Source organism: Cornus florida, unplaced genomic scaffold (genome assembly GCF_030987335.1).
Source record: "Cornus florida cultivar Cherokee Brave unplaced genomic scaffold, ASM3098733v1 CherokeeBrave_3.0.0_Hap2_Chr03, whole genome shotgun sequence".
NCBI lineage: Eukaryota > Viridiplantae > Streptophyta > Magnoliopsida > Cornales > Cornaceae > Cornus > Cornus florida.
In genome coordinates, this window is record NW_026775573.1 from 68,980,147 (window position 1) to 69,052,235 (window position 72,089).

General features: G+C 36.8%; 2 protein-coding genes across 9 annotated transcripts; one reads left to right on the forward strand and one right to left on the reverse strand.

Moving 5' to 3' along the window:
• Positions 1-16,973: 16,973 nt before the first annotated feature.
• Positions 16,974-51,122, forward strand: LOC132300719 (F-box protein SKIP23-like). 8 transcript variants are annotated; one of them, XM_059797927.1, is made up of 10 exons: positions 16,996-18,232; positions 25,709-25,923; positions 32,850-32,929; positions 41,053-41,321; positions 41,412-41,516; positions 48,017-48,148; positions 48,234-49,331; positions 49,504-49,588; positions 50,609-50,702; positions 50,802-51,122. In XM_059797927.1, the coding sequence occupies exons 1-2, from the start codon at positions 17,069-17,071 to the stop codon at positions 25,715-25,717; spliced, it is 1,173 nt and encodes a 390-aa protein (XP_059653910.1). In that variant the 5' UTR covers positions 16,996-17,068; the 3' UTR covers positions 25,718-25,923; positions 32,850-32,929; positions 41,053-41,321; positions 41,412-41,516; positions 48,017-48,148; positions 48,234-49,331; positions 49,504-49,588; positions 50,609-50,702; positions 50,802-51,122. The 8 variants fall into 8 exon arrangements, with proteins under 8 accessions (XP_059653912.1, XP_059653910.1, XP_059653905.1 ...); XM_059797922.1 differs by having other exon boundaries at positions 41,053-41,516; XM_059797923.1 differs by lacking the exons at positions 48,017-48,148; positions 48,234-49,331 and adding an exon at positions 40,084-40,170 and having other exon boundaries at positions 41,053-41,516.
• Positions 51,123-70,095: 18,973 nt separating this feature from the next.
• Positions 70,096-70,410, reverse strand: LOC132301716 (auxin-responsive protein SAUR64-like). Its single transcript, XM_059798944.1, has one exon. The coding sequence runs from the start codon at positions 70,408-70,410 to the stop codon at positions 70,096-70,098; it is 315 nt and encodes a 104-aa protein (XP_059654927.1).
• Between the last annotated feature and the right edge of the window lie 1,679 nt (positions 70,411-72,089).

The window sequence follows — 72,089 nt, forward strand, 5'->3', positions numbered from 1 at the left end:
CAACAAAGGAGCTCGAAAATGGAGGGATCTTCTAAGCTTCTTCCTTCTTCTAAGGCTCCCATGGGTAACTAAACCTCCATCTAGGGAGGAGATGAGGCCCCTCCTTTGTAAGCATGTTCTAATTTAGGCTATATTTTGGGGATTACAATGTATATTCTATGGTCTTTTCATAACCAAGAGCACTTCATTTGTTGTACTGAATGTTGATATATGTATGAATGATTTCTGTAAGTTGATTATCTTGTTTTAGATGATGTCTTATATTAATTATATTGCTTGAGTTTTCATGGTGAGAATGGAGACAAGGTTATGAAATGGTTTAATGGCATGTTGATAAGTACTTTGATAGATCATTGCTTAGGTGAAGCCTTTGATGGTTTATGCTTATTTTTTACCTTCATGTGCTTCGTCATTTTATCTAGGGCTTGATAATCTTTCATTCAAGTAAATATGGTTAAGCTACACCTTAGTTAGGTAGTCTAAACATGTTTACCTTTGATGGATCATGCTTGCTTGAGATTTAATGTGCATCTTGTTGATTATATGGCAACTATGTGTTGCTATATATTTCTTGACCATCATATATTGTTTTTCCCCCAATTTAGCTCTAATCTAGCATGTGTATAGGGATGGAGGCAGATTCACTTCCCTAGTCCTCTTTACTTGTATTTCATCTCCCTAAAATTCTTGCAAGCTTTTATTTTATGCATTTTAATTTCATAGCTTAAGTGACAACCAACAAATCCTCTATGAACACCCCGTATCATTCTAAAAAGACTCTAGAAACTTAGGTTGCCATAGATTAGCGCAGTCCCAGACTTACCCGACCAATAGCCCTATTTTACAATGATTCGTGCTATTGCGAAGGTTGATTTATTATAGATCGAATTCTCAACAGATCAATTTTTGGCGCCGTTGCTGGGGACTGCAAATGGTTTAGCAACCGAAGTTTTAGGGTTAATTTTAGTGTGATTGTTAATATCATGAATTGTGAATAATTCTTGTGTAGTTTGACCATCTTGTGTTGTAAGTGAGATTCTAGGGACTCGAAGCTCGCTGAGGGAAAGCTAGCTAATTTGTAAGCCTAGAGGACCCCAGGTAAGTCTCTTGACCTTCTAGTTTCGAAATTGTTAATATCGTGCATGTGTTAAACTTAGTGATAATTTAGTCTTGAAGCCCTTGTCGAGGCTATTTTTGTTTTACTATTTTGCAAAGTATCAGCCCTTGTCGTGGCCATTTATTTTCTATCTTGTTGATAATTGAGGAGAAAGGGATCATTGCATGCAGATGTTTTGGTGAAGGGTTGTTGTGTATCTTGTTTGTGTTGTATATATGTTATATATGGAATTTTTTTTTTATATATCCCAATAAGAGGTTGAATTAGTCCTAAATGGAGGGTAATTTTCCTTCAACTCAATTTTACACACCACATGATTTTTGTGCATTTTGCTCTAGTCATACACATCATACAAGAGATTGTCCTCCACCGGGACAATTCTTAGATTTCTATCTAAAGCAACCAAATGCAAACTTCTTTGAACCGGGTAGTGATCCATACTTCAATGGTTATGACTCGAGTTGGGGAAATCATCAAAACTTCTTGTGGCATGACATGGGAAATTCAGCCCCACAATCTCATGGGCAACATTTTCACGCCAATTTTCAACCCAATGATCATTATTTCCAGCCCTCTTCTCTTTTTCCACCATCTTAATTGGATGAGTTCATTGCTGCAAACAAACAAATGATGAAGTCTATCAACAAACAAATGATGGATTCCAACAAGCAAATGTTGGATGATATTGTTAGCATGCAATCCACCACCTATTCTCATTCCCAATCTAGAGTTGAGTTAGATGACCAAATTGCCCAAATTCAACAAATAGTTGATGCTCTAAATCATGAAAAGGAAGAAGAATTTCCCATTGAACTTGTGGCCAATCCAAAAGAAAATTCTATGAATGGGGAGATTACTCTTAGTAACTTTCATCATGAGAATGATCAAATGGTTACCACATGTGAAAATGAAGAAATTGTGGTTAAAGATCAAATTGTTGCCACACAAAAAATTGAAGAATTTGTGGTTCGAAATGAGGAAAATAATGATAAAGAGATTGTCTCCTTTAAAAATCCAAAACAACCCCTAAAGAATCCTTCGATTGAAACACCTCCTTCAATGGAGGATTCTCTAAAAGCTTGCTTGGCTCATTTCAATTGTGAGGATTTTAATGTTGACAATTCTATTTGGGAGGTAAATTCTTTGCTTGATATTCCTCCACCTACTCACTCTCTTTCTTGGGCAACATCAAATGTATCCCTCTATTGGGAGCTTGTACATCCTCTCATTCCTTCACTTGAGTAATCTCAAGCTGTTGAGCCCGAACTGCCGGATAAGTGTGAGGAGGATGTTGAAAGTCTGAAGGATAATTTTCAAGCATTCCCATGCTCAATATGACCCTTCACAAGTCTTTGCTTGATGTGCCCTCACTTGATCCACCTTTCCATCATCCAAAACAACCCCTAAAAATCCAAAGTTCTTCATTGAGGAAGAAGAGTGGGTTGAGGTCTTTCCTTTACCCCTTTTCAATTTCTTTCTTCAAGTTCTTTTTCCTCTGCTTTTAAAGGAACTTTCTTTTTTAGGGAAGTATGACTCTCTTGAGAGACATGGTATAGGGTAATGAGGACTAACCTGATCTTGTTACGTCTAGCTATCGACGTTAAATTTAGCACTCAAGGGAAGAAATTCTTTTTATTTCCATGCTTCCCTAATTTCCAATTGCCTGAGCCTTGAAATTTTCTGGGAAATGGTTAAGAAAAGCCAAAACTTTAACCTTATCTGGAACTATCTTAAATTGTGTTCCCGCAATTCAGACTGGTTTTCTTAGACCTTCTCAGCCCTTGTCTTCATTGCCTGAAGTTTTCAGCTCTATCTAGCACTTTCATCAAACCTTCGGATTGGTACTCGTGTGCTTAACCTCTTATTTTCAATACACCAGTTGATTGTGGTTTCCAAATTCTTTCCGAGCACTTAAGTCCTACATTGGCACTCTTTGACTTCGTTGTCCTTTCTGCACATGCTCAAAGGTCTTAGAGAAACTTTGCACTTCAGTTCAAGTTCGTGATGATGCCACCAAGCTCTCTGCCGAATTTTCGAGCACTCGAAGACCACCTTCGATCACTCGAAGCCTGCATTCCACAGTCCCAAGTTCTCTGCCCAAAGTTCGAGCACTCGAAGCCTCTCCTTCGAGTGCTCGAAAGTTCAACAAAACCTACTGTCCATTTTTCGAGCGCTCGAAGAGTCACTTTGGAGCGCTCCAAACCTGTTGCCCATTCTTCGAGCGCTCAAAGAGCCTTCTTTGAGCGCTTGAACTCAACCCCTTCCATTTAAATTTGACTTTCCCTCTCCCATTTGCTTTAGTTCCTTCAACCACTCCCTCCATCAACCCACGAACTCCCTCCATCACATCCCTCCATAACTTCCCTACCTTTCCCACTACCTCATTCATGCACTAAACCTCTATAAATACCCATCACCCCTTCCTCTTCCTCACTTCTTCATCTCCAACCTTCTCCCATCTCCATCACTCTCTCATCCACATCACCACCACTTACCACCAAGCACAAGGGGCCTTTGGTTCATTTTTGGGTAAGTTTTTTCTTTCTCTTTCTCTTTCACATTTTTGGTATAAATGGAGGATGGGATTGATTGTGTAGAGGTGTAGTATGTGTTTGGGGCTTGTATATTGTTAATTGCAGGTAAATTTTTTTGGGTTTTCAAGAACCATTCACTGTCTTTACCTCTAATTTTTGCAAAGTGCACACCACCTGCTCGACAAAATTCCTGAACCAACTTTATCTCTCTAAATGGTACTGTTTTTGGCATTATTTTGTTATCTGTTTTAAACTTGTGGCTAATGTGTGCAAATTTGTGTTTTGTATGAATTTTTATCTTTCAATAAAATTTATGTTAGTGTTATTGTTTCTGTTTTGGTTTTTCTTAAGAGAACTATGCTTTTACATGTGTATATTAGTTATGTTTTGACAGGTCTTCATGTCCAAGTTTGAGGGAAACATTTGCGCATTCACATAGATGAAAACCTTTGCTTTCGTCAGTCCACTTGGTATTATTATTCCTTTTATCCCCCATTCTCTTTATTTATACATCTTTGTCTCACACATTGAGGACAATGTGCCATTCAAGTTTGGGGGTATAGTGTAGGGTATTGTGTATTGTAGAGTGTTTGCATTTGTTATTTTGTTCAAATAGATTTGTATAAAACTGAAAATTTAAAAAAAATGGAAGTAATGATTTTGGAATTTTGGAATTTGTTCGAGATTGAAGTATGTGTTGAATACTTTGTGTATAGATGCAAATGATAGTTTTGAATTGAGAAAAATCTATTGAACATATGGATTCAAAAATGTTTGTATAAATGCTTCAATTAGATTATATTCGAGTATCATACTCTTCTATGCTTCACACTGCACAGATGCACACCGGAAACTCAATTGTGAGGCATGCAACCTAATTGACCTTGACCATGACTCAGTTGATTTGAATTGATGGCCCTAATGAATGGATATCTTTGGCATGAAATAAAAAAAAAATAAAAAAAGAAAAAAAAAATAAGTTGAAATAAATAATGATAATGACCAGTTTAAGTTTGTAGCCTTGCTGACTCGAGTTATTAAGCCCTCAGAGTGTCTTTACACTTAGCACCCTAAAGCCATCTGGTTTGGGAGTTGCTGGCCTAACACTTGTTACATGGGTTAGTTAGAAAGCTTAAGGGACTTAGGCATTGCACGGTCATTCACGAAATAAAAAAATAAATAAATATGGTTCGTTGGAGTTCGTAACCTTGCCAACTCGAGTTATTAAGCCCATGGAGTGTCTTTACACTTAGCACCCTAAAGCCATCTGGTTTGGGAGTTGTTGGCCTAACACTTGCTACATGGGTCGGTTAGAAAGCTTAAAGGACTTCGGTATTGCACGACCATAATATATATGTAAAAATAATAATAATAATAATAATAATAATAATGTGTATTTTGAATAAATCATGCCTTAGAGACCTCATTTAAAAGGGAAAGTCAATGATTTGAAGACTTATGTTTTGAAATTGAAAAAATAAGGTAAAAGCCACATATTGAGAATCCGGTTCACTTTCAATGAAGCTTGAGATGATTTCTATTATAGATATGACAATTGAAGTATTTATATAGACTATGATGTTGATACTTGAGAATTGAAAGATGATTAGCCATTTTGTTCTATCAATGCTTCATATTCACAAGGTAGTCTTCATAATGATTCCATCTCCAATGTTCTTTATATTCCAAGTTTGCAATTAAGCTTTGTGCATCTTCATGTACCATATTAATGTTTGTGGGTAACATTCCTGTTAAACCCTCACGAGACTTCACTCATCCTCTAAGGATACCTAGGGGTAGCAACCATCACTCCCACGAAAGAAGAGTCATTTTGTTATTCCATTGTGTGTTCAGTTTTGTTTTGCTAAGGGACTAGCAAAATGTAAATTTGAGGGTGTGATAAGCGCCGAATATTGCATATTCAAGCACCCTTATTTGCATTATTTAAGTCCATTATTTTATCATATTGCATATTCTAGCTTCATTTGCATGCTTTTGTTTATTTTCAGGTTGGTTCCCCAAAGAGAGTTAAAAGAGATGCTTTGACGAGGTCTTAAAGAATTAAAGCACGCCGTTGTCAGGGACCTTCATTTTGGCCAAGATTAATGATCCATGGGACTCATGATGCTCTATGCAAAAAGTTCTAGGAAGAATTGCCGCGTCTTCGGGCCGAGCCAAATCATTTCAAGTTGCAAGTAGCAAATTGGTGCAAGGCTATAACAGCGTGGGCGCCAGTTCATTTTCCATCAGACTTTGGCCTCCAATTCGGACCCTTTGAATGTGCGAATTTGGTCTTTAGTAAAACATAAAATATGAAGGGCTATGAGTTAGCTTTCCATAGACATAAAGTTTGCCTCATTTGGAGTTTGGAGCGAAGAGTTATGTCATTTTTACCAAAGGTGCGCAGAACAGCCTGGCAGCAGTGAAGTTCAACTTTTCTATTCATTTTTGACCCACCAAACTTGAGAACTAGACTTCTATTACAACATGGCATACTTCGAGCTTTGAATTAGCTTTCCAAATCTTTAAACAGTTCATAATTTGGAGTTCGGAGCAGAAAGTTATGGCCATTTTACCAAAGTATCTCAAAGCTGAGCAAGTTGACTTCGAGCGCTCGAAGGGCTTATTTCGAGCGCTCGAACTTTGGGCAGAATGCTCTCCGGGAACCATCACTTCAGCCCACTTGCACCTTAATTCCCTCATTTCTGATTTCCATCTTTATAGGTTGGTTGGAGATGTCTTTTGGGGGGAGTTGAGCCTTGTTTGGTAGGGTTTGGTAGGATAATGTCTACAAGAAGGTGAGGGGAACCACATATCAATATCGTATCTCATCTTGTAAGATTTCTAGAGAGAGAATGAGGGGGAAAAGATTGAGTTCTTGAAGCTACAACAAAGGAGCTCGAAAATGGAGGGATCTTCTAAGCTTCTTCCTTCTTCTAAGGCTCCCATGGGTAACTAAACCTCCATCTAGGGAGGTGATGAGGCCCCTCATTTGTAAGCATGTTCTAATTTAGGCTATATTTTGGGGATTACAATGTATATTCTATGGTCTTTTCATAACCAAGAGCACTTCATTTGTTGTAATGAATGTTGATATATGTATGGATGATTTCTATAAGTTGATTATCTTGTTTTAGATGATGTCTTATATTAATCATATTGTTTGAGTTTTCATAGTGAGAATGGAGACAAGGTTATGAAATGGTTTAATGGCATGTTGATAAGTACTTTGATAGATCATTGCTTAGGTAAAGCCTTTGATGGTTTATGCTTATTTTTTACCTTCATGTGCTTCATCATTTTATCTAGGGCTTCATTCAAGTAAATGTGGTTAAGCTACACCTTAGTTAGGTAGTCTAAACATGTTCACCTTTGATGGATCATGCTTGCTTGAGATTTAATGTACATCTTGTTGATTATATGGCAACTATGTGTTACTATATATTTCTTGACCATCATATATTGTTTTTCCCCCAATTTAGCTCTAATCTAGCATGTGTATAAGGATGGAGGCGGATTCACTTCCCTAGTCCCCTTTACTTGTATTTCATCTCCCTTAAATTCTTACAAGCTTTTATTTTATGCATCTTAATTTCATAGCTTAAGTGACAACTAACAAATCCTCTATGAACACCCCGTATCATTCTAAAAAGACTCTAGAAACTTAGGTTGCCATAGATTAGCGCAGTCCCAGTGGTTCGACTTACCCGACCAATAGCCCTATTTTACAATGATTCGTGCTATTGCGAAGGTTGATTTATTATAGATCGAATTCTCAACCGATCAAGGGGGTGCGATTTTAATGTGAGAAGTCGCTTCACAAGGTCAAAATATGATTGTGGCTTCAAAAGCTTTGAAGGTCAAAATTACATTTATAAAAACCACTACTATTACTAATGAAGTATAGCGAGTAGGAATCGTCCGCTTGGATTAAACACGTAGTTGGAATCTAACTTCAACTCTAGTGTTTTACAAGATTGCAAAAAGATGGTTTGGTTGATTACTCTAAAGTTCAATTAACATAAAATGCAAGTAAAGTAAATTAAAGTGAGTTAGGGGATTAAGAGATAAGAAAATAGGCTTAGGGCATTGGAATCACCACCAAGCTCATTCACAAAACCATATACTTTCAACTAATTGGGGAATACATTCTTGTGAACAAAACGCAACTACCAATTGCGAAATTAAGAATGAACCATCAAATCTAAGTATAAATTGTCTACCTAACCAATAAGTAAACTAAGTATAGCACAACCCATCAAGTCTAAGCATGACCCATCAAATTAGTAACAATTGTAGCACACATCAATCTAGAGAATTATGGAATTTACAATAATAAGCTATGGAATATCAAATTCAAGCATAGATTGTCTACCTGACAACAAATAAACTAATGTGTAGCACAACCTATTAAGCCTAACCATAATCCATCAAATTAATTAACAATTCCATCCAATGAAAACCATGCATAGCCATCACTAAACCATTTATTAATCACACATAGACATGCAACCAACATAGAGTACCTAGTGTAGAGATCAATTCCCAAATAATCACACATAAGACAATATGTAATCACATAGAGAATCAATAGGAAGAATTAAACCATAGAAATCAAAGGAGAACCCACGATTTATTATATACACAAGGCTATAACACTAATTACAAGATAAATTCCTTAAAAAGATGAAAGATAAGGGATTAGATTACAAGCTTGGGGCTTATCCAAGCCCTAATAAGAAGTTTAGCCAATCATTGAGGAGGTGGATGTGGTCATGAAACCCTCAAGGACAATCCCCAAATATGGCTCCATCTTCTTCCTCTTCTTCTTTGTTGAATTCTAGAAAGAGAGTGTGTGTAGATCTTGAGATGTGTTCTTGGTGCCTCCACTCTCCTCTTTTCTTCTAACCCTAATCTCTAACTTTTCTCGAGAGAAACTAAAAATTACAATGTAAAATAAAAACTACAATGAAATATTCAAAGACCCTTTACAAAATGGTTCATTTGCCATTTTATACAAGACCTTTGGAGGCCAAAATGGGTCAGAAACAAGCCCCAAAATCATTTAATCCCGTAGCTGTTTGGTAGGTAAAGATCGAGCGAAGTCAGGAATAAAACAGCTCACTGCCAAGCCATTTACGATCAATCGCAGGAATTTACAATCGGTCGTAAATTCTGCGATCGATCGTGCTGACATGGTACTCTTATCTTGACAACTGCCTACCTTATCTACTGACGTGGCTTTACGACCGATCGTAAATTCTTTGCGATCGATCGTGAATTGAACGAACGATGATGTGGCTGCCTTATCCACTTGCCGACGTGGCTACGAACGATAACGTGGCTAAAGGATCGGTCGTGGAATTTGCAATCGATCGCAAGGAAATCACGATCGATCGTAGGCCCTTGTCTTACATTTTTCTTGATGCATTTGTTTAACTCCAAAAAGGCTTTAATGACCTGAAATTAGCCTTTGAACCTTAATGACCTGAAATCGCCAAAAATACAAATTAGAACTAAAACGGGAAAATAAAGATAGATGAACAGACTAAAATACCTTAACTTAGGGCTAAAATGTGTAACATTTAAGCATTTATCACCCCTAAAAATAAAAGTGTCCCCAAAGAAGTAATGCACATATACCCCCATAAGACATAATATAATAAACATGCTTTGTCACATAATTAAACTATACATTAACAATAAAATAAACTAAATTAACTGCATGAAGTGTCGGAAATCGACTCCGGACACCAAACCCTACCTCGGGTCCTCCAAAACCCTAAGATAACAAGAAAAGAAATAATAAATAAATGAATAAAATATAAAGAAAAATGCCAGAAAAAAAAAAAGATGACACGGTCATCACAAATGAATTGTTTCTAAGGTCAGCATTTCAAGGAGAGATAACTCAAATCTTTACCCAATTGGAATAAGGAATCTTATTGAGCAACTGCACCGGCATATATCCCGATCAAATTCTGGCCTTCTCTCACTATTAGTAACAGAAGTTAGAAAATCTATATAATATATATATGAGTGGTGATCTATTGCTCACCATGGAATGAGAAACTTTGTTAATAAAATTTTTGTTTCAAATTATTCATTGACTTAAACACATTGACATATAGTCCTTTCTGTATCCAAAACTACAATACCTAATTTTAATTTTATACATGATGAATAGAAGAGTCACAGAGAAGTATTTACCTCTTAATACAAATGGGTCAATGTTCACATAGATGTTTTCTAATAAGAACTTTGACTTTTGCCATTCCTCCCCCCCCCCCCCACCCCCCGCGCGCGGGGGTTATTCTTGTTTATTTCTCTTCTTGTTCCAATAAATAAAGGTTATTCTTGTTTGTTTCTCTTCCTGTTCCAACAAATACAGAAACCCATGAAATATTGATTAATGCTAGATATTTTTCAGAGAGGATGGGGAGAAGGGAAAGTGGTGGAGAAAGAAAGACAATGAGGGGTGGGTAGTGGTGGCGATTAAGAGGATTAGGGTTTTGGAACGAAGTTTGGGCTATGGAGCTTGATTCAAAGAGGATTTTTTTGGTTAGTTGGGTTTTACCGGTTAACCTGTTAAAATCAGGTCTACTCTCTCTCTCTCTTAAACTTTTAATATTATATTAGTCTTTGGGACACATGTTGTTTTTTCATTGTACCACTTCACCCATAAGAAAGAAGTCTGCTATAGGGTAGGAGATAAGTATTATCCGTTTGCATATTGTGCTATAAATGTTATGCTTGACCGTGTGGAATGATTTTATCTTCGTGTAGATTGTGTTCTAGAGCTATAGCAAAGTTTTTACTTTTATTGTCTCTAGGGGGGTAACGGTGTTAGCAGGGATCTGGGAGGTAAGTCCTTAAGGTCTCACTTTCGAACTACACTCTTACCTTGAATGGTGCGTGTATTGTGGAGCCGATACACGTGCTCTAAGAATTTTCTTTTACTTTTATTTATTCTTTTATATTATTTATAATGTTTGTCATTTTCCTTGTTCTTATACTCTTTGGATTTGGATTTGCATTTGTATCCCAGCTATTTGCTCACTACTTGGACATTCCAAAAGCATTGAATTCCACAAGTATGTCAACAACGGTGGTTCAGTGCCTAAAACATTTTACATTGAAGTGTGTTTGGTTTCATGAAATTGGAATTGGTGGAATTTAAGAAAAATAACTAAGAAAATTGAACCAAAATTTCTCAAATCTTACAAATTTCAAATCCAAAGCTCCAATTCCATGCACTTGAACACACCTGAGGATTATTGAAAAGAAAGATACAAATATGAGTCAATTTGGAAATGTTATGCCATCCAAAGGGTTTTTCCAAAATTAATTCAATTCGAATAAGCAAATACGAATTAGATAGTTAATAATTTTTTATTGGATAATACTTACTTACTCGTCCGATGATCCCTACTTATGGTTTATCTGGTCCAATAACAAATGCACACATAAGGGAATTAGAGAGAATGATTAAATTTATTCAAAAAAAAAAAAAAGACTAAATGTATGTTGGTAATTAGACCACATCAATAAATGACCTACTTGGCCAAGTACTGTCCTTTTCTATTTTTACTGTGAGGAACATGAAATAAAGGAAACAAATAAACAAATGAACAATCAAAGCTAAACATCGTAACAATTGGTTTTTTGAATATCACTCACCCTCTTCATGTGGAGCAATTAGTAATTATAAGATTTATGAAGGATATTATAGTATTTTGCAATAAGATTTTGGAAGTTATTTTGAATCTTAATAATAATTTTTTGGATGTATTTATAATTATTTTATTTTATTTAATCAAATTTAAAAATAAGACCATTTTATTATTTAGTATTGCTAAATTATACTTATGTGTAATTTTTTTAAAAAAACTTTTTATTTATTTATTTATTTATACCAGGTAAGTATGCTTATGTTTTGGATATTGATAAAAGAACACATATGTCCATGCTGAGATATAATCCCAATAATTATAATTTTGCCCGAAAGCAAGTTTTCTGGATAAATTAGGATTTAATCCCCAGTCAGAAGGCTTATAAAGCTTCTTAAAGATAGCTTTACTATAAGTAAGAGGACTATCTTTGGAATTTGGAAATTGCTTCGTGTGGGTAAATTCCACAGAGGAAGTTTTAGTAAGCACGGCTTCATAGACATATCTATGGCGACCATCGGGTGCTACATATTGCTGTGTTTAGAAATATCTGGATTTTACTTCCCAAGCATCAGGCATCCATTGTTCATTTTGAGGATCCAGAACCAATACTGTTTGAATATACCTTGAATTAGGTATCCATAGAGTTTATGTTGTAAGAACCTCTTTCATTGTTTTCTTCTATGAGCTTTCCCCTTTAGTAGGAGTACGAAGCAAATCAGAGAGATGCTCCAAAGCTGGATACTGATCGTCAGTTAGTGGTATAACCACTTTGGCTTTTACCTTGCCTTTGCCACGGCCTTTCGTGGTATCACCACGACCCTGCCCATTATGGGGCTAACTCATGAACCCTGTAAAAATTCACGAGTTGAAAAGTCAGGTAACGAGTTAGAACTGTCTTTAATATATTCAATTGAAAAATCAAAAGCAGATAAATTAGCTTGCCAACCAGCAAATATCTGTTTAGAAACTAAATTTTTAACATCTTTTTCCAGTACTTGTTTAGCAGCACTACAATCAATACGTTAAAAGCATTAATATGCTTATTCACGGGAACCTGTTGCAGCCCTCTTGATCCTCATCAAACAGAAAATAGTGGAGTATCATGATGCTATTCCCAAACTGACATTAACTCAGTTTCCAGATGCCACTGATATCTTTAACCCTTTTGAATTGGTTAAAGATATGATCAGAAAACAGCAGCCATTAATTCCTGAAACAGATTTAATGGTACAATGCATGGATTTCATGAAGGCTAAATTTGTCAATATTTTTGGTTCTTCTACTTCCACGGTTCAGGATGACACATCCATGGTGTCAGCATCTAGCCAAGAAGGTAATCAGTATTCTTGTCTCGCTGGAGAAGCACAAGATCCAAATGAAGATCTTATCCGGGATGAGGACCCCTCTGCCAAAGATTATTGGTATTCTCTTACCGTCCATTTAGTAGAAAAGATGAAGCCTCCCAAATAGTAAAGATTCTATCTTATCCTGCCAACAGAAGAAGCCAAAGTTCTTTTCAAAAGTCTTTGATTCTACAGCACTATTTCTTGTCAGAAGTTGATTATTGCTATCCGACAAGAAGACAGAACGTAGTGGTGGGCCAACCGGCTGCATTATTCCAGCACACGCCATCCATCCACTATGCGGACTTCAAATTTAATTTTCAAGTCCAATTTTATGTATAAATATTCTTAATACTAAAACCATCTCTGTCAACCCTTCCCCAGAAGCTACCTTATCCGAGGCTCTTGTTCAACCTGCTATTGAGGTTTCAGGTTTCAAGTTGTCTCATCAGAAAAAGAATGAGGAATTTCTTCAACTTCTCACTCAGAAAATTCAAGGACTTAAAATTCAGACTTTGTCCCATACTGACTCTGACACTGTTTCTGAAAATGAATTTTCCCCTCATATTAAGGATTTTCAGGCTGCATTTTCAATCTCAAATATGCCTGATTTCATCAAAATTGTCTATGATAAAATATCCACTCCAATATAGCCCCTGCTCCGAGTAGATATTACTATCCTAGACCAACCCCTCAAGATATCTTGTATGAAGAAGATTATTTTCATACACAGAAATCTTTCCATGGCAAAACCATTTATGAATGGAACATCGATGGTAAATCAGACTATCAAGAAATCTTTGAAGTTGAGTTTTATCTTTAATTTCATCAGGGAATTATATTCGTAACTATTACAAGAATCTTGCACAGAATACAACAATTTTATATACACGGCTCAGGAAGTCACCTTCACCTTGGACTGAAGAACATACTAGAGCCGTCCAAAAGATTAAACTTCGCGCTAAACAGATTCCTTGCTTAGCCGTAGCAAATTCTTCATGGTTTAAAATTGTTGAAACAGATGCATCCAATATTGGATATGGTGGAATTCTTAAACAAAAGAATCCAGAAACAGGATCTGAGGAGCTTGTTCGCTTCACTTCAGGAACTTGGAAAAATGCACAATTAAATTATTCTACTATCAAGAAAGAAATTCTTTCTTTAGTTAAATACATTTATAAATTCTAAGATGATTTAGTTAATCAGAAATTCTTGTTACGCATTGATTATAATGCTGCTAAACAAGTACTGGAAAAATATGTTAAAAATTTAGTTTCCAAACAGATATTTACTGGTTGGCAAGCTGATTTATCTGCTTTTGATTTTTTAATTGAATATATTAAAGGCAATTCTAACTCTTTACCTGACTTTTTAACTCGTGAATTTCTACAGGGTTCATGAGTCAGCCCCATAATGGGCAGTCGGGCCCTCTTCCTGAGTATTTTCATCCTTGACAATCTTGATGGCTGAAAATATCTCTGCCTTCTGTACATCAGTGAGAACATTATCCCACCATCCTTTAAGGATGCCTGTAAAACCAGCAACAATAAATTTTGCAATTGTTGGATCAGTGTTCTGGCTAAGTTTACAGACTTGATTGTACATTAACATTTGATGTACAATCTCATAAATCTGATAGTCAGATTTACCATCGATGTTCCATTCATAAATGGTTTTGCCATGGAAAGATTTCTGTGTGAAGGTACTCATAAAATTGAGTTTTAAAAAGTTGCAATTGCTCTTTGTAAAACTCATGAAAGTGCTAAGTCCTAAAATCTTGATACTGCTCCTGTTGGAATTCAGCATTAATGGCTTTTTGATCTAATGTAAAATCCATTAAAACTAATATTCTTCTCTTTCTTCATTTGGGTCTTCAGTCTTGCTAATACCCATTTCTGATGGTGTGGGACTGAACTCTATTCCAAACTCTTTTTGGTGCGTTACACCTTTTGGTGCTGGTTTGTAAACGCCTCGTGGAATTTCATTTTGAGATTGCTGAATGTCTAATCATATCTTTAACCAATTCAAAAGGGTTAAAGATATCAGTGGCATTTGAAAACTGAGTTAATGTCAGTTTGGGAATAGCATCTTGATACTCCACTGTTTTCTGTTTGATGAGGGTCAAGAGGGCTGCAACAGGTTCCTGGGACATGCCGGCCCACCATCTGTAATAAAAAACCCTTTGTAGGTTTGGCAGCTTGTCAGGATTATAGCTGCATTGGAAATCCCATTTCCAAATCCAAGGGATTCCAAATTCTGTAAAAAATAATAGGTATAAAAGCAATCTGGATTAAACTTATATAAATATACTTATACTTTTTCATGTATCTCTGAAGATCACGTGGAGACAATAACTTAATTATTGTATCCTGATTACTCAATTGCATCGTCTGCTCCATGATTTTAACTGCCCACAAATCAGCTAGATTGAGCATCCCGATTTTGTAAATGCTGCTTGCATTTACTGGGGGAATAGTCCACTTGTTCAATTTATTCTGAACATCTGTAAATTCAATTAATTCTGAATTCTTGATAAATTCAGAATCCTGTGAATTCTGTATTTCCATACTGGAGGATGGGTTTAACATGACTGTTAAATATTGTTAATGCTTAAGATTTGTATAGAATAATCATTATAAAATTATGTAATGAACAGTAAGTTACTATTCTGTCGTCGTGCTGCTTAAGAGAGGCTATATTACTCGTCTGTCAACGGTTTACTAGAAACAACGACCTGTGGAGCAATTTAATGCAAAAAGCGGTCTAACATTCCAACGCGACTTTTGGATGACCCATAATAGAATCCACTTTAAGCAGGATTTAAACAGATTAGTAGTCTCAATATTCTTTACATAATTATCGTAATAAGCATTCTACTAGAAACTTAAAATATTAACAATATAAATTTAAGCCAACATATGGCTCTGATACCAAAAGAGAAATAACATTTCCTGAAAGCACCAAGTCCTGTTATCAGATGCCACTGATATCTTTAACCCTTTTGAATTGGTTAAAGATATGATTAAAAAACAGCATCCATTAATTCCTGAAACAGATTTAATGATACAATGCATGGATTTCATGAAGGCCAAATTTGTCAATACTGACTTTGACATTGTTTCTGAAAATGAATTTTCCCCTCATATTGAGGATTTTCAGGCTGCATTTTCAATCTCAAATATGCCTGATTTCAACAAAATTGTCTATGATAAAAATATCCACTCCAATACAGTCCCTACTCCGAGTAGATATTACTATCCTAGACCAACCCCTCAAGATATCTTGTATGAAGAAGATTATTTTCATACACAAAAACCTTTTCATGGCAAAACCATTTATGAATGGAACATCGATGGTAAATTTGACTATCAGATTTATTAAAAAGTACAAGTATATTCACACAGGTTTAATCCAGATTGCTTTTAAACCTTTAACCTTACTTGGTATGGATGCTTGTACTCAAGCAACACTTACAGATGCTAGGTGTTTGGATTTTCACCCTTCTTTGATGGGAGCACTGGAAACCAGTCTATGTCATGGCTCGGTTTACTTTGATGTATATCCTAGTCTGAATTTATCTTTGTCGAATAAAAATATATATGAAGCAGCTAGTCTTCGTGTACAGACTCATGGGTATAATTTCTTACCTGGATCGGAGGTGATAAGTGTAATTTATCGCATCCATTATAAGGTACTTGATACCTATTATCCAAAGCCATACGCAAAGACTCTAAAGGAGTAACAACGATATGGGATACAAATATGTTCACTTCGAATGTTGCTACAACAAGGATGATTCCTTGGAGTGAAATAACATTTCCTGAACATTGGACAATACCTAACGCAGTTCCTGTAAAACCTATCCTCAATAGGAATTTGGACTGTGTTAACCAGGATCATGATGGTGATGTTCTTCTTAATTTTAGAAGATCTTTAGATCTACCTAGATCTATATCGTCTAGGGAAATTAATTTTCCTTATAAAGCATACAATTGGTATTTTGAATATCACTAGCCCCTCTTCACGTGGAGCAATTAGCAATTATAAGATTTATGAAGGATATTATAGTATTTTGCAATAAGATTTTAGAAGTTATTTTGAATCTTAATAATAATTTTTTTGATGTATTTATAATTATTTTATTTAATTTAATCAAATTTAAAAATAAGACCATTTTATTATTTAGTATTGCTAAATTATACTTATGTGTAATTTAAAAAAAAAAAAATTATTTATTTATATCTCCAAAATCCCATATCAAATTTTATTTATATTTTTTTTTCAAAAAATATAAATTTGTGCTTTGCTTATTTATTTTCTTCACCTCCTCTCACTTTCCTCATCTTCTTTCTTTGCTTCAGAGTATTACCGTATCAGTCTCAACTCTCAAGTCTCTCAGCAATGGCCCAATGGTCTCAACTACCCCCGGAACTCCTAAACCTAATCTCCAAACGACTCGATTCCGAAACCGATCTCCTCCGATTCCGATCCGTCTGTTCTCAATGGAGATCCACTCTCCCTGCCCAATCCACCCACCCAACACCTTCCTGTTTCCCGATTCTCCCAAACGATGACATTTCAGACACCAATCGGGGTTTCTATCTCTCCAAACGCACCATTTTCCGCCTCGGATTGCCCGAACCCAGTTGCCAAACACCCCCCTCCGACACCTGGTTGATTAAGCTAGAACAGGACGGTCGTCAGAGGATGCATCTTTTGGATCCTCTCTCTAGGTTCGAATTCAAACCAATGCCCACAAATTTCCCCAGAATTCTCGATCCCTCCAAATTTAGGGTTTCTGAACTAGGGCACGAGTTTGTTCTTCGGCCTTTTGCGAGTTCGATCGGTGATGCGGGCAATTTGCAAATGGGAAAGGTTGCATTCCATTCGCGGGTTGATGGGTTTGTGTTGTTAGCAATGCATGATTCTGGGAAACTAGTTTTGTTCAAGTCTGGTGACACCAAATGGACTGTCATTGGCGATTTGACTTCGCCTTATGATGATGTGATACTCTTTGAAGGACAGTTCTATGCAGTGGACAACATGGGAATGACTGTTGTTTTTTATATTGACTCGTCTCCGTGTGTGAGTTTGGCTGCGAATCCGTTTTTTGGTGGGGACAAGAAGCTCTTGGTGGAGTCATGTGGTGATTTGTTGTTGGTTGATATGTATTTGAGTTTGGGACCTGAAGATTATTTTGGTTACAGTGGGGTTTTTGAAGGATGTTATCTTATTGAGAGGACGGCGGTCCGGTTTGAAGTTTTCAAATTGGATCGAGAAGAACAGATGTGGGTTGAGTTGAAAAGTTTGGGGGATCAGATGGTGTTTTTGGAAGATAATTGCACGTTTTCGGCATCAGCTTCTGATTTTCCTGGTTGTGTACGGAATTGCATATTCTTTACAGACAATTTCTTCTTTTCAGGGAGGGCAGAGAATGTAATGAAGAATTGCGGCATCAGTGTGTTTAATTTAGAGAGTGGTAGTATTGTGCCTTTTGCACGTTGCACTGGTTTTTCCAAGCTGTTTTGGCCACCGCCCGAATGGGTATCTTCGACTATGTTGGCAGTAAGTGTTGTTTTCTGTTGGCTTTGCATTGTCTTAACAATGTTATTGTTACTTTTTATGTCATTTTTGGTATCTATTGAATTAACTTCTGTCAACCACTGTTTTTGATTTAATTAAAATGGTCAGCAATTTGGTGCCCTGTCATAGTTTCATATCTCTAGGACTCCTCTAGATGTGAACAAATGAATTGTTTTGCTAAAAATGATGATTAGAGGCCATTATTTAGGAAATGATTAGAAGCCATTATTTAGGTGATGGCTCCGGACAAGTGAATGGTATTAATGTTTTAGCAAAACAAGATAATTGATCAAATTACATATCCAGACGAGAAAAAGAATGCTATAGAAGAAGAAATTTATTTAGCTTAATAAAGTAAAGAAACTCAAAATAAATTTAAACTATATATTTTTACTCAAGGCCCTTGTCTTTTTATTTATTTATTTATATATATTTTTTATCTTGGCAAATAACGAACTCTCCCACTTGCTCCTATGCTTGAACCCTTGACCTTTCACTTTGGAAAGAAAGTACGATTAGATCATTATACTACAACCTCTGGTCTTAATGTCCTTAACTAAAGCAACTTTGTATTGGATGTTTCTGTAATTATTTTTATAGATTACTGTTTTGGTATCTATGACTATATGTAAATCAATGTATGTAGTCCTAGCAAAGGGTAGGTAGGTAAGAAAAATGGGCTCATGTGTGTGTGTGAGAGAGAGAGACAGATAGAGTGCCTTTTTATAGGGGTAAAATCACAAAACGCACTTGTACCATAAAATTTTATCATATAACCCTTAACTAACAAATTAACACCATTATTTGACAGAGCTGTTATTTATATTGTGACATGTCTAAATTGACCTTGCCTTGTTAAAAGCAAGTAAATTGTTATTTTTAAATGTCGTTTAAGGAGGGTGATAGAAACACGAAGTTTTTCCATAGATTGGCCAATGCCCATCGAAGAGGCAATCATATTGGGAGGATTCGGGTGCATGGGTTGACTCTGGTTAAGGAGGAGGATGTGTGCAGAGGTATTGCTGAGTACTATGCGGAGTTGTTCACAGAGGTTGCTACGTGGAGACCTCTACTTGAGGGGCTTCAGTTTGACACCATTTCTTGTGAGGAGCGTGCGGGCTTGGAAGAGCCTTTTTCTGAAGAGGAAGTCTTGTTTGCTTTGAAGAGCTGTAACGGGGATAAAGCCCCAGGTCCTGATTGGTTTACCATGTGTTTCCTTTTGGAGTGCTGGGAGGTGGTTAAAGGGGAGGTGATGGGCACTTTTCAAGCTTTCCATGCCCAGGGGTCTTTTGAGAAGAGCTTGAATGCCACCTTTGTTGCTCTCATCCCTAAGAAGGGGGGGGGGGGGGGGGGGGCTTTGGATGTTCGGGATTTTCACCTTATCAGTTTAGTAGGGTGCATTTACAAGTTGATTGCCAAAGTCCTTGCTCTTCGTTTGAGGAAAGTGATGGATGGTGTGATTTTTGATTCTCAGAATGCCTTTGTGGGAGACCGTCAGATTCTTGACTCAGTTCTTATTGCTAGTGAGTGTGTGGACTCCAAATTGAGTAGTGGGGTTCCGGGTGTTCTGTGTAAGCTGAATATTGAGTAGGCGTATGACCATGTGAGTTGGAGTTTCCTTCTCTACCTAATGGAGAGGATGGGGTTTGGAGTGAGATGGAGGAAATGGATTCATTTTTGTATGTCCAGTGCTCGGTTCTCAATTCTTGTGAATGGAGCTCCAACCGGTTTTTTCTCCAGTTCGAGGGGCTTGAGGCAGGGTGACCAACTTTCCCCATTCTTGTTCCTCTTTGTGATGGAGGCTCTTAGTAGGTTGATGAGGAGGGCTGTTGAGTTAGGCTTTTTGAGAGGGTTCCGGGTGGGTAGAGATGCTGCTAGCCAGTTAGAGATCTCTCATTTGATGTTTGCTGATGATACGCTTGTGTTGTGTGATGCGGAGGAGTCCCAGATATTTGAGATGTGTCTTGATCTGGTTCCAAGTTGTTTTCGGCCTGAAGGTGAATGTTGGCAAGAGTGTTTTGGTGCCAGTTGGGGAGGTTCCTGAGATGGGCTTGTTTGCTAGTATTCTTGGTTGTTGCATTGGCTCTTTTCCCATCTTTTATTTAGGTTTGCCTCTGGGAGCTCCTTAGAGGTGTGTGGGAGTTTGGGATCCAGTTGTGGATAGATTTGAGAGGAGGCTATCGGGCTGGAAGAAGCAGTATGTTTCCAAGGGGGGGTGGGTCACTCTAATTAAGAGTACCCTCTCTTGCCTTCCTACTTATTTTATTTCGCTTTTCCAGATTCCCGTCTCTGTGGTTGAGAGAATTGAGCGCTTGCAGCGTGATTTTCTGTTTTTGGGGGTTTAAGTTTCATTTGGTTCGGTGGGAGCATGTTTGCTGGCTTATTCGTAATGGTGGGTTGAGGCTTCGTAGATTGGTGCCTTTCAATAAAGCTCTCATTGGAAAATGGTTGTAGAGGTTTGGAGTGGAAAGACATTGGCTTTGGAGGAGGGTTGTTGCTAGTAGGTTTGGGGAGAGAGGAGGGTGGTACTCTCTTAAGGTGCATGGTCCGAGGGGTGTGGGGGTTTGGAAGTGCATTCGGAAGGGTTGGTTTGATTTCTCCTTGAATGTCCGTTTTAGATTCAGGGATGGTGAGAGGATCAGTTTTTGGGAGGATGTTTGGTGTGGAGATATTTCTCTTGCTCTCGCTTTTCCACGATTGCTTAGGATTGCTTCGAATAGGCAGGCCATGGTAGTTGACTGTTATCATCTTGATAGCGGGAGACTGGCGTGGGATGTTCAGTTCAGGCGTCTCTTTCAGGATTGGGAGGTTGAGGATGCCATTCGTCTGTTGGAGTTGTTGTATCGGCAGGGAGTCACGGTTGGTGAGTCTGATGGTTGGATTTGGGTTCCCAATGCTCAGGGTCGTTTTGATGTGCGGTCCTTCAGGTGTCTTTCTGTGGAGCCTAGAGGGCCCTTCCTGTGGAAGTCTGTTTGGCTTTCTAAGGCTCCTCTCAAAGTGGCCTTCTTTATTTGGACTTGTGTGTTGGGCAAAATTTTAACTCAGGATAATTTGAGAAGGAAAAATCAGGTGGTGGTCAATCGGTGCTACATGTGTCTTAGGGACGAGGAGACAATGGACCATCTTCTTTTGCATTGCCCCATGGCCAAGGATTGTTGGGATTTGATGCTTGGCTTGTTTGGGTTCCAATGGGTCATGCCTCACTCCACCAGAGAGTTGATCGAGGCTTGGAGAGAATGTTTTGTGGGGGGCCATGTTCGTGATGCTTGGAGGGCTACTCCTCTCTGTGTGTGGTGGTGTATTTGGCTTGAGAGGAATAGGAGATAGTTTGAGGGGAAGGAGAGGCCTATTTCTTTTCTTAAGTTCTCTATTGTTTTCACTCTTTTTTGTTGGGTCTCAGGTAGAGATTATAGATCTTTAGATGAAATAGTTGATTTTTTGGCCTCTTTAAAAGTGTAATGGCTGTTTTGGCCTGTTTTTGTTCCCTTGGGATGCACTCCCCTTTTGAGCGCTTTTTATAAATTTCTTACTTATCAAAAAAAAAAAAAAAAATAGTGTTTTCTTTCTCTACCCACCGCTGGAGAAGCTCACTCTCTCGCTCTCACTTAGAATTGCCAATTCTTCTCTTCCCAAATCATATATTCATATACTAAATAGACACACACATATAAGTGTGTGCACTTTTGTGGTGAATTATAGGGGATGGTAGTGTATATTCGTGGGAAAGAGGAAGAATGGGTCCACTTGGAACTGGTTCAGAAGACAACCAGCCTTTTCCGATTAGAATTCAATTCCAGTCCTCATCGGAACAAGGGACTTCATCGGAACGATGAATTCAGCGTTGAAATTCGATGTGGGTTAGGTTGCTAGTAGGATTGTGGTGTACCAGGTTGGTGGTGTTGACGACATTGGAGCAGAAGATCCCTCAATTGTTAAATGATTAGGGTCTCTCTTTCTCTCCTTCCCTCTGCCTCTCTCTCTAATTGTTTTGGGGTTGAAGACTGTGAAATCAATATTGTGACAACCAAATATATATACACACATACGTGTAATATATATATGTAATATATATTCTTGAGAGGTGGATTAATTGGACTCGGTTCTCGGAAAAGGTATATTAGAATCCAAGTAAAAAGATGACCCATGTGCAAACAGAAAGGGAGCTGTGTAAAAAATAAGTTTGGGTCCTCAATGATATTTTTTGGCATTAAAAGGGTTTTTTGGTCAAAAGATAGTGAAATTTGGCACATGTTGCTCACGTGATATGCTTTTTGTTATGATTGGACGGCAAAGTAACGAAAAGGTGGTAAGCTGGTGGTAAGCTGATGGATTTTTAAAACGTCAAGGGGGTTTAATGAGGTTTAGTTTGTTGAATATGATGAAATTTTATATTTCAGGGGTGTTTTGTAATTTTATCCCATTATATATATGTTTTGATAAGGAAATATACATAGAAGGCACTCTAAAGGAGAACGCTCCCAAGAGAACAAAAAGCTGCCTACAGCGACATTACAACTTTAAGCTATCCACAAAATGCAAAAGACCATTCATAGATTTACAATTTCGCCCATTATATATACATATATATGTCTGAACTTTGAATTAAAAGAAGGAAAAATGGAGTGATGAATGACAGGGCCACAAAGAAGCAAGGTGGTGATTTATAGGACACCCACAGGTATATGGGTTGTCTTCCAATGTCCCTAGAAGTTACCAACAACTGCAATACTTGATAATTAAAAGCTTTGAAAGCGTGGGTAAGAAAAAGTGGGAAAAAAGAGAGAAAAAATTAAACTTATGATTAAGATGTAGACTAGGGGCAGGGGTTTAGACAAGCGTCCAACAAAAAAAAGGAAAATAATGTTACTTACATCTTCTAAAACAACATGATGATGGATTAGAGTTTTGGTTAAAAGGTTGGACTCTTAATGGACTTCAGACCATGGTTGTCAAAATCGCGATTACCAACCCAAAACGAGTCAAATTGTATAAAAATCGTTCCCTGGGTAGAATCGCAGTAGAATCCTGTAGAATCATTCTGACATATTCTTTGTTTGGGCTTATTTTTTGTTTTGGCCTGATTCACTTTCTTAAGTGTTGGGCTCTCTAAATAAGAAAGGCCACAGTCTTGTGGCCCAAAAAAAGTCCATATGAATAAGATAAAAACACTATTGACTCAACTCAAAGATGCATTTTTTTTGTTTTGGTATTTGATTAATTCATTGATTGAATTGTTGATTAGGCGAAACTTGAAAATTTAAAACTTGATATTATGATTTATGTCGGATTGATTTGTTGATTAGTTGAAACTTGAACATTTAAAACTTGATATTATGATTATTTTATTTTATTTTTAATTTTTTCACTTTCAAGATTCAGGAGAATGTTGTCAGTTTTTTTTTTTTTGTCTGATTAATTCATTAATTGATGATTTGATTTGATGATTTCTTAGATTAGTTGAAAGCTTGTAACTTGATATTATGTCATTGTCAGACTGCTTTTTTTTTGTTTTTGTTTTTTTTTCCCCTTTCAAGAGATTGTTCTAGCATATTGTTTTGGAACTTTTGTTTTTGTTTTTTGGGTATTTGATTAATTGTTTTGTTATTTGAATTTTGGAAAACTACTGATTTCTCAAGAGAACACTGCATTCTGCAACTGTTTTTCAAAAACGTTTTCTTGAAACAAAAACAGTAGCTCCAAGCCGCCAACCATTTTAGGCCTGTACTCCCTTTCATTAAAGGGTATCTTATTTGTGTTTCATTTAAATTTTTTTTTTTATTTTGTAAGTTTCTTTTAGAAATTTAGGTGATAAGATATGTGTGAGAAAATGCAAGGATTTGAACCTTGATCTCCTCACACACAACCTCACAACTTGTAAATTGCATAGTTGGCATGAAAAAGAATGCAAGAATTCAAGCCTTCATCTTCTCACACACAATTTCACAACTTACAAATTGCATAGTTTTCACGAGAGCTCTACCTTTTGAGCTACGTTCTCTTTTATGTTATATTTGGATTTTGGAGTGGTGCTTTTGTACAATTTTTTCTGTTTTGGACTTATTCTTGCCATATTTTACATATATTATTGTTTAAGAAGTTAGATTGAATTGTTTTTTTTACTAGCTGGTAGAATCTTGCGATTCTACGATTCCGATTTTACGGAGCCCAAAACGATTCTACATAGAATCCCAATTTTAACAACCTTGCTACGTACCTCATCTTTGCTTCATATTAGAGAAATGGTTTCAAAATGCTGCTAGTGTCACCAGCACACAAGTGAACAAATTTGTGTTATCCATACATTCTTGTTACACTTCAAGATAGATTAAATAATCTTTTTAGGATTAAAATGACATATAGTTTAATGTCTCATCAAGAATTTGACACTAGAAACAAATTCATTGCAAAACAACACCACTTGCAAATTTATCAGTGAGCTCGCTTAATAATTTTATTGCCATTTGCGAAATTGCTGATACATTCTTTCAGCTTGAGAAAATAACTGATGTAGATTATCTTTGCTTGGAATGAATATATTCTACAAGCCAATTATATATATATATATGAATATTTTGTATCATATGTATATGATGTTCTCTTGAATAGATTGTAGTGTGAAGTATAGAGGATCTTCCATCTGTATCTCCACTTCCTGCACTAATCAGTGTTAATCCAACAAATAATACATTACGTCAGAGTTTGACAAAATAATTGATTTTGAGATTTGGTGATCACCTTTGTAAGAAATGATTATATTTTTCAAAACTAGTTAGACGCAACATCCTCAGAAATAGATGCTATTGTAAAGTATTGAAGGATCCTCTGTCCATTTCACTTTCTGCACTGAAGAGAGCAGTGATGAAAAAATGAGTAACCTTGTTAAGCTATCTAACTAGATAAAACAATAGGGGTACCTGATCAATATTTTTATGTTGCCAAAGAGCTCCTAAAACAGATAAGTGAAACCAAAATATGGTGCTCCAGATAATAATAGAAATGCAAATCCTCTCAAGATATGAATTGCAAATTCCCCTATTTTAACAACGATATAATCAGATCTATTGCATCTTGAGGGTTTATAGAGTGCTGAATTCAGCATTGGTTTTCTTTTTCAACTAGGTAACTGGACTACCTATGGAGGAATCACATAATGCAGGATGATGGACTTATAATTACAGTTCAAAAACTAAATGATACATCAGATGAAAAACATAAAGTCATTGTAATCGTGATTGCATTAGATGGTTTGGTGTCTTGATGCTCCCTTTGTTATTGACCTAAACTTTTGTATCCCCACTTCTTGAATGCAGTACTAACTTATGTATATGTATATGTATATACACACACATATATAGATAGCATTATATACTGAAAAATAATGTAAGCACTTTTTTCCTTTTACATAAAAATAAACTTGGATGCAGAGTATATATATTGATTTTTGTAATGTTTATGCAGGTGGAGTAAAATCAAATGGGCGCATAAGTTTATCAAAGAGTCCCATCTAAGTGAGGGGGCATGAATAACCATAGCAAAGGCATTAAATGGATGTCAGGCCATGATACTCATGTACGGTCGTAATTGATGCCATTTATCTTGTTAAACTTTGATACTCAGTTGCTAGTTAATTTCAGTGGATCTAATTTGGCATGAAATGGCACAAGTTATATAAGGTGACATTCCATTTTGATTTGATCAATTTGATTGTGCATTGAAATTTTGCTTGTCGTGAGCTGGAATTACTTTGAAGAACCTTCCTTGTAAAGTTAACAATAAGTAGGCAATAGATAGGATAAGTTGCACATCTTTCATGGGAATGATTACTGTGATGCAAGCATATGTATGGGCTGCAATTCCCCCCCCCCCCCCCCCCCCCCCGCCCCCCACCGCCCCCCGGGGGGAACGCACATCCACGCTCCTAGCAGGACTCAAACACTCAACCTCCCCTTTGGGGAAGAGAGATCGTACCATCTAGGTTAATGCCCCCACCGTGTCATACAAGCTGAAGTTGCTACTAGTATTAGGGCCATTTGTCTTCAGTTACACGTGTTCCACATGTTTTTCAATTAGGATTCTTCCATTTTGTCATTCCTGTTTATCAGGGAACTAAAATCTCACCAGCCATCACCTTTAAACAGTCCAATCAGTTAGTATAAGACCATCCGTCTTTCATTCATGTATGTTTCACTTGCTTTTATGTTTGAATTCTTTCATTTTTGTCAGTTCTTACTTATCAAAAAAAATTTTTTTTTTGTCAGTTCTGGCTGGAAATTGAAATCTTATTAGTGACATCCTTTTAATAGTCTGATCGATTTGAACGTTCACCCTATTGCACTGCTATTTTACTTGTATTCAAGCTTTTAGCTGACTGGTTCTGCATATGGTTGCAACTATCGCGCGCTAATTTACATAAATGCTGTTTGACAATTTGTTTTCAAGTAAACTTTATGGGGATGGTGTTATCCTGGTTGTTTTTTTTGTGTGTCTGTTTTTGTGTGTGTGTGTTGTTGCTGTTGAGTTGAGTTAATAACTTTGATACAGAAACCTTTCCCAGTGAGCTTGAGATCTCTTGTAAACCTCCATCATGTGCCAAGGAGAGAATATTAAGGGAAGCAGTGAGTGAGATTCCCATGCAGAGAGCTGGAGGAGTAGAGACCATGTCGTCTTCTGGTTGTGAGGGGGAGATCACCCGACCCTACTATCATTAGGCCTTTGTAATGTTATTTAGTTCAAATATATTGAGCGACTTTTTTCTTGAATCAGGATCTGCACTGTATGGTCATTATAAATCGAAGACCCAACACCTAACATAATGTAATCACTCTTGCATTACATTTACTTTAAGGATGCAATACCCATGTAACATATTATATCGAGATGGAACATCATTGATGTATTCTCAATTAATGATATTGCGTGGCATTGCATTCTCGATTTAATTGCATGTCAAAGTACAATACACATTTTTGTACTGGATGGCGTTCAGAATCCTTCCAAAGGTAGTAACAGTAGTAGTAAAAGTAGTGGTGGATCTAGCAGTAGTAGCAAAAGTAGTGGTGGATCTAGGAGTAGTAACAAAAGTAGGAGTGGTAGTTTCTACAGAAACTGCAGTTTGTTCCGCTATAGGTGATGCTAGGTGACACGGTGAGTTTTGTAGTCACATTTATTGGTGGTGGTACTACTACTTCACAAGAGTTTAAAATTAAGAGATGAATTCTCTCTAGTGCATTGATACTTGCTCAGATACTGGGGATGGCTTCTGGGATCAACATGACGTGCTATTGGGTTGATCCAAGTAACTGTCCCCAAAGAATCCAAGCCCCCAAAATTGTCAGTGAAGATCAATATGGAAGAAACAAAGAACTTTTATTCTTTTTTTATGTGAAAGATATTATGCCCTTCTTTCAATGTTAACTATGCAAACCCATATAGCCAACTCTCTCACATAGCAAGGTCACCCAAATCGGTCAATAGAATCACTTTCAATGATGACTATTAGGTTGTAGCAATGCTGGAACATCACAAGAGAAAATAAAGAAAAAAAAATGTATTCCAATTCTACAACATCACTGAGAAAAATAGATTATTTGTCACACTCCCAAATTTAGACACAGGAAGGTCTCTTCCCATAGCAAAACTGGTGCGTGAATTACATATAACATCCGTTATAAAACCAACTCACACAAATACTCCAACCCGTATATCCGTTAGTACAAAAAGTTCATTACATTAAGACCATCTTTACAACTCTCATAAAAGTATCGTCCTCAATACACGAGTGTCAACTATAAACAACAAAATAACTACACAAAAGAAAAGAGAAGTAGGTGGCCGCCACCTCTCTAACACTTGTCTCTATCAACGAGTACCTGAAAAAGAATAATGGAGTGAGCTCACAACCTCAGCAGGAGTATTGCTAAACACTATCATTGCTCAGCAAATCGATCCTGCCTTATATTCCCATATTTAAGTGTAAGTTGTGCAACTCATTTTAACAATTTAGGTGTGTGCCAATATCAGCTAATTAATCTCTCATTAATTAACATGCTCAATCTGCAATTCCGTAATAATAATTAATATCTAATTAAATATTATATCCGCTACCACTTGCACATTTATTATAATTTCCTTAACTCAAACTCTCTCTTAGTTAATCATCTTGATTAACTCATTTATACATTTCCCACTTATCTCACACGAGTCCTGGGCTCCCCTCAAATATGTGGCTTGCTCTCAAAGCCAGTATAGGATCAAACACTCCCATACTCCAACAAGGTGTGTATCACATAGCCCTGGACTAAAGAAAACACAGGTGGCAGGGTTTGTAAGTCTACTCACCCAGATGGTCCCGGACATAATAAGGGCACGCTTTGCCCAATGGCCATAACAAGAAGGGTAGTGCACTCCCAAATAGGCTGGGGCCTGGCCCTGGACCATACCTAGCAAAGGCATCAAAGAGTTAGTCCCGCGGACTACCTCTCTGACTAATGAGATAATATCCATTAAATTTCCATTATGCATTATTATTAAATGCATCTGCCATCAGATACTAATATAATCAATGATTCACATGCTCATTACGCACTTTAAATACTATCAGAAATTCCCAATTACAACCTAGTGAGAGTACTACTATTTTGCCTTGATTTTCTCTAATTTAAATCAATTAAAGAAAAATACAAAATAAACAGTTTAGTATTCCGGACAGAACCGGTTGCAAGCTCACAAAATCAGAATCGACAAAATATACAAGTGAGCCCAAAGTAGAATCAAAACGATTTTTGGTGCGAGACACATTCTTCCCCACTTACCTAGTCCGCAAGTGGGTTTCGCCAGAGGCTTTTTCCCCTTTGAATGAACAGTACCTGTTCTGCCACATTAATTTTATAATTTCATGTTTCATCAGTCCTTTTAAACATCAAAATCTATACTCTAAACAACTACAAAGTTACCTCATAGTCATAGCACAGGATTATTACTCCACACTAAGTACAATATAATTAAGCTATTTTTTTACAAGATTTAATGTTATGTTATAAAAGTGTGTGAATATGTGTCCAGGCAATGCAGGCTCCCATTTATTCTTAATTTCAATTTATATCCATTACCACAAGGAATCATAACCATGGTCAGGTTTCAGGACCCATATGATATCAATCATCCATGCATGCGTTGTCATATCTATATACACTCAGCCACACACATATAGCAGAGCCGGTGTATGTATGTGTGTATGTGTATAAGTAAGTAGGTCAAGATCACTTAATCATGCCTTTAAAATTTGCATGACATATTAGTAAACTTTTTTTTTTTTTTTTTTGATAAGTAAAAATATATTAGAAAAACGTTCAAAAGGGGAACGCGTCCCTAATACAAGAAGAAAAAAGGTCTAAGGACCAATAGAATCCAAGAGATCAAAGAAATCATCAATCGAGGAGCATGCATTTCCTCTTACATAACAGAACAAAGAACGAAGAATATGAATTTTTAAATTAGCTAAAGACGATTCTTTTCCTTCAAAGGATCTGTAATTCCTCTCACACCACAAACACCACCAGACACAATGTGGAACAATCTTCCAATAATCACGAGCTTGTTCTTTAACAGGACACCTTTTCCAAGCGTTAATCAATTGTGAGGAGTGCTTAGGCATTACCCAGAAAACGCCAAACATGCAAAACATAAAACTCCAACAACCATACGCCACAGGACAATGCAAAAGAATGTGATCCACGGATTTACTATCAGCTTTACATAAACAACACCAATTAACAATGATGTTGCCTTTCTTTCTCAAATTGTCCCATGTCAAAATCTTTCCCAATGTGGCAGTCCAAACGAAGAATGCGATTCGAAGAGGAGCTTTAGAACGCCAAACAAACTTCCAAGGGAACTCAGGACCAACGAATTTGGACAAACAGAAGAACATAGATCGGACGCCATACCGACCATGAGCTAAAGGAACCCCAAAATATCATCACACCCTCTGCCAATATCCTTTTGCCTATACAACGTACCCAAAAAACACACAAGCTTCCTCCATTTCCAAATCCTGAAAGGGCCACCTAAACCGCACATCCCACGTAACTCCATTGTTATCAAATTGATAATAATCAATCACGTAGACATGCTTATTGGCTGTAATACTGTAAAGTCTAGGAAAGGAGTGAGACAGCAACTGATCGGCGCACCAAAGATCCTCCCAAAAACGAACATGTCTGCCATCACGAACTTTGAATCTAATATGTGTGGAGAAAACATCCTAGCCCTTCCAAATGAATTTCCACACACCAACGCCTCCCGTAATAGTGACTGGAAGAGATGACCAGCCCCCACTCTCCTCACCAAAACGACACGAGACAACTCTTCTCCACTGATGATGACGTTCCCTTCCAAATCTCCATAACCACTTTCCCAAGAGAGTACGATTAAAAGGAACGATAGTAGTAAACTTACCAGCAGTTAGTACACAACTCATAACAATCTACCCATCAAGTTCCTATATCAATTAATCTAAGTTTCATTCAATTAGATTGTTAAGATTTACTAGAGCATGCTAAAATAATTTTCTAACAATACTAATGAATCCAAGTTACAAATATATGTAAGAATGGGAACAAGATCAACTTGCCTTTGAGTGAAATTCTTGAATACTTTTATCTTTTCTCTCCTCCTCCTCTTCTTCTTTTTCTTCTCTCTCTCCTCCTTTTCTTCGCATCTGGCCGAGAGACCTTCTGGTTGTCCCTTTTTTTCTTTTCTTTTTATTTCTTTCTCTATACATAAGTTATACAATTAGCTTTGTTAAGTCAGAGCCTTTGTACAATTGTCCTTATGCTTCCATGCGTGGTGACACCTAGCAATGTTGTGTGACAGATGAATCCTTTTATATTTTGCCTTATACTATATATAAACTTACTTTTATATTCCACAACGAGGGCTTCTATGGTAAGCACATATCCTCAGCCTGAATTGATTAAGAGTGGCTATTTGGGTTTTAGACCTCGTCTAGGTACTTGTGCTGTCTTAAAGCCCATTAGACTATAGGTAATGACTGAGCATCCATCATCTGGATGACTGAACAACATCTCTATCCTATTTAAATATATGAAAGCAAAAAAATAAATCTGAAAATTGAAATAAATTATAAAAAAAATGATTGTTTGGACTTTAGATCCAAATGATGCCTTGCGGAACATTCTACCATTAATAGTTCTCGACCTCTGTTCGTCTCATTGTTCTCAGGATCAGGTTTGGTTTTTAGATTCAGATTTGGTTGCTTGCTTTTTATAGATGTATCTTTTTATAGCTGAGTTTAGTTTTAGATTTTGATCATTGGTGAGTTTGTACCATCAGACGTTTCTTTTACCTTGTTGTGTACTGTTTGGTGATTTGTTGTTAGACTGAGAACGTGTATGTGGAATATATACAACTCTTGATGCTCTACGATTGTGCTATGAGCTTGTCTATGTTACGAGCTGTGAAGATTGAGCAGAGTAATTGCTTTGATGCATGCTTTTATAGTGTTTTTTTTTTTTTTGGCCAATGCATTTTGTCAGATTATTCTAAGATTTATCATTAGAAAACTTTGACGTATTAATATTATAAGGACTTCCATTTCTATCATATATTTAATTTCTATCTTCCTATTTCGTATATGAAAACATGTTATTCTCCTAATGTTTTTTAACATGTTTTCATATACGATATAGGAAGATAGAAATTAAATATATGATAATCAAAAGAATGGAAGTGCTTATAATATTAATTAGTCAAAGTTTTCTAATGATAAGTCTTAGAATAATACAGCAAAATGCGTTGGCCAAAAAAAACACACTATAAAAGCATGCATCAAAGCAAATTCAACTCAGCTCTATCTTTGCACCTCGTAACATAGACAAGCTCATAGCACAATCTTAGAGACATCAAATGTTGTATATATACCACATACATGTTCTCAATTTTACAACAGATCACCAAACAGTACACAACATGGTAAAAGAATCGTCTGATGGTACAAACTCGCCAATGATCGAAATCTAAAACCTAAGTCAGCTATAAAAAGATACATCTATAAAAGCAAGCAAGCAAATCTCAATCTAAAAACCAAACCTGATCGTGAGAACAATGAGACGAACAGATCTGAATCTGTTCTCGTAATGCTTCTGTCCTCTTCTATTGGAAATTTTTGGTCTTCTCTTATATCTAGAGAATCAGTAGTATAATATGTATATTATAACTTTATGCCTTCATCTATTTTTGTAACTCCATGTCCTCTTCTATTGTTCATTGACACGTCTGTTTATGTGCTTAATCTTCTTTCTCTTCTCCACGTCTCAAAAAGATAGTTTTAATCAAGTTTGGAAAGTTTTGAACTACTTAGAAATCATTTAGGACATGTCTTTGAATTTTAGAACCTTGTTTCTGGCGATCTGCCCAAGTGAATATCGGTAAAGAAATTTCAACCTCAAGATTATTTTAAAAGAAAATGTATTTGAAGATAGCCACCTTGTTTTGAGAAGGCTTTAATTTGTTCCCTTTTTTTTTCTTTCGTTTTTTTTTGTCTTGTTTAATGGTTGATTTTTTGTTCTGATTAAATTAGGTTTTCGTGTCTCCTCCCATCAAATAGTAAGGAAGTGTGAACCTTTTTGTGCATTTGGAGGCCGTGAATCCAACATCACTGTGAGTACCAACTCAACCTTTTTCATATTATTTTTTGCTTTCTTCATACTTTGGTGTTATGTAATTATTGGGCATTTCTATTTGTTTTAGTCATGAAACGTTTGATGGATGGATAAATTAGGGTCTTGGAGGTTTCTTTTCTTTAATATATCTATTTTTTTTTCTTCAAAAAAAAAGTGTCAGACAACTATTTCGTAGATTGTTAAATTATTTTTTAGGTACCAATTAATTATGATCATTAAATTAATTGACATATATATATATTTAGATTTAATTACATTTATTTGTTTATGCTCCTATATAAACTTGTATCGTTCCTTGAGTGGTATGAAAAGTTACTTGTACCTTTTAGATTTATATACATTCTTCAGCAACATGCATTTGTATTCAAATTAATCTGCATTATGCTTTGAAATGCAACTATTATTGGTACTTTCGAAATTCTGTCACATGCTTTATATGCCATAAGTTCTGTATTGATTGATTATTATATTTTTGTATGTGTCTTAGATGGATAAGAGTGGGATGCAAATCCTTACTAGGGTTCATCGACAATAGTTACATGGAACACGAGATTTAATCCAGTTTTGTGGACGGTTTAACTAGAGTGCATTGTTCGTGTCTTAGTTGTAAAAACTTGCTAGTGAGGCAACTAAAAGAAGTGGAGGAGCATTTGTACAAGTATGGAATGTACAAGCAATACACAACTTGGATGTATCATGGAGAGATGTTTAAAACTCAAACAATGATCATGTTAAGCTTGGTGTTAATGATGTAGAACGCTAAAGTGGAAATGTTGACGAGGTGCATGAATCCTTGGATGACATACGGATTGGAGAATACATGAATACTGAACAAGAACATATTCAACATAATAAAAGTCCATTTATAGTGTTGCTACTAGAAAGAAACCCAAATTGTGATAGCGAATTGATTTCTTTGCCTTCTTTTATTTTTATTTTCAAGTTAGTGGCCATATAGGCCTATCGGCCCAAAAAATCTAGTACGCCCAAAAGAATGATAATTTGAAACAATTAGCCGTTGCCGACGGCTAACCAACCAAAACAATGTAGAGAACTCGATCTCGCTGAGCAAAAATGATATGGCTTGCAAGTTAAGCTATCACAATTCAAAATTTAAGTAAAACACCAAGGTGGGTATTAGGGACATAATAAGAGGAAATAAGATAGATTACATGAAAAAAAATATAAGAAAGACAAAATAGGAAAGTACGACAATCTTATAGGCAATCACCACCTTATTATACCAATGCCAACCTACATTTTTTAACAAAATTTTCTATCCAACAGAAACAATTTAAGCAACATAAGAGTTACTTTGATACGCTAGAGAACTTATCATTCATCACGAATGAAATTTATGTACGTAGAGACTATAGGGATGAAAAGAGAGATCGTATGGTGGATGTGAGGAAGAAAAATGGGAATGGACAGTTTTGGAGTAGTTTAATTGGTTGAGGCATATGATGAAAAGAGTCTGATTGCTCCTTTTGTGATGGCTGTTGAAATTGCAGAAGTGCCTTTATCATGTTCGTTTCGTAGAGAAATAAAGCTTCTTGATGAGTTTGAAGGTTGTCCCTGCGTTCTTTGCTGTTTCGAGGACGAGGTTTTGACTGAGAAGGGAGTTCTGCTCTATAATATCATGTTTGAGTACGCATCCGGTGGCAGTTTGGCTGATTATATTAAGAGTTCCGGCAAAGGGTTGTTGGAGTTTGAAGTTAGACAATACAAAAAAAACTGTGCTTTTATGTTTTAGCTGTATTCACAAGCAAGGCTATATTCATTGTGACATAAAGCCTACATTCACAAGCATGTGCTTTTGTTTGCCTTTGAGTTTGATTATTTCGAGGTTAAAAGGGTTGAAGAAACTGCAAAGATTGCCTATGACGAGTACAAAGAAAAAAAGGTTCCAAATTGAGGGGCACAACTATGTATTTGGCACCTGAGTTAGTTCGTTATCAAAAATACCAACCTCATTCGGATATTTAGGCACTTGGGTGCACTGTGTTAAAATTGATTACACGAACAGCGCCATGGCATTACGAGCTACATACCTCGACTTGGGCTCTTTTGTATTGCATTGGTTTCGGAATAAAACTGTTGGAGATTCCAAGATGATGTGTGCAGAGGCAAAAGATTTCTTGGACAAGTGTTTGGTCAATGATCCGAAGTGTTGATGGTTTGTTGAGATGCTCTTAGGCCATCCCTTTGTTTCATCTATGAACAGTACTAAGGATGTTAAAGAAGTAAGAATCAATGTTTTTCCGAGGGAAACAAAAAATGCAGCATGTGATTTATCACCTCAGAGTTCATTAGTTGATCTTCTAATTAAACCTTACAAGATTATGTCGAAGAGGGGGCTTGAAAGACAATAACATGAAGGACAATCCCTTTGGAAGAAGAGAAACAGAACTATGGAAGAGGTAAGTCTATATCTTGGGACTACAAGGTTTAATAGTATAATAGAGGAAGCAAAAGCTTCCATAACCTTCGACAAGTCTATATCTTGGATTACAAGGTTTCAAAGGATCTAACATGGCTAATTAGCGTGCCAAACCTTCAAACTTTAATGACTATTCACTCTGATGTAATGAAAGTTGTAATAAAAGATGTGGGTTGCAGTAGTAGTACTAATGAAATTAGCAGGGAAGGAATCTTAAGTTTCTTCTCAAGGCTACAAACGTTGACTTTGTACAGACTACCAATGTTAATGAGCATCCATGGTCATCCATTGCCCTTCTCTTCTCTAACCATAATTCGTGTGTCCAGCTGTCTAAAGCTTAACAAACTTCCATTTGATTCCAACAGCGAGAAAGACACTCTACGATCAATTCAATGTCAGATAGAATGGCGGGATAAGTTACAATGGGAAAATGAAGAAACCCTATCTGCTTTTTTTTTTTCCGTTTTTCAAATGCGTGTGGGATTGATGTCTCGTGATTTTGAAGAAGAGTTAGCCTTATATCCCAGTAACGTTGATAGCCTGTTGTATTTGGTTGTTGTTGTAGTGCTTCACGGACCTCTTCCATTGTTCTTTTTCTCTTCTTGCAAAGGCGTAGTCCTTAATGTTGATGGTTTACTTAGAAGATTAACTACTGAACTCTGAGGTGATGTATCACATGCTACATTTTTTTGTTTCTCTCGGAAAAACTTTGTTTCTTCCTTCTTAACATCCTTAATATTGTCCATAGATGAAACAAAGGGATGGTCTAAGAGAATGTCAGCAACCATCGGGACTTGGGATCATCGACCAAACACATGTCCAAGAAATATTTTGTCTATACAGACACCGAGCTTGGAATTTCCGGTAATTTTTTCCGAAACCAAAGTGATACAAAAGAGTGCAAGGCGTGGTATGTGGTTCACAATGCTATAGTGTTGTTCCAATAATCAACTCTAACATAGTTCACCCAAGTGTCCAAAAATCCGAATGAGGTTGATTTCTTGATAATGAACTGACTGAGGTGCTAAATACATAGTTGTGCCCATCAACTCGGAACATTTTTTCTTTATAATCGTAATAGCAAGCCCAAAATCAGCAGTCTTTGCAGTTTCGTCAACCCTTTTTGATTTCGGAATAATCAAATTCGAAGTCAAACAAAATGATGAAGAGTCTTGACAAGTAGAATATTATGAGGCTTTATGTCACAATGAACGCAACCTTGTGAATATAGCTAAGACCCATAAGCACAATTTTTGTATATGGTCTGACTTCAAACTGCCACTGGATGCGTACTCCAACATGATATTATAGAGCTAAACTCCATTTTGAGTTGAAACCTCATTCTCGAAACAACAAAGAATGTAGGGACAACCTACAAACTCATGGAGAAGCTTTCTTTCTATGCGAAACGAAGGTGACAGAGGCACTTTTGCAAATTTCACAGCCATCACAAAAGGAGCAATTGAACTCTTTTCACCTTAGCCAATAAACTACTACAAAATTGTCTCTTCCCAGTTACCTTCATATTTTTTATTCGTGATGAATGAGAAGTTCTCTACCCTATAAATGTAACTTATATGTTGCTTTAAATTGTTTTTGTTAAAAAATTGTTAAAAAATGTAAGTCAGCATTGGTATAATAAGGCGGTGATTGCGTACTTTCCTATTTTGTCTTCCTACTTTCCTATTTTGTCTTCCTACATTGTACTTATATGTTGCTTCTAGATCGAGTTCCTACATTGTTTTGGTTTGTTAGCCATTCACAGCGGCTATTTGTTTCAAATTACTAAGTAAAAAAAAAAAAAGCAAAAGAAAAAAAAATCAACACTCTTTCCCATTTTGGGTTTCTTTCTAGTAGCAACATTGTAAATGGAAGTTGGTTCATCCTGTCTCTTGAACTTCACACATTTGGTTTCCACCTTCTTCATTTTTGAATCATCTCCGTTACAGAGTTGAAATGATAAAAAAAAAATGCTAGTTAAATGCAAGAAAGAAAACTACTCGCAGATCTTACATAGCAAATGTATTGTTCCTAAAAATTGTTTGATTTAAGGGTGGTTTGCCCTATTGATAGCCAGTTAGAACTTGGCTCATTTTTGAATGACACCCCCTTAGGTTTGGTAAAGTGAACAGACACCCCCAAGCATCACCTGCTTCATTTGAAACATGGTGAATTGACCTATTTGAATCATGGAATTACCTTTTTTGACCTTTTTAAACATATGAATTGACAATTTTACCCACCATTAGTTTCCCCCCCTCCTTTCCCTTTTCTCCCTTCTTTTTTTTTTTTTTTTGATAAATAAGAATGTATAGAAACCTCTCTATTTTCTCCCTCCTGTCAAGCACCCACCAGTACACCAGGCCACCCACCCCCACAACCGCCCCCTCTTACCACCGTGACCACCCCCTTTTCCTCCCTCTATTTCTTCTCTCTTTTATATTCACTTTTTTTTTTTTTTTTTTTTGATAAATAAAATGTATTAGAAAGCGTTCAAAAGGGGAACGCATCCCAAGAGATATAAAAGAAACCAAACAAAAGCGACCCAAAGAACCCGTAAATTCCACAATTTCATCTAAAGATATATAATTTCTCCTCAACATCCAACTAAAAAGAGAACTAATAATAGCAAATTTCAGCGCCCCAATGGAGGTTTCCTCCCCATCAAAAGATCTTTTGTTTCGCTCTTTTCAGATGCTCCACCAAACACAAAGGGGGGTCACCCTCCAACAGACACGAGCATGGCCCCCAACCTTTGGCCCCTTCAAATGTCAATCAATTTCCTTGAAGACCGAGGCATAACCCAATGGATGCCAAAAAGACCAAAAAATAAGACTCCAACAATCAAAAACCATAGGACAATGCAAGAGAAGGTGATCCACAGACTCTCCATCATTCTTACAAATACAATCTTTTCTTTCTCAAATTGTCAAGAGTCAGAATCTTACCTAAAGCCGCAGTCCAAACAAAAAATGCCACCCTGAGAGGAGCCTTCGAACGCCAAACTGTTTTCCACGGGAAACTAGAACCATGAAAATTGGCGAGACAAAGGAATAAAGAACGAACATCAAACCTCCCCTGAGGAGAAGGTGTCCAAACCTAGGAGTCAGACCCTCTGCCATCCACATCCTGTCTATGCAAAAGATCCAAAAGGCCAAGGACATCCTCAAATTCCCTGTCCTGGAAAGAACGCCAAAAACGCACATCCCACGTAAGCCTTCCGCTATTAAGCCGATAACTGTCCGCTACTATAGCATGTCTATCCGCAGCAATCCTAAAAAATCTTGGAAACAACTGAGACAAAGGGCAATCCTCACACCAATAATCCTCCCGGAACCGAACATCCCTGCCCTCCCGAACTTTGAACCTAATATGCTTAGACAGCTTGTCCCAACCCTTGCGAATAAATTTCCACTCCCCCATGCCAGTTGGCCTGGATGACCATCCCCCTCTCTCCTCCCCAAAGTGACACGCTATAACCCTCCTCCATAAGCGACGTCTCTCACTACCAAATCTCCATAACCACTTCCCAAGAAGCACCCTATTAAAGGGGATCATCCTCCTAAGACGAAGACCGCCCATTTGAAATGATCTACAAACATGTTCCCACCTGACAAGATGATACTTGAACTCCTCACCCCTTCCACCCCAAAGAAAATTCCGTTGGAGATTCTCTAGTCTATTAACAATAGTGCACGGGATTTGAAAGAGGGATAGGAAGTCTGTTGGGAGACTAGACAAGGTGCTCTTTATTAGAGTGACTTTCCCGCCCTTCGAAAGATATTGCTTCTTATCCGACCAATCTATTTTCGAAACGCTGAATCACTGAATCCTAAACATCCACCCTCCTTGCCGAAGCACCCAAAGGCAAACCCGGATAAGTAATCGGAATGGAACTCATCCCACATCCTAGACCCGCTGGAAGCGAAGTCAACTCCGGAACCTCCCCCACAGGGACAAGCACACTTTTTTACCCACGTTAACTTTCAACCCTAACATAGCCTGAAAGCCTACCAGCACGCATCTTAAAAATTGGAGTTGGGACTCATTCGCATCACAAAAAACCAAAGTATCGTCCGCAAAAAGTAAATGAGAGATATCCATCTGCTGCCTTGAATCCGGGCCCATCCCTGAAAAAACCTAACTCCACTGCTTCCCTCATCAATTTGCTAAGGGCCTCCATAACAATAAGAAATAAGAAAGGAGAAAGGGGATCCCCTTGCTTTAACCCTCGAGAGCTTCCAAAAAAGCCGGATGGGGACCCATTCACTAGAACAGAGAATTTAATAGAAGAAATACAAGTCTCGATCCACTTTCTCCGTCTCTTCCCAAAACCCATACTCCCCAACAAATATTACATATGCTGCCCAAAGGGAATCGATCGATTCTGTGGATGGATTACTGCGTGGCTTTGTTTTGATTACCACATTGCTGGGTTTGGCTTTGGTGAGAACGGCTCAATATGTGAGGGGCTGTTGTGTGCAAGAACAAGATTCCAGGCTGATGAAATACCTATATGGTAAGCATTACATAATTTAGGGCCTGTTTGATAATCATGATTGGGTTTGTTAACAGTTCCTTAATACATTTTAATTATATTAAACACTCCCGATTACTAAGATAATCATGATTGGGTTTGTTAAAAATGTATTTTGATTCTATTCTAAAAAATGTTAGTTCTTGTCATGTAGGTTTTTTGAATCTGATAAAGACAGTTTTTTAACAAACCCAATCATGATTATCATATTTCAATAAAGGAGAAGTTCGTTCATGCAAAGGTATTTCATCAAATAATTCAGTTCGTCCCTTGTGCTATTTTCTGCAAAGGTATTTCATCAAATAATTCAGTTCGTCCCTTGTGCTATTTTCTTTTAAATTTTATTCTTAAATATAATTATTTGCGGAACTCGATTTCTTTACCCAAGGCTTTGATACGTTAAAGTGCTCTATTCAGTTGTAGTTTGTTTGTGTCATTTGTTGTTGATGTTGCTTTAGGCTCCCCAAGTTGATGATCAACATTTTGAATAGTTACTTACCATCTAATACGACATGGTGTATGAGGGAAAATGATATGCTCTGTATAAAAAAACAAGGATGAACGTTTGATCTCTCTATATGTGCTCTCAATAATGTGTGTTTAGGTCTATGAGTTTGAGAGCCTTGAGGTGTCTATATAGTGTTTTGAGTCCAATTGAATTAAGGTTTGTGTGTTATAATTCTAAAAAGGAAAACAAAACCATTTAGAATTCTGATTTAAGAATTTTAAAAAATATTTTGTGTCAATCGATTGAGTTTTGAATCACGAGCAATTGTCACAACTTCGACCAGTTGACCCTTCAATTGAAGCTCTGATGTTTTTGATTGATCAAAACTTATGATATAGATTTTCCTTTCCTTATTCCTTGAGGATTTCTAAAATAGAATTATATAATAGATATGGTTTAATTGATCAAACGGCTTGGACAAAATGTGATTATGATGTGTATATATATAATGTGTGTTTCAATTGTGTATACAATTGTGGGAGAGAGTTTTGATATTTTAATTGTGGTATTGATTCTCACACCGAAGGGCAAAAGTGTTTTTCAAGATTTATGATATTTTACAATTTAGATCAATAAAATATTGAAGGGCAATCTCAACTTTTCACACATTTTCAGGGGCTGTTTGGATCCAATTTCTGACGGGGTTTCATTGTTCAAAAATGGGCCAAGTAGCATCTGGCTGTCAATATGGCAAATCACAGGGGGTGTCACTATAATTTACCCTTGATTTAATAAGTGAGATAACAATAAAGTTTCCTTGATTTGATTATCTGCATTGTGTAGGAAATAACTGAGAAAAAAGCCAACAGAACCGGAGTGCACAACATGTTCGCCATTGTGGCGGAAGCAAGTCCTTCACGCAGTACATTGAGGAGACGATAATAGTTGTTGAACCAAATGATCTTAGACACTTGCTTATACATGTTTTTGCAATTGGCACATAATAATTCCTTGAACTTTGTTTATTGAAACAGAAAACGTCCGAGAGTGAAGATCAACCTTGTTTGATTGTTATTTATGAATGAACAAATCACAAGGCCAGAAAGGGCTGGACAAGTGAGAAAACTCGGGAATTGCACGTAAGAAATGTGCTTTCTACATTTATAAATAGTATGCCTAATATTGCATGCAATATTTATTTATATTTTGTGCATTAGTGATTGTTGGGATTGGTATTGGTTGTGGTGGTTGACTTGATTTGATAAGGAATGTTGGTGTTGGCTTATATTGGTGGTTGACTTGATCTCAGACATGGAAAAATTCAATTTATATATGTATATTCTTTGTTAACATTGAATGAGATTAAGATGGTAGATTCTATGCATTAGAAATGTTTTTATTATCATTTGTGTGGTCTTTAGACATATAAAAATAAAATTAAAGCCCACATTCTGCAACTGTTTTCTTTTTTTATTAGTCAGTGTTTGTTTTTTGAAATTATCTGAAATTTCAAAGCAACCACATCTTGATATCCATTCATGTAAAGTCTCATGTTTCTTTCCTTTCATATTGAATGCTGGCAGCAAGGACCAATTTATTTGTGATAGAGATTAGTAGAACGCTTTAGGTATATAACAGCCCAATTTACCAAATTATCCCAATCAGACTCCAGAGACAGAAATCCAAAGCCTGCAAGTGAAGCTGCAGATGAAAAAGAGATGGTTTCTATCTTCCACATGCCCTCTGCACAAAACACAATTAACATAAGAGATCCAACTCCGTTCTTTCCACTCTCTGTTGGGTGAACAGCTTATCTTGAATGGTCGACCACACCATAAAGGAATAATTTGGAATAGCCTTACCAAACCAAATAAGAACAAATCATGCAACCTTATTCTGTTTATACCTTAAGTCTTTCCTAAGCTAACTAAATTGAAAAGGCACCAAATGGCCATATTAATTGATTAGAGAATTTGTGTTTGATAAATTTGGCAGATTACTTGCTAGAGCTTCTAGATCATTATTTGAAGTTGTTGGTAAAATCAAAGGCTGTTTCGTGCATTAATTAAATATAATTTTCTGCTGTGTTTTCCTTTGGTTTCTCTATAGACAAGCTGTTTTATAACTGATCTGAAGCACATGTATAGTTTCTTGTTATCATTTGAAATAAACATATTATCATGCCTCCTTTTTTTTTTTTTTTTTTTCTACTAGTTGGTACTTATACACACTGCATCCACTGAGGTTCGAACACCTAACATTTCTTTGGGAAGTACGGGCCTTGTACCGTTAAGCCACAGGCTTGTTGGTTCTTATCATGCTTTTTTTCCCAAGTACCCTGTTGTTTTTTGTTTCTAGTGAACGTGTGGAATTATTTTTAGTTTTTAATGGTCTTAGTGGGCTTGCATAGTTCCCTTGATTATAGTGTGCAAACCTAAGGGTGGACACGGTTCGGATTGGACCGATTTTAGAATATTTTGGAACCGAACCATAAAAAATGGAACCGAATTGAACCGAACCAAACCACGAGAAAAGAGTTTGGTTCGGTTCGGTTCCATGGTTCTAGGCTTTTTTAGAATTTAATCTAATATATATAATTAAAAATATAGATTAAATATAATATAATTTGGATATATCATGGAGAGATGTTTAAAACTCAAACATTGATCATGTTGAGCTTGGTGTTAATAATGTAGAACACTAAAGTGGAGATGTTGACTGAGGTGTATGATTACTTGGATGACATAAGGATTGGAGAATGCATGAATGTTGAACAAGAACATATTTAACATAGTAATAGCAGTCCATTTATAGTGTTGCTACCGGAAAGAAACCCAAAATGTGAAAGCGAATTGATTTCTTCTGCCTTATTTTATTTTTTATTTTCAAGTTAGTGGCCATATAGGCCTATGGGCCCAAAAAACACTAGTATGCCCAAAAGTATGATAATTTGAAACAATTATCCATTGTTGACGGCTAACCAACCAGAAAAATGTAGAGAACTTGATCTTGAGGGAGCAAAAATGATATGGCTTGCAAGTTAAGCTATTACAATTCAAAATTTAAGTAAAACACTAAGGTTGGTATTAGGGAGATAATAGGAGGAAATAAGATTAGATTACATGAAAAAAAATATAAGAAAGACAAAATAGAAAAGTACGACAATCTTATAGGCAATCACCACCTTATTATACCAATGCCAACCAACATTTTTTTTAAAAAAATTTCTATCTAACAGAAACAATTTAAGCAACATAAGAGTTACTTTGATACGCTAGAGAACTTATCATTCATCACGAATGAAATTTATGTACGTAGAGACTATAGGGATGAAAAGAGAGATCGTATGGTGGATGTGAGGAAGAAAAATGGGAATGGACAGTTTTGGAGTAGTTTAATTAAAGAGTCTGATTGCTCCTTTTGTGATGGCTGTTGAAATTGCAGAAGTGCCTTTATCATGTTCGTTTCGTAGAGAAATAAAGCTTCTTGATGAGTTTGAAGGTTGTCCCTACGTTCTTTGCTATTTTGAGGATAAGGTTTTGACTAAGAAGGGAGTTCTGTTCTATAAAATCATGTTGGAGTATGCATCCAGTGGCAGTTTGATTGATCATATTAAGAGTTCCGGTAAAGGGTTGCCGGAGTTTGAAGTTAGATGATAAAAAAAAAAAAAAAAAAAAAAAAAAAAAAAAAAAAAAAAAAACAACTGTGCTTTTGCGTCTTAGCTGTATTCACAAGCAAGGCTACATTCACTGTGACATAAAGTCTACATTCACAAGCATGTGCTTTTGTTTGGCTTCGAGTTTGATTATTTCGAGGTTAAAAGGGTTGAAGAAACTGCAAAGATTGCTGATTTTGGGCTTGCTACGACGATTACAAAGAAAAAAAAGTTCCAAATTGAGGGGCACAACAATGTATTTGGCACCTGAGTCAGTTCGTTATCAAGAATACCAGCCTCATTCAGATATTTAGGCACTTGGGTGCACTGTGCTAAAATTGATTACATGAACAGCGCCATGGCATTACGAGCTACATACCTCGACTTGGGTTCTTTTGTATTGCATTGGTTTTAGAAAAAAAAACTGTCGGAGATTCCAAGATGATGTGTGTAGGGGCAAAAGATTTCTTGGACAAGTGTTTGGTCAATGATCCGAAGTCTTGATAGTTTGTTGAGATGCTCTTAGGCCATCCCTTTGTTTCATCTATGGACAGTACTATGGATGTTAAAGAAGAAAGAAGTAATGTTTTTCTGAGGGAAACAAAAAATGCAACACGTGATTCATCACCTCAAAATTCAATTAGTTGATCTTCTACTTAAACCTTACAAGATTATGTCGAAGAGGGGGCTTGAAAGACAATAACATGGACAAATCCTTTGTAAGAAGAGAAACAGAATGATGGAAGAGGTAAGTCTATATCTTGGACTACAAGGTTTAATAGTATAATAGATGGAAGAAAAAGCTCCCATAACAGCATTGAAAAAAAAAAAAAACAAAAAAGAAGTAGCAGCAGAGCCCTTGTTTGGTTTACCTTTTTGGCTTTATATAAGTTATAATAAGTGGTAGGGTCCACCACTTAACATATGCATACCAATTTTGAAAAGTCAAACCAACAATGAAAAGTCACAACTCTTTAAACAACATAAAAACAACGCCCTTCATACAGGCGCGCCCCACATGCGCCTTGGGCCTATTGCCTTTAGCAAATAGGCGTGCGCCTATGCAAAAAGCCTCGCCTGGGTGCATGTAAGGCGCCAAGGCTGCGCCTTGATTCGCCCGGCGCCCGAGGCGCGCGCCCAGAACGCCTTTGACAACTATGAGTCTGGTGGTAAATACGCCGAAGACCATGGATGAGCTGAACGAGAGAGCTGACGGTTTCGTGCGTTTGGAAGAAGAAGAAGCAGCTAATGCAAGGAAGACGTCGATTATTTCAACAGAAGAGAAGTCCAAAACCAAGATTCGGCAAAAACAAGCTCCACCACAGCGTCAGACCTCATGGAAGGCAGAGAAGAGGCCTAGAGAAGAGGAGTTGGTTACTCCACTTAAAGTCACTCTCGCAAGGTTATATCAGGAAAACAAAGATAAGTTTCACTCTCCCCTACCAATTAAACAACCTCTCGAATAGAGAGATCAATCTAAACATTGTGCTTTCCATAGTGATTTTGGTCATCAGACTAATGAGTGCAGGAACCTAAGGAGGCAAGTGGAGATGCTGATAGCAAGGGGAGAGTTTGCAGGTTATATTCAAGGGCCGGCGGTGGAGCAAAACCGACCGGTAGAGCAAGTGAAGAGGAATCAAAAGCCGAGCTACCATAAAGCATAGCCTATACGGATAATAAATGTAATTCACGGCCGGCCTGAGCCGACCGAGGAGTCTGAAGAACTACTCCGAATGCGCCTCCGCCAAGCGCAGATGAAGAGAAGGTTAGGCAGTGTAGACGCTCTGAACCAGCAAAGCGCATCGGTTCAGATAAAGTTCGCCAGAACAAATCTGCTACGTGTACAGGTCCCACATGAAGATCCTCTAGTAGTCAGTTTGACAGTGGCAGAATGCTTGGTGCGGCGAGTTCTGATTGATCCAGGGAGCAGTGCGAATGTCATGACGAGAATAACGTTTGACCGGCTCGAGATCAAGCCAGAAAAGCTCAAACCCACCAGAAATCCATTACTGGGGTTCGATGGGAAATGGGTAGAGCCCATTTGTATGGTGGAGTTGCCAGTACAAGCTGCTGAAAGAGTTATGACAGAGAGCTTTGTGGTCGTCGAGATCCATCCGTCTTATAACCTCTTGATGTCCCATCAACTCTGCACTAGGTAATGAGATGCTTGAGCCCGGATGGGAGCAAAGTGATTGACATCTATGGGGATTAGGTCGCAGCCAAGGAGTGCTACTCCGTGACATTGAAAGCTGCTGGTAAGGGCAAAGCTCTCGCTTGGCCTGACAATCCATGATAGCAATTACAGGGACCTCCCCCCAAAGCGATCGGGGGGGAGGATGAACCTTTGGTTCTTACCGAAGAGCCCCTCATTGATGCACAGATAGATCCTCATAAGCCGGACAGAACAACAAGGCTAGGGTTAGGCCTTGCAGAGGGGGAGAAACTGCAGTTGATTGATTTCCTGTCTCAGAACGCAGATGTGTTTGGTTGGAGCCATTCAGACACGCCAGGAATTAGTCCTTCCGTGTCTTGTCATTCCCTCAACGTAGACCCTAACGCCAAGCCTGTGAGGCAGAGGCAGAGGAGGTTCGCCCCAGAACGCAATCAAATCATCGCCGATGAGATTGATCGATTGCTTGATGCAGGGTTCATCAGAGAAGTTCAGTACCTGGTTTGGCTATCAAATGTAGTCTTTGTACAGCAGAAGAATGGGAAATGGAGAGTATGTATTGACTTCACCAGATCTCTCATCCAGATTCGTGGGTAAACCCTGAGGGAGACATCATTAGGGATGTTCTTCGAACGAATGGCATCCAAAATCAAGAGGTTGCAAGAGAAAGGAACTAACCTTGGAAAAGGAGTTCGCAAATTATCCTGTGACAAAGCGAAGGTCAAGTCGCGAAGGAAAAACTCGCCGGAGGAAACAAGGGAAGGTCGCCGAAAAGTAAAGGTAGGTTACAGAGATAGTCGAAGAAGATGACACTAGAAGATGGAGGTGATAAAGGTTGAAGAAAGACAAAAAAAGAGAAGTTGAGGTTTTTAAAGTGAAACTGGTTCAACATCCAAGAAACTATGGTAAAGATGGTGCGGCAGATTTCAAAGCGTGGGTCTCAGAGCCAACCGTTCATTTCCCCACGTCACCGCTTCGAGCCGTCATGTCATGATTATGTCCTTTCGATAATCTCACCCTAATTAATTAGGGAGAGATTATGGGGGCAGATGAGGATACAAAGATGATCTGGGCCGGATACAATCCAAATTGATATGAGCGGGTCAAGAAAGATTAACCGCTTTGAATTAAGTCTCCACTAGTCAGGCCCAAGACTGGGAAGTCATGTGGGAAGCTCAATTTCAGATAAAAGGAATTGAGCCCATAACCAAGAAAAGCCCATAAGAACAGCCTAGTGCAAGTAGTTAGTTAGGAAGCTTCAAGAAGATCTGTAACAGTCTATAAATAGACTGAAAATAGAGAGAAAAGGGGTTGGAAAATATTTGAAGTGTAGAATTACTCTTTCTAAATTGAGGGTGGAAATTTCTTCCATCTTCAAATGACCACTCACTTTGATGCAATGAAAGTTGTAATAAAAGATGTGGGTTACAGTAGTAGTACTAATGAAATTAGCAGGGAAGGAATTTTAAGTTTCTTCTCAAGGCTACAAATGTTGACTCTGTACAGACTACCACTGTCAATGAGCATCCACAGTCATCCACTTCCCTTCTCTTCTCTAACCAGAATTTGTGTGTCCAGCTATCTTAAAGCTTAACAAACTTCAATTTGATTCAAACAGAGACAAAGACACTCTACGATCAATTCAATGTCATAGAGAATGGTGGGATAAGTTACAATGGGAAAATGAAGAAACTCTATCTGCTTTCTTTTCGTTTTTCAAATGCTTGTGGGATTGATGTCTTGTGATTTTGAAGAAGAGTTGGCCTTATCTCCCAGTAACGTTGATAGCCTGTTGTATTTGGTTGTTGTTGTAGCGTTTCACGGACCTCTTCCATTGTTATTTTTCTCTTCTTGCAAAGGGGTTGTCCTTCATGTTGATGTCTTTCAAGCCCTCTTCAACATTATCTTATATGGTTTACTTAGAAGATTAACTACTGAACTCTGAGGTAATGTATCACATGCTTTATTTTTTTTGTTTCATTCAGAAAAACTTTGTTTCTTCCTTCTTAACATCCTTAATATTGTTCATAGATGAAATAAAGGGATGGCCTAAGAGAATGTCAGCAACCATTGGGACTTGGGATCATTGACTAAACACATGTCCAAGAAATCTTTTGTCTATGTAGACACCCAACTTGGAATTTTCGACAATTTTTTCTGAAACCAAAGCGATATAGAAGAGCGTAAGGCATGGTAATCAACTCTAACATAGTTCACCCAAGTGTCCAAAAATCTGAATGAGGCTGGTTTTCTTGATAACGAACTGACTGAGGTGCCAAAGACATAGTTGTGCCCCTCAACTTGGAACATTTTTTATATGTAATCGTAATAGCAAGCCCAAAATCAGCAATTTTTGCAATTTCTTCAACTATTTTTAACCTCGGAATAATCAAATTCTAAGTCAAACAAGATGATGAAGGGTCTTGACAAGTAGAATATTACGAGGCTTTATGTCATAATGAACGTAACCTTGCTTGTGAATATGACTAAGACCCATAAGCACAATTTTTGTATATGGTCCAACTTCAAACTCCTACAACCCTTTGCTGGGCTCTTAAGGGTATGGTTTGCCCTATTTACAGCCAATCAGAACTTGAACCATTTTTGAATAATGACACCCTCTTAGGTTTGGTAAATTTAACAGACACCCCCAACCATCACCTACCGCATTTGACACATGGCGAATTTACCTATTTGACGCATGTAATTACCTTTTTAACCTTTCTAAACATATGAATTGACAATTTTACCCACCAATAATTTCCCCCTTCTCCTTTCTCTTTTCTCCCTCCTCTTTGTTTTCTCGCTCCTCTCAAGCACCTACCAGTACACCAGGCCACCCACAACCACCACCTCTTACCACCATGACCACCCCCTCTTCCTCCCTCTATTTCTTCTCTCTTTTATATTCACACACACATATATTTACGGACACATACACATATATCCAATTGCAATCAATTCAATCATATACTGCCCAAAGGGAAACGATTGATTCTGTGGATGGATTACTGCGTGGTGCTGTATTGATTACCACGTTGCTGGGTTTGGCTTCGGCGAGAATGGCTCAATATGTGAGGGGCTGTTGTGCGTAAGAAGATGATTCCAAGCTGATAAAATACCTATATGGTAAGCATTTCATAATTTAGGGCCTGTTTGATAATCATGATTGGGTTTGTTAACAGGCCCTTAATACATTTTAATCATATTAAACACTTCCGATTACTAAGATGATCATGATTGGGTTTGTTAAAAATGTATTTTGATTCTATTCTAAAAAATGTTAGTTCTTGTCATGTAGGTTTTTTGAATCTGATAAAGAGTTTTATAACAAACTCAATCCCGATTATCATATTTCAATAGAGGAGTTGTTCATTCATGCAAAGGTATTTTTTTTCAAATAATTCGGTTTGTCCCTTTTGCTATTTTCTTTTAAATTTTATTCTTAAATGTAATTATTTGCTGAACTTGATTTCTTTACCTTATTTCTTTACCCAAGGCTCTATGCGATTGCAGTATGTTTGTGTCATTTGGTGTTGATGTCGCTTTAGGTTCCCCAAGTTGATGATTAACACTTGGAATAGTTACTTACCATCTAATGCAACATGATGCATGAGGGAAAATGATATGGTCTGTATAAAAAAATTAAAAAAAAAAAATTGGATGAATGTTAGATCTCTCTATATGTGCTCTCAATAATGTGTGTTTAGGTCTGAGTTTGAGAGCCTTGAGGTGTCTATATAGTGTTTGAGTCCAAATGAATTAAGGTTTGTTTGTTATAATCGAAGAAAGGAAAACAAAACCATTTAGAATTCTGATTTAAGAATTAAAAAAAATATTTTGTGTCAATCGATTGAGTTTTCAATCATGAGCAATTGTCACAACTTCGACCAGTTGACCCTTCAATTGAAGCTCTCTGATGTGGTTTCGATTGATCGAAACTTTTGATATAGTTTTCCCTTTCCTTATTCCTTTAGGATTTCTAAAATAGAATTATATAATAGATATCATATTAATTGATCAAACGGCTTGAACAAAATGTGATTATGATGTGTTGTCTATATATATAATGTGTGTTTCAATTGTGTATATAATTGTGGGAGAGAGTTTTGATATTTTAATTGTGGTATTGATTCTCACACCGAAGGGCAAAAGTGTTTTTCAAGATTTATGATATTTTACAATTTAAATCAATAAAAAATTGGAGGGCAATTTCAACTTTTCACACATTTTCGGGGGCTGTTTGGATCCAATTTCTGACAGGGGGTGTTATTGTTCAAAAATGGGCCAAGGTGTATCTGGCTGTCAATATGGCAAATCACAGGGGGTGTCACTATAATTTACCCTTGATTTAATAAGTGAGATAACAATAAAGTTTCCTTGATTTGATTACCTGCATTGTTTAGGAAATAAGTGAGAAAACACCAACAGAACCGGAGTGCACTACATGTTCACCATTGTGCCGGAAGCAAGTCATTCACGCTGTACATTGAGGAGACGGTAATAGTTTTTGAACCAAATGATCTTTTTAGAGACTTGCTTTTACATGTTTATGCAATTGGCATATAATAATTCCTTGAACTTTGTTTATTGAAACAGAAAACGTCCGAGAGTGAAGATCAACCTTGTTTGATTGTTGTTTATGAAAGAACACATCACGAGCCCGGAAAGGGATGAACAAGTGAGAAACTCGGGAATTGCTTGTAAGAAACATGCTTTCTGCATTTATAAATAGTATGCCTAGTATTGCATGCAATATTTATTTATATTTTGTGCATTAGTGATTGTTGGGATTGGTGTTGGTTGTGGTGATTGACTTGATTTGAGAAGGAATGTTGGTGTTGGCTATATTGGTGGTTGACTTGATCTCAGACATGGAAAAATTCAATTTATATATGTATATTCTTTGTTAACATTGAATGAGATTAAGATGGTAGATTCTATGCATTAGACATGTTTTTATTATCATTTGTGTGGTCTTTCGACATATAAAAAAGAAAATTAAAGCCCACATTTTGCAACTATTTCTTTTTTTATAAGTTAGTGATATGTTTGTTTTTTAAAATTATCTAAAATTTCAAAGCAACTACATCTTGATATCCATTCATGTGAAGTCTCATGTTTCTTTCCTTTCATATTGAATGCTGGCAGTCAGTAGCAATTTATTTGTGATGGAGATGAGTAGAACACTTTAGGTATATAACAGCCCAATTGATCAAATTATCCCAATCATTAGTAGGCCATTGCAGAGCCCCTAAACCAGACACCAGAGACAGAATTCCAAAGCGTGCAAGTGAAGCTGCAGATGAAAAAGAGATGTTTCTATCTTCCACATGCTCTCTACACAAAACACAACTAACATAAGAGATCCAACTCCGTTCTTTCCACTCTCTGTTGGGTGCACGGCCTATCTTGAATAGTCGACCACACCATCAAGGAATGATTTGGAATAGCCTTGCCAAACCAAATAAGATCAAATCACGCAACCTTATTCTGTTTATACCCCAAGTCTTTCCTAAGCTAACAAAATGAAAATAGCAAATCATAGTTGATGAGAAGCCAACTAGCCAGGAAGTATTCCGAATTCCAGCCCGACAAACAGTAACGTAACCTGTGTTGATGAGAAGCCAACTAGCCAGGAAATATTCCTTCCATTAACTTCTTTCCTTGTCTACAAAGCTGATTCTCTCGATGCTAAAACGAACGAGGGGGAGGGGTGACTCGAACATGGGCACCTACGGGGGAGCTGGGCGACCTACCTCCACCCACCAGCAGAGTTGGAGAAGAAACGAATTCTACGATACAACTTATTTGTTTACAAAGCTGATTCGCTAATGTATGCAATTGTAACTGCTAGGCTTACTATCCATACAAGTTTTAATTTAAATGAAGTCTCAAAACGGGTCCGGTACTGTTATAATTTTTCATTTAAATACATTTACTTCCCATTTTATCATCAGTTTGTTCCTCTTCCAGATAACCATGGTTAATGGCAATTAAAGAACAATATATATGTATATTAAAACGGATACTGAATTCATATGCACTACGTAATTATGTTAATTCTATAATTTTGTGTGTAAAACTGATCAAGGCACTAACACGTCACTGATCTAGTGGTACTAGGCCCTTGTTATCCAAAAGGAGGTCAGGAGTTCAAGCGTCCATGGAGGGTACAAAAAAAAAAAAAAAAAAAAAAAAAAAATGCTAATTAAGGCATGTATATTAACTCCCATTTACAATCCATTTCTTTAGTGAAAACTGAATAAGGTGTAAAGCATGTTGATATCGAGAAAGTATTATATTGCTACTAGAATAGCATGCATTCAAGTAAAATGAACTTGAATTAATGTAAGCAAAAATTGGCAAATTGGCCTTCGAGGTTGAGAGGCATGCTAGGCATTGTGCTAAAGTTGATACTTCATCCTCACATGTGGGTGTAGGTGGTGGTGCCGGTTTCAAGATACAACCCAGGAGTATATAAAAGCTTGCCTTGCGATCACGGTGTAACGGATTCGGGCAAATATCGGTCTAAATCAGTCGGTTCATGAAGGTGTGCAATGGTATTGGACCTTTTAAAAAGGGCATTAGCCGATACACGACGTAATTGACTTGGACAAATATCGGTATAATCAGCCTATTCATGAAGGTGTGTAATGGTATCATACATTTGAAAAAAGTGTATCGGCCAATCGGTTCTTGAAGAAGGGTTACAAACTGCTGACTAATACTGAAAATCAGATAACACTAGTAAAATGGAAATAAATTATAAAATTTAATATATCAAATTACGTAATTAAGGATTTTTATTAAAATACCCTGAACACTCTCATGGTCTCTGATAAAACTATTTGGATAAATTCATTTCCCCTCCATCTTTATTCATTTTGCTTAGCCAAAATCAAACTAGAAATTTTGAATGCATTAACATGTATTTTGTAATATTTCTAATTTTTGTCATTTTTCATTTTTTGGAATTTTTTAATTTTTCGAGAGTATTTTCGTTTTATCTTGTTTTACGTGCCGGATACCGTGTGATGTACCAGGTGTGTCAGAGTGTTGATTGGGACATTTCCTTGAGTTCAGGACTCTTGAAAATGTATTAGTTGCCATTTCGACATTTTTCTGTTTTTCGGACCGGGAGGTTCCAGGTGGAACCCGCTACCGGGGTTGTTGTGTGCGAGGTTTGTGTTACGGGTTCATTACATTTCATGCATGGTTATTTTGTGCAAATTTTTATGATGGTATGTTAGATTGGGTGGTTGTAAAATGATTTATGTATATATATATATATATATATTAAGGTTAAAAGATTTTGGACAAACTACAATGACCTCCCCTGAGGTTTGGCCTAATTGCAATTTAATCTGAGGTTTGTCATTTTTTTGTAAAGACACCCCTATATCAAATTTTGCTATAAATTTACTTATCTACCCCTTTATTATATTGTTAAAAATAAACAAAAATATCTAAAAATAAAAAATGACCATTTTGCCCACTAATATTTCCCACTATTCCTCTTTCATCTCCGTTGCTACCAACCATATATACACACACCTGCACATTACAATAGATGAGACCATGGCGGCGAGGATGGCTGGGTCTGCAACGAAGAAGGTGCCGAGGTTTGGGGTTAATGTCGAGGTTGATCTCGACATGGCGACGGCGATGATTTTGGTTTGGCGGCAAGGACGCAATGATGCAGGTTTCCGACGTCGGAAAGAGAGCCCCTTGCCGGAATTCATCGCCTCCTGCGTATTCGACCGCACTCCCTTTTCGACACCGGATTCTGGTTCCGACGAAACGCGACTACTTCGGTGTGAACAACAGGATCTTGATCTCCACATGCGCTGCCATATCCCTCATCGAAAATCCGATCACAGACGTCAAAACCTCCACCACCGCCACTAAAATATGGCTGAATTCACTGCCAGTCTGCCACCATTAGAAACGCCCCCACCACCGCCGATTGTGGTGGTGCCACCTATTGTTGGGAGTTTAGGTTGGTTTTGGCCTCTGCGAAATCATCTGAATCAAACCTAAAAAAAATAGAAAATCGAGTGTAAACACATTCATCCATCGACCCAAATGTCTGAAGATCTCACTGGTAGTGTGGATCAGAGATCGATATCATGAATCAAGCTAAGATCGATATCATATATATGCCCTACAACAAACACTGAAATTCCAACCCAATCTTTTATATATATATATATATATGATAGCTTGTCTGCAATTTCTTGGGTGGTTACAGTGATATATATATATATGTTGTACCCACCATCAATGAACCAAATAGATCCATCACCTAGCCATACTTCCCTTCCACATGCTTCCTCCATTGCGAGATGGCAACAAAACAACCCAACCAATAATTAAAAAGCATATTGTTGATTATGGGTAAGGCTTGCTGGTGAATTGAAGGTAATTGTGAATATAAGTGTGAATATGTGTACTTAATTTACAATTATATTTCTTCAATGTATAAAAATCGGAACCAATTCGTAACATGTGGTGTTACTGTAAACTTCAACCTCTGGTCGTAAGAGGTGGGTGAGTTAGAGAGAGAAAGACGGTCCACTGGTGGGGGAGTTTGAGAGAGATGAGTCTGATCTCTCTTTATATTTAAGGGTACTTTAGTCCATTATTATATATATATACATATATATATATATATATTTGTTAATTAATAATAATATGGGCATTTTGGTCACTTTTTGTACAGAGGGGAGGTCTTTGCAAAATTGGTTAAACCTCAGGGGAACACATTACAACAAAATAGCAAATCTTAGGTTTAGTTGCAATTAGGCCAAACTTCAGGAGAGGTCATTGTAGTTTGCCCAAAGATTTTTTTTCATAAGCTGTGGGGCCCACAAGATTTTATAACACTTATAATGGCCACAAAATCTCACTCTCGGCCGATTCTCTCTCTCCCTTAATTTTTTATTTTTTATTTTTTATTTATTTTTTTATTTTTTTTTTTTTTGCCATGATTTTCAAAGCTTGATTCCTCCTTTATCTTTGAGAATTTGGTTTTGTCAGTAAGACAAAGTTGGAGAGCTAGTCGAGGCCGTCGATTTGATAAGATCCAATCTCCGTTTGACCACCAATTGGAAATTCAAAAATTGGGCATTTTTAAGGCTTTTTCACCAATTTGAGGTAGGGGTATTCTAATCCATGACTTCTTTGATTTTAGTGAATTTCTCCACTTTTATTTGTGTATAAGTATGCTCAATTGTTTTGCCTTTTTGAGGGTTTTGTGTTTAATTATATTCTATATGACTAAATGACTGAAATTACTTGTTTCTTGGAATGATATGAAGAAGTATGCTAAATTGGAAATTTATTGTTGCATTTTATGTGTATAAATTACTTAAATTTTATGTTTCTCAAAGTATGAAATGTTTCTACTATGTTCAATGAATTAGAGTTGTATATGAGGGCATGTTGTGATTAATTTCAAATGATGGAAATCATATATATTGGCATGATTGTATTAACCATGATGCATTCATGCATTCTATTGGGGAAAGAAAATGGGAAAATGTTTTGAAAATCAAATGGAAATTACTTTGGGGAAAATGTTTTGAAAATGATTTGCGAAAACCCGGACGCTTAGGAGGTGCCTAGTGGTCCACGGCGTTAATGTGGTCTAGAGGGGACTAGGAAAAGACCTTAGCGTGGTTAAGCTACCTAGGCCGGATACAACGCCTTGGAGTTGCCTTGTAGTCGTGGATAGTTAGCCAATCCTCCTCTCATGACGCCTTGGAGTCGCCTTGGGTCGGATTGCACTAACAGTTAGAAAGGTGAAACGGTATTGTTTCGGAAATGGGAAGCGACATTTCATGGCATAGCATATATTGCACACTTGGTAGTTGGATGACTTGTGTATGTATTTGTTGATATTATTACTATTTTACTTGCTTCCCGAGGTATGATCCCGTTCACTTATATTCTATTCCTTATGTTAGTTTACGGGGTCGTAAGAGGTGTGTCTTAGACACTTCCTACTGAGCTGTTGGCTCACCCCTTTACTTTAATATTTTCAGAACACGGGAAAGAGGTGGCGAACGACAATCCATCACAAGTTTAGACGAGATTGGAGATCTATATTTTGTTATCTTTTGTATTAGAATTTTAATATTTTGTAACTGTAATCTTGACTATTTTGTAAAACTTTAGTATCATTTGTATAATGTTGTAAGTTTTGGACTTTTAGTTTTAGCTATATTTCATGGACTGTAATTTGATGTAATTAAAGTGCATTCCTTGTAAAAGATTATGGGACTAGATAGTGGAATGGTATTTCCATGTTTGGATGAAATGGAGGAACATGACTCTTTTATATGTATGTGTTGATTTTGGGAATGTTGTATATTATTTGCATTGTGCGTTGGGACATGATATATTAGTTTTAGGGCCAAATGAGGTTATTGCATTTTATATGTATTTCAGCAGGTCGTAGTAGAACTTTTTCTGCAGAGGTCATGCCGAAATTTATTTATTTATTTATTTTGGTACCGACTGGTATATTTTTGGGTCGTTACAAATTTTATGGTTGGACATGTGTCAGAAACGAAAGTGTCTTAAATAGTAAATATTTTATTTTCTGTTTGGACACGGCTGGAACGTGACAATGATATGTTTTGAACACTTTCAGCATGCAACGGGTGATTTTGTAATTATTATTAAAAAATATATATAGAATTCAATGCAATCTAAAAATATATCATGTTTTTTAATTAGAAAAAAAGTATAAAATTTAAGAAAATAAAAATAATAAACATCTAGCTCTAAATTCTAAATTATGATTACATGGATAAATTAGTGATTTATTTATATATATATAGATAAAATGACAAAAAAAAAAAAAAAAAAAAATTTACATATATAAAAATATATATTATATTATATTTTTTTACGTATCCATATTGCACCCGTATCTTATTTTTTTAAAATTTATCGTTTCGCCCTGTTTGTATCATGTCATATCCGTGCTTCATAGGTTAAGGCAAATCTAGAGTTTTTGGTGTGTTTTGCTCATGGAGAAGCAGCAAATGGAGCAGCTCATGCTTTGGCTGCCTGGGCAATGCCTATGAATATGAGGTGTTTTGAGTATTTTGAAGAATCGCTGCCTTGGTACAGAGTTGGGGGTGAGGTTAGTAGTGCTGTATTGAAAGACTTGCAGTCTATCATAATTGACGACGGCCGTTCCAATACGCCAAACTGAATGTAGTGAATGTGTGGTTCAAGAAAAGCCTTTTATGTCAAATTTAAATTTATAAAAACCACTACCAACACTACTATTAACGTAGCAAGAGTGAGTAGGGATCGTCCCAAGGGATTATACGTGTTGGAATTTCAACTTCGACTCTAGCGTACCAAATGATTGCAAAAGAGAATTGGGTTGGTTGATTACTTCTAGAAAAGAATTAATTAAAATGCATTAAGATAAAGAGTAAGTAAGAAGGAAAGGTCTTGGGGTGTAGAGATCACCACCAAACAATACTATTCCAAACCATAATCAAGTGACTAATGAGGGAAATGAATGTGTTGCAACAATGTTGTGTGTATAAAAGACATTCAATTGGTAAGGGTGACTCAACAAGTGCAAATTGTCTCAATCAACATGTGTAAGGCCACAATACATCTATTGGTAGAGGAATATATTGTCTAGACATCATGTGAAGAGAACAAAATATCAAATCAAGTCATTGAACCTTTCATTAAGCTCATAGTCCAAGCAATACATAAGGATGACTTAGTTAAACATGCATTATCTAAACATCATGTGAGAGGCCACAATTTATCTATTGGGAGAGGAATAAATTGTCTAAACACATGTGAAAGATACAACATATCATAACTGGTCATTAATCCTTCATTAAGCTCACAATCCACATACAACACAATATTAGAGGAATATGCCATTTGGACTCACAAGCATGGAACATCAAACATCAAGAGTAGATTGTCCTCCCATCTAACATTATACTACCACTACATTAAATCTACACTACTAGCATGAAAATAGAGCTATCTAGACTAGGGGAGAGGCACAAGCCATCAAGAATAGGCATAAACCATTAAATGAACCAAAATAGCATTCATTAAGCATATCATCTTGATAATCTCTAGATCTATAGCATCAATACACATAGACATGCATCAAAAACACTAAATCTAGAGATAAGCACATGAATATTTTATTCTAGCATACATAGACATATGGGTAGAATAGAATAGTCAATTGGAAGCATTAAACCATACAAACCATGAAATAATCAAGATTTATATATACATGAATATCAAGATGTATTATACAACATTAATCCCTCAATAATACACAAGATTAGAGTATAGAAAGCATGCTTGGGGCTAACTCTAGCCCCAAGAGGATGTCTAGACACTCATGATAGTGATGATCCAACCCTCAAGGGCTGACTCTATGGCTGCTCCTTGTTGGTGAAGACCTCCTCCAATGGTGCTCTAGTTTCCCTCCTTCCTCCTCTCCAAGGAGAGCCTCCAAGATGATTTTCAATGTGTGACAAGAGACTCTAGGCGCTTCACCAAAAAGTGTATCATATTCCTTATATAGGTAGGTCAAATATACCCTATGATGAGCTGTGGTCGTGCAAGGCATATTCTCCAATGATTGGGTGAAGGACGGAATAAATGAGCTGGACTTTAACTTTTTCTCGCTGGAGGAAGTTCGATCGATCGAACCTTAACTTGGATCGATCGAAGATAGGTTCGATCGATCGAACTGCATCTTGGATCAATCGAAGTGGTCTGACTCCTCCGGATAAGAACAAGGCTGAGATATTTCGAAGATATTTATGGGGAAAAGGACAAAAGTGGTTGGTAGGCGTACAGTTGTGGATAAGATCAATCATTTGAATAGGACAAAATAGGGTTCGATCGATCGAAGGTGATGTTGGATCGATCGAACTTGGAATTTCAGCAAAGGCCAAGGTTGGACCTATCGAGAAGTACTGTGATCGATCATAGATGTTCGATCGATCGAACTCTAAGTTGGATCGATCGAACTTTTCAGCTGCACAACTTTGATTCCTTTTTGCTCCTTGCTTTCTCCACTTTGCTCCCTCCCTTGGTTTATCTTAGGATTGCTTCAATTAAGCTCTTATTTGGCTGAGTTAGCTCAATTTTGGGATTAGTGCCTGAAAATATAAATAACACGTAATAAGTCTAAAACGGCAAAGTAAGATAGATAAAGGTACTAGAATGCTTAAGCTTAACGGGTTTAAATGCGCACTTTTCAGTGCTCATCACACCCCTAAACTTAAATATTGCTAGTCCCTAGCAATGAACTAAGAAGTAAAGGAATGAAATGAACAACTAAACAAGTATAAACTGGAAAGTAAGTAAAATGATAGCGCCACTTTCGTAGGAACACGATTGCATTTAGCATATGTAACAAGCCTTTTAAACCCCTAGGTTACCCCTAGTGGACGAGTAAAGTCTCGTGAGGGTTCCAGAAATGGTACCCACAAACATTAAGCTCATTCTTTCAAAAGAGGCACCAATATTGCAAACAAGCATTGGGAGAAAACTACCTCAAGTATGCAATTTTTCAACCGTTTCTAAGCAATCTCCCAAAATTTCAATATCAAGCAAGCAAACATGGTCCTCCACACATCAAGAAAATGATCATGAAAATCAAAACAAGTCTAGAATCCATGTGAGAGGTCCGGCATCAAGTGTGTTGCTATCTTAGCTAACTAGAGAAGTAATCACATCATTACCCTCAAACTAGCACACAAATCTAGTACCGATCATCAAGATAAGAGAGTGGACCTTTTATTAAAGCTTTATTGTTCTAGGTGCGCTTATTCTTTTCACTCTATTTCTTTTTATTTATTTTTTATTTTTTTTTATTGAGGATCAAACATGGAAGTATTGTGCAATGTGTTGATCTCTTAAGCTTTCTAGAAGATTTATGTAGCGAGCTTTAGGTCAATGACTCCCAAACCAGATGACTTTAGGGCATTAGGTGTTAAGACACCCCTTACGGACTTACAAACTCAAATCAACTAGGCTACAAATCAAGACGACAACCATCTAATCATTTCCCACTTCTCACCTTTTGGGAGAAGTCCTCACTTTTATTGCTTTTTGCAACTTTTTCTTCTTCTTCTTCTTCTTCTTTTTTTTTTTTTTTTTTTTAATCAATTATTAACCTAGAGTTTGGGCCCTCCACCTTTTGGCGCGAGAAGTTCACTGCTTAATGAGGCAAGAATCCCGGCTACTCAATGAAAAGGGATTGTTATCCACCTTTATCAAGAATGAAAGTTTTCAATGCACTACTAGCCCAATTGGGATATAACCAATTCAATAATCAACAAAGCATGTACCCCACAATTGAATGCTAGCGTGCACCGGTGCTAGTGTAGAATCCCAGAATGAATCTCAAAACAATCACAAATTCAGGATGATGTGGACAACAAATACAAGCAAGATATCAATCTTTTGAAAAATTTACTCCTAAATGGCATCCTCAAGGCATACAAGGAGTATTGGACTCTCAAGTCAAGCAATTTTTAAATTTTAAGCAATATAGTTCTCAAAAGATCAAAATCATAGCTAACATCAATCTCAAATCTCAATCATGCATTTAAAGCTCAAATCCTAAGTAGAATGCAACAAGACACCTTACCCCCAAACTTAAACCGCACATTGTCCTCAATGTGCAATGAGAACAATGGAAAAAATGGAAAGAGTATACCGTGGTGGTGTAGACATAAAACCTGGTCATGATCCAATTCGAAAGACGTCTCCCCCAAACTTGGAATCAACTACCTACTTGAATAACCACGCTAGCAAACTCACATCAAATATCAAATGGGATAAGAATAATCAAATCAAGCATTCTAAGGCAATGTAACACATGATGCAAGAGAGATATAAGATCAAGCCCTAACTAAAGCATAAAGTATGCATGACTACACATAAGGGCACAATGATGAATCTTTTTATATTTTTCATTTAATGAAAGCAAGTATATACAAAATGCAAGAAAAACAAAGAATAAAATGCATGAACAAAATATAAAAAGAAAATTAAATAAGGCAAAATGTAATGAAAGAATATGTTCAATATAAGAAATGAAAAAGGAATATGTGCAATGCAAGAAATGAAAAGGAACATGAACAATGCAAAAAAAAAAAAAAAAAAATGGAAAGAATATGTACAATGCAAGTATATACAAAATTTTCTCACTTTTTTTTTTTTCATTTTTTTTTTTTTTAATATATATGTGAAAACATGTAAAGAAAAATGAAAAATGTAAGAAATATGCAAAATGGGTGCTAAGTTTAACGTCTCTAGCAAGACGGAATACTTCTTTGAAAAATCGTCTCATTATTTATTTATTTTTTTAGACAAAACAAATATGTACACAAATAAAAATAAAAAGGCAAGTAAATAAAAATGTAAGAAAATAAGGAATGCAAAGATTTTTTTTTTTTTTTTTGATAAGTTAGAAGAATTAAAAATTAAAGTTAAACAAAATATTTTTGGATTTTTGGAAATAAGATAAAAGGAAATAAAATAAAATAAAAGAAAAATGTTTTTGGGATTTGATTTTTTTTTTTTTAATTTTAAATATTTGAAATAAAAATAAAAATAAAGCTTGGAAATAAAAGTAAAAATGAAAATAAAATAAAAATCTTTTTGGAATTTTTGAAAATAAAATAAAATTAACAAAAATATTTTTGTGTTTTTAACAAATTTCCAAAAACTTCTCTTTTTTTTTTTAGTTAAGAGAGAGGTAACTAAATGAAATAAAATAAATAAAAAATAATAATAAATAAAATAAAAATAGAAATAGGGAAAAGTCAAAAAGTGAAAGGGTCAAAGGGGCAAAGTTGTGATCGATCGAAGATGAAGTTCGATCGATCGAACATAGTTGTGATCGATCCAAGATGAAATTCGATCGATCGAACATGTAAAATTTTGGAGATCCCGAGAGCATGCATTTTTGAAAAATGGATGAGGCCTGAAAGTTTTTCTAAGTGTTGGGACTCATGATCGATCGAACCACATGTTGGATCGATCGAAAGGTAGTTCGATCGATCGAAATGGTTTACGATCGATCGAACTTTTGAAAATTTGGAGATCCCGAGAGCATGCATTTTGGAATTTGGATGTAAGTCCAAAATTTTTCTAAGTGTTGGGACTCATGATCGATCGAACCACATGTTGGATCGATCGAAAGGTAGTTCGATCGATCGAAATGGTTTACGATCGATCGAACTTTTGAAAATTTGGAGATCCCGAGAGCATGCACTTTCAAAATTGATGAAAGCTCAAAATTTTTTCTAAGTGTTGGGACTCAAGTGGAATTCGATCGATCGAATCCATAGTTGGATCGATCGAAGAAAAATTCGATCGATCGAAGGTGCTCTTGTGATCGATCGAACTGGCACCAAATGCCTAATTTTGAACTGAAAGTGCAGAAAATCCTATGCTAAGCCCCAATGATGGTAACAAGAATGAAAATTTGAAAAATAGATGGAAGAATGTACACAAGAATGAAAAATAAAAAGAATTGAGGGGGGAATAGAGTTGTGAAACTCTACGAATACTAGTGTTTAACGTCTCTAGCAAGACGTTAGGTCAACTCACTAATCAAACGAATCAAAAACTGGATATGAAACATCCTTATTGACCCTCTTTTCACTTTTCTCATTTAATGTCCCACTTATGATAATGAAATCATCCTCCAAAAGAATGACTTGAAAAGAAATAAAAGAGATGATATTGTTCCTTTCATCCACGGTTTTGAAAACAAAATCAATCATGGTTAGGCTTGCCTCTTTGTTGTGTTCTTGAAACACATTCAAATGATCATTCACTTTGATAATCGGTGAGGCATTGTCTTTCAAAGACTCATTTGGATTAATAAGAAACACCCTCTCTTCATCCCTCTTCTCCTCCTCATAAATTACCATTTCCTCACCTTTTAAGTAAGCTAAGGAGTCCATTAGAGAGTTTATTTCATTTTTAGAGCTTTTAAAGTCAAAACCACAATTTTTATACATTTCCAAAAGACACTCCTCAAGAGGGTCATTAGAGATAATAGAAGGAAGGCCATCTTCAACAAATTCCTCCTCCTTCTCTCCTATCTCAAGTGTGGTCAACATCTTCTCACTCTCTAGAGTAGCCATCTCCGAGATAAAATCATAATCAAAATAAGGAAAGTCCTCATTAATCATGTTATGTTCTATTGGATTAGCCACTAACTCACTTGCCACTTCCTCCTCTATACAAGATAGAGTGCTAGGCATTAGCTCACTTATTTCATTCTCCTCACTCTCATCATCCTCATCTATATACATTGAAGTTCTTGCCATTTTTTCATTTGCCTCTTCCTCCTCCTCTTGATGAGAAAGAGTATTTGCAATTTGCTCAACTTGAGTTTCTAAGTTGGCTAAAGTTTGAGAATGAGAATTAATAAGTGAAGTGTGTGAAATATGCACATCAAGTAAAGCTAACACTTTTTCTTCAAATCCGGGTGAGTACTTAGAAGGTGGTGGAATTGATTCATCATAAAATGGTGGTGGAGGGCAATAGTCATAAGAAGGATTAAATGAGTGATCAAGTCCATAATAAGATGATGCATAAAATGAATTGGACTCAATCTCATATGGATTAAAATGTGATGGAGGAGCATAAGGTGAAGGGATGTAATTCCCCCCCAAACTTGGATCAAACAATTCCTCCATTCACAATTAAAACCCAAATGCAAGAAAAAATTGGCCTCAACAAGGGCCTATGCTTGGATAAAAATTTAGCAATAAAATGAACCTCAACAAGGGCTATCACAAGCATACAAAGAAGTGAAACAATTAAAATACAAGAGTGCCAAGAATTGCTCACAATGGTCCTTTAGCACTTCAACTCCAAATTTAGCTTTTAAGCTCCAATGATTGCTTTAAGTTCCAAAGTTCGCCTTCCTTGTAGTCAAGTACCTAATTGAACAAATAATAATGAGAATAAAGAGAAAAGAATATACAATGGAAAATAAAATAAAAAAAGAAGCAATCTAATGAACACTATTGTCTAGTTTAATTCCAACAAAACCGTTAATCCCCGGCAACGGCGCCAAAATCTGACGACGGTCGTTCCAATACGCCAAACTGAATGTAGTGAATGTGTGGTTCAAGAAAAGCCTTTTATGTTAAATTTAAATTTATAAAAACCACTACCAACACTACTACTAACGTAGCAAGAGTGAGTAGGGATCGTCCCAAGGGATTATACGTGTTGGAATTTCAACTTCGACTCTAGCGTACCAAATGATTGCAAAAGAGAATTGGGTTGGTTGATTACTTTTAGAAAAGAATTAATTAAAATACATTAAGATAAAGAGTAAGTAAGAAGGAAAGGTCTTGGGGTGTAGAGATTACCACCAAACAATACTATTCCAAACCATAATCAAGTGACTAATGAGGGAAATGAATGTGTTGCAACAATATTGTGTGTATAAAAGACATTCAATTGGTAAGGGTGACTCAACAAGTGCAAATTGTCTCAATCAACATGTGTGAGGCCACAATATATTTATTGGTAGAGGAATATATTGTCTAGACATCATGTGAAGAGAACAAAATATCAAATCAAGTCATTGAACCTTTCATTAAGCTCATAATCCAAGCAATCCATAAGGATGACTTAGTTAAACATGCATTATCTAAACATCATGTGAGAGGCCACAATTTATCTATTGGGAGAGGAATAAATTGTCTAAACACATGTGAAAGATACAACATATCATAACTAGTCATTAATCCTTCATTAAGCTCACAATCCACATACAACACAATATTAGAGGAATATGCCATTTGGACTCACAAGCATGGAACATCAAACATCAAGAGTAGATTGTCCTCCCATCTAACATTATACTACCACTACACTAAATCTACACTACTAGCATGAAAATAGAGCTATTTAGACTAGGGGAGAGGCACAAGCCATCAAGAATAGGCATAAACCATCAAATGAACCAAAATAGCATTCATTAAGCATATCATCTTGATAATCTCTAGATCTATAGCATCAATACACATAGACATGCATAAAAAACACTAAATCTAGAGATAAGCACATGAATATCCTACTCTAGCATACATAGACATATGGGTAGAATAGAATAGTCAATTGGAAGCATTAAACCATACAAACCATGAAATAATCAAGATTTATATATACATGAATATCAAGATGTATTATACAACACTAATCTCTCAATAATACACAAGATTAGAGTATGGAAAGCATGCTTGGGGCTAACTCTAGCCCCAAGAGGATGTCTAGACACTCATGGTAGTGATGATCCAACCCTCAAGGGCTGACTCCATGGCTGCTCCTTGTTGGTGAAGACCTCCTCCAATGGTGCTCTAGCTTCCCTTCTTCCTCTTCTCCAAGGAGAGCCTCCAAGATGATTTTCAATGTGTGACAAGAGACTCTAGGCTCTTCACCAAAAAGTGTATCATATTCCTTATATAGGTAGGTCAAATACACCCTATGATGAGCTGTGGTCATGCAAGGCATATTCTCCAATGATTGGGTGAAGGACGGAATAAATGAGCTGGACTTTAACTTTTTCTCGCTGGAGGAAGTTCGATCGATCGAACCTTAACTTGGATCGATCGAAGATGGGTTCGATCGATCGAACTGCATCTTGGATCGATCGAAGTGGTCTGACTCCTCCGGATAAGAACAAGGCTGAGATATTTCGAAGATATTTATGGGGAAAAGAACAAAAGTGGTTGGTAGGCGTACAGTTGTGGATAAGATTAATCATTTGAATAGGACAAAATAGGGTTCGATCGATCGAAGGTGATGTTGGATCGATCGAACTTGGAATTTCAGCAAAGGCCAAGGTTGGATCTATCGAGAAGTACTGTGATCGATCATAGATGTTCGATCGATCGAACTCTAAGTTGGATCGATCGAACTTTTCAGCTGCACAACTTTGATTCCTTTTTGCTCCTTGCTTTCTCCACTTTGCTCCCTCCCTTGGTTTATCTCAGGATTGCTTCAATTAAGCTCTTATTTGGCTGAGTTAGCTCAATTTTGGGATTAGTGCCTGAAAATATAAATAACACGTAATAAGTCTAAAACGGCAAAGTAAGATAGATAAAGGTACTAGAATGCTTAAGCTTAACGGGTTTAAATGCGCACTTTTCAGTGCTCATCAATAATGATATGTTCTCTTTGATATATATATATATTTTGAAAGGTAAAAAAGAAAAAGAAAAAGAAAATAACATTTCTTTCTTTCCCTGATCAAGAAGGCCCATGGTCTAGGTTGGTGACCTTCATTGCACTTAAGAGGAGTGCCTGCCTAAAGTCTACCCAAGTGATGGAGCCGATGTCATAATTTGTGGGAGTGGGGCCTGCGATTGCACGGCCCTTGTTCAATGTATAGTTTAAAGTTTTTCTTAAGGATTTTAAGATTTCAATCTTAGATCAGAGTTATTTAATTTTAAGGACTTTTAGTGCTGTTTCTTTTGAATTGATTATTTATGTTTTTGTTTTGTTTTTGTTTTTGTTTTTGTTTTTTTTTCCTGAATGGGTTGAAAATTTTATTGAAACAAATTTTACAATGATGATACAAAAATAGAACAGTGATCATCAAAGAGGATCACTAAAGAGAAATAGAAACGCCAATGTTGAGGGTATACCCTAGAACCAAAAATCAAACAAAAGCAAAAAAAAATACAAGCTAACAAAAAATAAGGTCAAAATCAGAAACAGTTAGAGCAGCAGCAAATAGACCCTCATGGCTAGCTTGTGTGGACTGTGAGCATCTCCACCATGGAATCTTTGGTTTCTTTCATTCCATAAGCTCCAAAGGATTGAAGTGAATGGGTATTTCAAAAGAGTGGTTTTCAAGGACTGGCCTTTGGTATGTTCGATAAACCAATTCAGACCAACAGGTAAGTGGTCTAGCGGTACCAGACCCTTACTTCTCAAAGAGAGGTAAGGGGTTTGAGCCTTAGTGGAGGCATATGTATGTGAGTACCAATTAAGAAACAAAAAAAAAAAACAATTCAGCACTTCAGAAAAAGAAGTTACAAAGTAATCTCTTCCCAGTGACAAGTATGCACAAATCATTTCCACACCCCTTTGGCATATGAACAGCACCAGAAGAGGTGATCTCTAGAGTCTGAATCAGAAAAATAATTGTGACATATGGTTGGTCCAATGTAACCCCTCTTTCTGAGATTAAAGAGGGAAGGAAATGCATTTTGCAGAATAAGTGCAGATTGTAGGGAAATCCTTGGTCTGCATTTGTTCCACAAAAGTTCATTAGTTGTCTTGAAGGAGTTCTTACCATTCTTCAATAAAAAACAATCCTCTGATTCAGAATTAGGCAGTTGATGAAGGAACTGATTAATCTCAGCAGGTGATCGGTTGGTCAATTAACATCAACCTTCGCAATAGCACGAATCATTGTAAAATAGGGCTATTGGTCTGGTAAGTCGAACCACTGGGACTGCGCTAGTCTAATACAACCTAAATGTCTAGAATCATTATAGAATGATGAGGGAGGTTTATAAAAGGTTTGTGTGTTTGTCACTAAATTAAGAAATTGAAATGCATAAAACAATAAATTGCAATTAAATTAAAGGAAGTGAGATACAAGTAGAAAATACTAGGAAGATGAATCCACACTACACCTTAAGTACATGCTAGACTAAGGCTAAATTGGGGAGGTACAATGTATAAAATGGTCATGGAATATATAGCAACACTATGTTACCATACACTCTAGGAAAAGTTCATTAAATCATTAAACAAGAATAATCCCTCAAAAATTCATACATTTGAGCTACCTAAACTAAAGTGTAGCCCTCAACATATTCACTCAAGCAAGAACTATCAAGTTTATAACCAAATGATAAAGCACATGAGGTAGGAAACTAGTATAACCCATCAAAGGAAATTCCTAAGCAATGGACTATCCATTTTTCTAACAACATTCCTTGAAAACAAATCATAGTTTGATTCCCATTGTCACTATGAGAATGCAAGCAATAAGATTAATACAAAGATCATTAAGACAAGCAAAAGAAACTCACATTAATCATTTAAAAGTGTTAGAGTTCATTACATGAGATGATATGCTCTAACTATGAAAATGCCAAAAGTATACATCATAATCCCCAACATAGCCTAATCTAAAACATGAACAACAAGGGGAGGCTTCATCACCTCCCTAGGTGTGGTTTAGTTACCCATGACTACAAGGAATGAAGAAGAAGAAGAAGCCTCCATCTCCATTTTCGAGCTACTACTGTAGCACTCAAGAACACCACCCTCTTTGCTCTCTTCTCTCTCCTTTCTCCTTCTAAAAATGAAGGACAGGATATATATGGCCTTTGGTTGCCTTCTCTCCTCCAACAAAGCCCTCCCTCTCCTCCAAAAACATTCCCAACCACTTCATAAAAGAGGGAGATTCAAATTGAGGAAACCAATGAAGCAAGTGGCTGAAAATGAGGAGTCCCGAGCTGCATTCTGCCTGAATTTCGAGTGCTCGAAATAGGGCCTCGAGCACTCGAAAATGGAGCAGATTGCTACATGCTTGCTTTGCTTCGCTCGGACCTACTTTGGTAAAACGGCTATAACTTTGTGCTCCGAACTCCGAATGACAAACCGTTTGAAGATTTGGAAATCTGATTTAGAGATATAAAAACTTTATGTTTTGGTGGAGATCCAATTCTCAAGTCTGGTTGGTCGAAATTGAAGATCAAGGCAGAAACTCATTGCTGCCAGGCAGTTCTGAGCACCTCTAATAAGAAGATCATAACTCTCTGCTCTGAACTCCGAATGACGAACCGCTTGAAGATTTGGAAAGCTGATTCAGAGCTCTAAATCTTTCATGTTATGATAGAAGTCCAGTTCTTGAGTTTGCTAGGTCAAAAATGGCGACAAAAGTCAGGTTCCACTGCTGCCAAGCTTCAGCATTGAGCACTTTGCATTCAAAATTTCAACAAAAACATCATTCTTGCTTCTTTTAAGCCAATGAACCTGAAAATAAACAAAAATGCACAAATGAAGATAATCTGCATAATAAAATCAAATAATGGACTTAACTAATGCAATTTAGGGCGCTTGAATATGCAATATTCGGCGCTTATCAGCAGGCCAGCCATTAAAAGATTTTAGAACAGATAAGGAAGCAGAATGAGGAAAACCTGCAGGAAGAAGTCTTCTCAAACCAAAAGAATGCTGCAAAGATTTTCCTTTAAACCATGGATCATAAAAAAAGGCTAAAACCAGTTCCATTACCAATGGAAAAATTGATATGTTGTAGGAGGAACTCTCTGGAATTACGTGTAGTTTTCCAGATGGCTGAGTCAAGAAACTTGGCATTAAGGGTCCAGAAATGAGCTTTTTTAACATATTTATCCCTAAACCATTTAACCCAAAGTTCTTCCTTAGAAGTAAGAAAGGACCAGGTCATAGTATAGGAACGAGCCAAATTAATACTCTTAAAAGACTTCTCAATCCCATCCCACCTTCGGACTTTGGAAGAGTGCATTTGTCCCATGCCAAAAGAGGTATTTTTTTCTTATCATGTCTACCCCCCAAAACAAAATTCTTAGCACTTCTCTCAATTTCAGCTTGAAGCAGAAGAAGAAGAATAAGAAGATAATGGTATTGGACAAGATTCATTATAGCAGATAATGGTATTGGACAAGACATTATAGAGCTCTCAACACAATTTTATGGCAGCATATAACTTTTTTCTATAAAAATAAAGTCAGGGATAAGCCAAAAAAATTTCTTCAAATTTTCATAAAATGTATTATGCCAAAATTCTGTTGATTCTATACAAAGCAAAAGTTTGTTTGAATCAGTACACAAGTAATTGCTGATTTGTGTGTCCCCGGTGGAAAGAAGACAACGATGAGCAGCGAATCATGGCAACAGACATGAGCAAAGCCTTCTCTAGATCCTTAGTCAGTCCTCTCCGGATCAATGAGATAATATACTCCATGAACAATAAATCGCATGGTCCTCTGGTAGGCCCATCACATTGCAGTCCAAATTCCCCTTCAGACATCTTTAGGAGCTCTCTGAAGATCTCCTTGCTAAGGTACGCCAAGGGAACTTCATAATGCTTTTGATCAGTTGTGGAGACAATAAAATGTCCCTTATCAGCTACCATTGATGTACTACAACTATCTGTATTCACATCTCTATTGATTCTTGGAAATGAATCCTCCTAACGGCAGCTAACTTCGTCCATTTCCTTGCCATCTTGATGAGTTTCCTGGGATTGATCATTTTCTCCTAATGGAGAAATTTCAAAAGAGAAGAAGGTGAATTAAAGAAAAGGATGTATAGAGCTTAAAAAACTGAGGTGCTATTGCTGTGGTGATTGGAATTCAAATGGAAGGGTGTTATTTATATAGCAATAAGCATCTCCACTGGTCGTGAACTGAGCCATTGGTCAGACTGAGATTGTGACTTAAAAGCTCCCCCTAGCCAGCTTGTTCTTTGTCCAAGAAGAAGGTTAATTTTCTTGTTGCAGCTAGACAACTTGTCTCTTTAGTGCAGCACTCACAAGTAGCCTCATTTGCTCTGAGTTCAAAAAAGAAAATCTAAATTTGAACAACGAATAAAGGACATAGAAGTATTGGGGGCAACAAGATTAATTGGAATGTCATTACAATGAAAAGAATTTTATTGACAAAATAATATATTTACAATACAATCAATCAATCACATATAATAGGAATACAAATACAAAGTAATATGTTAACAATCATTCTTCTTCAAAAAAACAGTTTATAAGTTGGCGGCATCTCAAATCAGTACACAAGTAATTGCTGATTTGTCTGTCTTTGGTGAGAAGAAGACAATGACGAGTAGCGAATCATGGCAACTGACATGAGCAAAGCTTTCTCTAGATCCGTAGCCAATCCTCTCTGAATCAATGAGATGATATACTCCATGAACAATGCATCACATGGTGCCCATTACATTGCAGCACACATGGGTATCTCTTCTGTGCAATTCATCAAACACGTAGAGGGTGGACACAAGTAGTGAAATCTCAGTTTTTCCAAGCCCTTAACATCAACCTCCTCCATTGGTCGTCGTGTGTAGTCCATTGACTGGTACGATAGCAATGTCTCCACTAGAACACGAACGACAATCAACGGTACGGCACCACAGGTGGTACAAACTTGACATGCCGGCATAGTTCCACAGGCACGACACCCATCCGTGCCTAACGTCCGGCGAGCGAAAGACATGATGTCGTCGATCATATGGTTGTTGCTGTCGTCTATGGAGATGTCCATGAGAGAGACCAAACGAGATATGTATTTACGCAAGTGCATTTGCACATGATCCTCCGATGACATTAGGTGCAACGTCGACGCCGTGAAATATTTTTTGGTCTCGATCTGATACCCTCCGCCGCCGATGAAATCAGCTTTGAATATACGTTCATCCTCAAAATTTGATGAGAAGCAAATTAGGGCGCGATTTCTTGCCAAGTTTTGCAGCGTCTCGATCCACCTGCCATGCGTAACGGGTTTGGATTGACATGTTAATTCAACGATCAGTGAGTTCAATTTGCAGTAATTGGGAGCAATTGGGTGATATTAAGGTTTCAATTTGCAGCGATTGGGGTGATATATAGAAAGAGGGGTATTAGGGTTTCAATTTGCAGCAATAGGGGTGATATATAGAAAGAGATATTAGGGTTTCAAGTTGTAGCGATTAGGGGTGATATATAGAAAGAGCTATTAGGGTTTCAAGTTGCAGCTATTGGGGATGCAGAGAGAGACCTGCGTTCACTTGAAAACAAGATTCAGAGATGTAGATTCTGTAATT

Coding starts and splice junctions, on each gene's coding strand:
- LOC132300719 (XM_059797929.1), top strand. CDS start 17,069: ATGGCCCAATGGTCTCAACTACCCCCGGAACTCCTAAACCTAATCTCC.
- LOC132301716 (XM_059798944.1), bottom strand. CDS start 70,410: ATGGTAGCTGATAAGGGACATTTTATTGTCTCCACAACTGATCAAAAG.